Source organism: Ischnura elegans, chromosome 6 (genome assembly GCF_921293095.1).
Source record: "Ischnura elegans chromosome 6, ioIscEleg1.1, whole genome shotgun sequence".
Classification (NCBI taxonomy): domain Eukaryota; kingdom Metazoa; phylum Arthropoda; class Insecta; order Odonata; family Coenagrionidae; genus Ischnura; species Ischnura elegans.
The window spans coordinates 89,488,548-89,560,636 of record NC_060251.1 but is presented as its reverse complement, the minus strand read 5'-3'; the positions used below and the strand labels follow the sequence as shown (position 1 = coordinate 89,560,636).

The 72,089-nt window shown below is 38.2% G+C and overlaps 1 protein-coding gene across 1 annotated transcript; it reads left to right on the top strand.

The window, feature by feature from the left end:
• The first annotated feature begins 33,798 nt into the window (after positions 1–33,798).
• On the top strand, positions 33,799–46,669 carry LOC124161145. Its single transcript, XM_046537381.1, has 3 exons — positions 33,799–34,052; positions 40,668–40,912; positions 42,834–46,669. The coding sequence occupies exons 1-3, from the start codon at positions 34,035–34,037 to the stop codon at positions 45,856–45,858; spliced, it is 3,288 nt and encodes a 1,095-aa protein (XP_046393337.1). The 5' UTR covers positions 33,799–34,034; the 3' UTR covers positions 45,859–46,669.
• The last annotated feature ends 25,420 nt before the right edge of the window (positions 46,670–72,089 follow it).

Here is a 72,089-nt window from a genome sequence, read left to right as displayed (position 1 = left end):
TGCGAAATAAAAATGATTATTAAGTACCGGTTAAAGTGCCTGATTTACCTCACGGTTGAAGACGAATGGAATCATTCTTACATAGGCAATATGAAGAGAGAAATTAGGAAAGATATTGCAACGATTGAGCAGATGTAAATATTTAGATTGGAAACACCGGAAATGAGGAACATGCGAAGACAAGATATCCAACGATGCGTCTGTCATGTTGACAGAATGGCGTTGAGTTGAATCACTAATGACATACGTGAGAAGAAAGTGAATGGTAAAGAGTGAAGGCAAGCAGCCCCGTAAATATGTGATCAATGAGACTTGGCCGGACTGCGTGATCGAAGAGGTATTTATTGCTCTTTGAGTGGAAGGACAGGTGCGGAGAGAAATAGATTTGTCCGAGAAATAACATCACTATGAAAGATGTATTTTGGGAGCAATATGCGTCATAAGTCTCCTGATGATGTAATAGTACATCAGTTCTTGTGCATTGATTCGTTGAGCAACCATTCGACCGAAACACATCTGGTCTTTCTTCGGGAGGTTCGAAAACAAGCAACAGGTAACTTTTTTAAGAAAAGAATCGATCCACGAGAGATATTCAGTATAAAATACCATAAAAAACAATACTTTAACAATAACGCCCATGTTGGGTAAACAATTTCTCTTATATTAAAGCTGGAAATGAAGAATATATCACTAATTTGAGTGAAAAGGTTTCGACAGGTAAGGAAAGAAGCGGAAAAGTACTTGGAAAAGTAATAAAAATATTCCTGCTGGAAACCAAAAGAATGATTAGATTTATAAAAATACGTTAAACTTTAAGTCATGACGAACTAGTAATCAGCGAAAGGGAAAATACAAGTGAAAATTAAATGAGAAGATCCACCAGGAAAATAAGGACTACGTAAGATAAAAGACATAAATAATAAGCCAGGTAAAGCGAGGTAGGAGATGATGAAACGGATGAAGAATATGAGACGATGCTAAATTAGAGTAAACGAATAAGCAGGAAGGAAAAAGAGTGGGAAACTGTGGTAAGAAACTGATATATTTGACAATACAATGTATAGCTCGACGGACGCAAAAGTGCATCTGGACTACATTTTAAAGGCACCGAATTATTTTTTCAAATTTCAGGGACGCGCATTAGCGTCTCTTTTCGTGCGGCAGAAAAATACATCCGTTTTTTCAACAATGCGCACTAAAAATATTCCGGGTTTGTATGACTTAACAAGTAAAATATTTTGGCAATCAAAAAGGGTTTTCTTCGTTAATGAAGAATAAAAAGCAAGAATTTTTGGAACAGTAATCTGAGTTTTTGACAGGATAAAATAAGATATTCAGATTGACTTCCCATCTACTTAGCCAGGATCTCTGTGCGCAAGAAGAGAACGATCTCTAAAAAATATGAAATTAGTGATGTAGCAGACATAACATCAACTACATTGTCGATCGATGCCTCGATATATTATTATCGTTTAATTAAATATAGTTAAATATAGTAAAAATTGAAAGTCTATGACGTGACTTAATGTAGCGGATTAATCTCATAAATGATAGCCCTAAATTTATTGCTCTACAAGATAAGCATTCATAGACGAAGGGCCTGTTTATTAGAGGTGAAGTTGAAGTTTCGAAGTGCCCTACTATGAAATGAGACTTTGCAATCCCGGTAGCTTGGATAATATGAAAATATTTATTCTAATTTAGCAAAGTATACAAATCATATGTACACATTAAATGGAGTGAACTAATAAAAAATACAATTTAAATGATCAAATACGGGAATAAAGAATTTTTTAAGAATTATATATTACAACACTGAAAATACAAAATCACTCATGAGTTCGAAGATGAATACAAAATATACCGAGAAAAATTTGTAAGAATAATAAATTTTAACGATGGAAATGCAAAAGAAATAAATAATTAAGGACAAGGGTGGATCCAGGTTTTTTTTCTAGGTGGCACAAGGGTCTGAGAGGAAAGCGATCTTCTAATACTTGAGGTTAAATACTAGAGATGTACAGCAATTACTGTACGAGATATCTTTTTATTTTAACATGAAAGTCACTAATATGGAATTAAATGAGGCTTCGTAATACACAAAACGAAATGAAATTAATATCAGTGTATAAAAATATAATCTTTTTTTATAGCGTCTGGTGGGCCCGTGCTTATTATTAATTATTACTATTGATTAAGGATCATCAAGGTTTCACAGCGAATGATAATAATTTTTAACATTTTCACTCTCTTGGAATAGGAGCCATAGTACTGATTTAGCAAGAAAAAAAGCCGTAGAGTTTTGACTTAGCTCAATTGAGAGGGAGCAGATCATTATTGGTGCAAGGAAAGTGTATGCACTGAAGTTGTTTTCTGAAACACCGAAGATTTGGCATTTGCATGTACTAATTTACGTAAAGGAGTTCATTGAAATTCGATAACGCTTGAGAAAAATCGCCAATCAAACAGACTCGTAGTGATAGTAAAAAAATATATGCACTCTGGGAGTGCTGAGAGAAGTGAAAACTTGAAATAGCGTGAGCATTTTTTAATGTAAAGAATAATTTCTCATGAAGTGTTTCAGTAACCAATAGAATCGTGTATGTAATAAAGTAAAATATTTATTTATTGCGATATTGTACGCAATTATTCTACATAAATAAAAGAGATTGAGATATATTGTAGTAACCTTCACTATTCTTGTATCGAGTACACTCTCCTGCACGAATATGGACCGGTGACGGTGATGCGAGTCTAATAGTTTGCACCCCTCCACAAGTACTGTGTATATATAGCGAGTATAATATGTATATACAGAAAGTACACAATTATACAAACATGTAGTAGCGGTGACGGTAACGAGAGTCCAATGTCTTTTACCCATCTGCAAAAGTGCTCAACGCGACATAAGAAGTTTTCACTTCAGAAATCCAACTCGTAATCTCCAGTTTCCTTCAAGGATGCTCCGTAACGCGGGGAGCCGAAGTATACACATGATTGACGACCTTCACGCATACGAAAATCATTCACAGCTCAAATTTTTTTGGGAAGCCATCAAGGCTATCCCTCCGAGCAACGAATGAGATATCTGGACATCTCTCGGACCGAGAATGGAGAAAGACGCTTTCGGATTCCCAATTCGAAGCCGGACAATGAGAGTGCTACCGAAAGAAAAAAACTCATCGAAACCGTTTGATTCGTTACCCAGATTTTGGCACTCGTTCTCTGCACGGCACTCCCCGAGAAGTAAAGGGAATAAAATGCTTTCCGACCACGATAAATTGAGCTAATTTGAGGTCGAATAGAGACCGGTAGCGAGATACCGCGGGAGCCTGATCGTTTTGAGCTTATTTTTTCCCCCTCACCTCTTCGCCTACTCCGATTTTTTTTGCCCGCCCGGTCCATAAGTGGCGTCGTGGGGGCATAAATACGTCTGAAGACGCCACCGCCCGCGAGGATGGGAGGCGGCGAAGGTCAGGGCACGGCCAAGAAGAAGAAGAAGAGCAGGGGCTGGGGAATCTTCTTTTCCTCCCCCTTGTGGGGTATGAGGTGTGAGGTGGAGCGGGGGAATGAATGTGTCTCAAGGCGGACGAGGAAGAGGCAAAGCTTGGGGCTTGTGGGATGGAATAATGTCGAGAGTGAATGAGAGAGAGGTATATCCCGCTCCAAAGCGGATGCAGATTTAACTTAAAATAGGAGGCAGAATAGGGATCAGCGATACATATTCCTTTCACACAGGCGTTGATATTCTCCGCTCAACAATCAGCTTATCATCATCTTTAAATTGCTCGCCGCAGTTCAAAAATGGTACACAAGTCTCTTACAGAGCTTCAGTTCAAGGAAAATGTAACCAGCTTTCACACCTCTTTAAGTACTCTAATAATTTCTTCTTATAAAGGAAGTAGTTGAAAGGAAAGGAAGGGGGGGAAGGAATTAAAAGTAGTATATACATTTCATGCGAGCTGATTTTGTGTACTTCGCTCAAGTTGAATTGAATAACTTTGTCTATTCTACACACTTATTTGGTACATCTCAACAGATTTCAAACCTCACGTATCATTTTCTAGAGGAAATACCAAATAAAACGTATGTAATTTCTGTCTTTTTGGATAAGCTTTCCAAAATCACATGGGCAGGATTTAGTATTGCTTAAATTCCTTTTTATTCTTAATTTCGATGTGTACCTGAGCATTTATTATCAAAATGTGATCATTTTAGGCATGACTTGGTGAATTGGGGAACATACATGGGTCGTCGATTGAAATAAAAACTATTTTGAACAGGTAAAACGGATTCCGAAAAACGGACCACCGATTTCAAACCTCTCGTGTCATTTTCTAGAGGAAATACCAAATAAAGTGTATGTAATCGACTAATATATCAACTTCAAGCCAAGAAGAAGAGCAGGAGCATTGGAATCTTCTTTTCATTCCCTCTCTGGGGGATAGGGTGTAAGGTGGAGTGGGGGAATGAATGTGTCTCAAAGCGGACGAGGAAGAGGCAGAGCGGAGGTTTGTGGGATAGAATAATGTTGGGAGTGAATGGGAGGGAGAGGTATATTTCGCTCCAATGCGGATGCAGCTTTAACTTGAAGGGCGGCGGAATAGAGATTGGCGATACATATTCCTTTCACACACGCGTTGATACCTCCCGCTCAACAATTGGCTCATCATCATCGTAAAATTGCTCGTTGCAGTGTACAAATGGTACGCACGTCTTTTCTAGAGCCTCTGCAAGCGGGAGATATGAAAAAAATTACTACTCCTTAAGTACTCCAATAATTTCATCAATCAAGGAATGTAGTTACTAGGAAATGATGGTAGGGAAGGAAGAGTATAGTAGTTAGTATATTTTCAATTTTATGTCAGCTGGCTTTGTGGACCTGGCCCTTGGTAAATGGAATAGGTCTCTAAGTCTAAGATAATTCCGGTTCTTTGTCTACTCCACGCACTTTATTCGGTACATCTCGAACGGCTCCAAAACACACATGTCATTTTTAAAGGAAATGCCAAATAAAGTGCGTGTAGTACACAAAACTATCAAATCATTTAAAAGTTAGTAGTTTTCCACACGAAATTACAATATTTTAAATGAAATATATTGTAGTTTACTCTTAGTTGCAACGTCAATATAATGGCGATGAGTTGCTGAAACTAGTCGGGGACAATTATACCCTGTTACGTAGCGTGAAAAGAAAGTAAGGTAATTGTTTCCCGATCAGTGAAAAGTTCCACATAATTGACGATTGACTTGGGTGACCTTTTACGCGAGAATTTCGAAAGAAAAACAATTTATTTATTTATTTATTTATTTCCCATTTCCCCGTAAACAGCACTTTGCGGCCTTTATAACGGGTTTTTTCAACATCAACAACTTCCAACACAAACATCCATGCCCTGGTTAGGGATCACCTACCCAGGCGGGATTCGAACCCGCGACCTACGGACTGGCAGGCGAGGACTTTACCCCACCGCCACCGAGGTCGGCCATGATTTGATAGTTTTTCGATAAATAACATAATATAGCTTTAAAAAAAACAGTTTCTCCTCAATTTTTGCTGGATTTCATGATAATGTGACCTGGCTATGAACGAGAACTGTGATATTGACGGTAGTAGTTTGATTCTATGACAAGAAGTAGCTTTATGATAACAATAGCCAGGGATGCCGACTTACAAAAAATATTGGGGGGCCCAAACCGGGGATTTTGCCCCGGAAAATTTTGTAAGTAGTGAGTTTTAAGTTTTTTAATCATTTTAGAAGAGTCATGTGATCAACATTACAACCATGATAACTCGAACCTCGATATCTGGACACTCCGGAGAAAATCGACAAGCCTGGCACATTTTTTTCCTCAGACCCATAACGAATTTTCGAGGGGGCTTAGGCCCCCTCAGGCCCCATGGATCCGGCGCCATTGCCAATAGCTATGATGTCGTGGATGATAATGTATCGTTGAAAAGGCCATGGAAGCTGGAATAACCCTTTCTTCCGGCGATCCAGATAGGTTCGTCTCTCGCTTGAAGCGCAAGGGACCTTGGATGAATTCTTCACCAGTATGAAGACGGTGTCATTCGGAGGGAATGTTAAAGAGGAAATTTTGATGAAAGAAAGAGTGGGTGTAGAGATAAGTGGGAGGGAGAAGACGAAAAATGCTTGTGAGAAACCGTAGGAGTTGATGAGACGTCCATTGAATTTTCATCACCAGGGTATACAGAATAACAAAAAATTGAAATAAAGGAGATAATTCGCACACCTCACTATGTTCTCTTTGGTACTACGTACCAACTAAGATATTTTAACCGATAGTTATTCCCTCGGTAAGCCATCATTAAAAATATTTTTGCTGAATATGTGAAAATATGTTGCATATGTATTTCTCGGTGTAAAGTTCAAGAAAAATTAAATATTTGTGTAAGATCTTAGATTCTCCCCGTGTATCAAGTGCAGAAAGGTTTCTCGAGCTTCCCACCGGGTAATTTGCTCCATGTCTCTTTTGCTTCATGTCTTTCTTTCAAAGCGGTCTTCGAAATGTCGGGAGACATGGAAAAAAAACCCGGTCGGAAGCCCAATAAACCTTTGAGCATTTTTTAAGTAGTAATTTGAGAAGTGGGGAAATGACGTTTCATTGCATTGAAAAATTTTTGGATTAAAAATCTCAATAAAATTAATCTAATAAGTTCAATATTAGGTTCTGTTTTTCGTCGCATTTTCAGCAAATGTAGCTTTACGGGACGGGTGACTTCCTCTGATAATATCCTTTATCGTGGCGCTATCTGTTTCAGACTCATGCATTTTCTTAAAATGTTCAGAGCACACAGAATGGATAACATTTACTGGAACGTCAAATTAATGTTTATTTCAATGAAAATAATTTTTAGAAAACTATAAAACTTTACCACAACAATATGTGAAATGCTCATATATTGGAGATAAAGGAAAATGTTAACAACGGTTTATTCCATGCACCGTGATATTTTCAAAATAACTGCTCAAGTCTTGAAGAATTTGTTGAAGAAGTTACAGAAGTTAAGTAGAAAAAGACAGAATACGGCCCTGCTAAGGAGTTGGGAGGATCCTTGAAGTTGAGTACCTTAAAGGAATTTTACCCCACTTTTTGGACGGCATCACCCGCGAGTTAGTTTTTAGAAAAAGGTGTGAAGAAAAATGTGGGAAGGGCAAAGGAAAAGGAAGACGAGAAAATTTTGCAGTTGAATCGTCGTGGGCAATGAAATGACCAAGATATTTCCACCGACGAATTGGAGCGCCGAGGTGTTACTGAGAGCGTGTTTGAACTGATCTGAGGGCTAACTCGAGCGCTCAACCGCACGAAATGCCCTTGCGGACAATTCCAACCCGGACCGCCTCTCCCACAAAGGAGATCATTCCGGCACTATCCCATCCCTCACATCACTCTGCGATAACGACCGGTTCCACCTTCCACATCTCACGAATATTCTCTCATCAAGCAAATAAAGATGCACAAATAATACACATTTGAGAGAAGATATCAATTCTAGATATTGAATTAATGATGTAACTTAATAAATAACTTGAAATTGTGGAGATGCTCGAGGTCATACGGTTCCCCATTTTTCAAAGAGGCATTTTTGGAGGCGGTTTGGTGTTTGATTCTATAGATACCATGGTCGAATCATTTTGGAATAAGAATCATCGTCTGTGATTAAACTACTTGATTTTTATATTATTCAACTAATTTTCAATGAATATATTTATTATTATATATCAATTCAGTGGTAAGGAAAGAAAGGGATAGGAACATAAAATGGAAAAAGGACGAGGACAACGGTGCTGTGGTAGATGGAAAAAAGCCAGAAATCATAGGGTAAAACTGCGGCCTGACTGGGACTCGAACCCAGAACCTCCTGGTTGCCGGCCAGGTGCTCTACCAGTTGCGCTACCAGGACGCTTACAATACGCGTTGTTAGATTTACCATGATTGCGGCCACCATTGATTACCATAAATCGTGGTAAATCTGAGCGTCTTGGAGCACCTGGCCGGCAACCAGGAGGTTCTGGGTTCGAGTCCCAGTCAAGCCGCATTTTTACCCTACGATTTCTGGCTTTTTTCCATCTACCACAGCACCGTTGTCCTCGTCCTTTTTCCATTTTATGTTCCTATCCCTTTCTTTCCTTACCACTGAATTTATATGTATGTTTGCGCTTAAGGCGCCGTGTGAATGAATGAAGTAGTATTGTTATATATCTATATATTGGTTGAAGAAATCAAAATAGCACTTTTTCCGCAAGTTTGAGTATTACTTTGGCACTACACGTTTCAACCGCTTGGTCTTGATCTGATACCTAAATACAAGCGTACTACCTCAGTAAAACTTGCGGCAATGTGCTATCTTTTTTTCATCAACCAATAATTTCGTATGTCTCTCAAAGCAATCATAGTAAAAATTAATAGCAATTCAAGCAAACAATTTTCAGCCAAACTTCGCTTGTGTTCGCTCAATTGATTAGAACACTCAAAATTCCCTTGAATTGAATATGATACGATTAATCTATACACTCCATAACTATTTCTTCCGCATTAATACGTAGTAAATTAGTATAAATATTTCTGATGATTCCTGATATTTTTGTGTTTTAAATTTGAACTCCAGACGTTGTCGGAGACATTTTCAATTGGGTAGAATACATTTAAAATTGTGTCTTCATGACAAAGAGGTATTGAGTGTATTTCGATTAGGCATATATTTTAGCTCAATACGCAATATTATCATTCTTATTGATTCAACTCAAATTGAAAATGATCGTGGACAAAAATGGCTGTGGATTAAATTAAAAGGAGTCCCAGCATCAGGGGTAAAAAATATTTAAAACATTTTACTGAGACTAAATTGACTTTCACGCAGTCATAATAAATTTCATGATACTACCTCATGATGTATAGCCCTGATTAATTAAGCTTGGTTTTAAAAAGTGGTTCTCATTTTATTGACATCATTGAGAGTCACACATAATATAAACTACACGGAGGCAAAAAAAATATCAACACGGGAGAAAGGGAGGGAGAAAAGGGAGGGAGGGAAAGGGAGAAAAAAACTGGACGTAATTATCGAATGAAAAAAGAAAGAGAATATATTTTGGGAAGCCTGAACTTGCAATTTATCACTATGCATTTTTTATGGAAATTGATGGCCTTGAGTATTTGCTCCACGGATATCATAACATAAAATATCAACCTAGAGTCTCCCTTAACGATGAGTATTAGCTTAATGAAATGTACCTTGGCCTTCTTCTTTTTACGTGACATTTTGTATTATGAGCTTTCTGCAAGTTGATAAGGTAATTTGAGGATTTACTTCTTAAATTCCTATTTTATTTTTAATGCCCAAAAAAATTACTATCGCTTGGTGTAAGATGTGCAAATACATTACTTTATTCAATGCATCTGTGATACTTAAGTGGCGAAGTTATTTATAGTTATCAAAATTTTCAGGTTTTCGTCACATTAAATATAATAAGGGATGTTAAAATTCCACTTTGTAACTTGAAATTATGGAATTGTTCATTTGGAACTTTTAGAGCAGAATTGCGTTATGTAGGAAGTGAAAATGTTTTGAATACCTATTTGAATCCGAAATTCAAAAATCACATTTTTCCATAGGTAAGAAATGAGGTTGCTTGTTAAGTCGTCACTAAGAAAAAGAGGGATAAAATCTGTAATTATTTCACAACAAGAACGTAAAGTATGTCTTTTGAGAACTCTTATGATCACGTATTAGCACGAAAACTCCATATAAATGGTGAAAAAAGTTCGGAGCACTATGTGCCAAAGAAAAACACCGAGTATTAGCCACAGCAAGAAACTCAACGATTACTTTGGAGATACACCAGAGGGACACATTTTTGTGTGCATATATACTAAAGGTCTGAGTTGGCTTGGCTACAGGAAAAATGAGATTTTCTCTATTAAACCATATTTCCTATAATTAACCAAATAGGAAGCAGAAACTCATGGAATGTTTTCTAAAACATAAGCGTTCCAGGATAATATTTTAACTAATGGTTAATCGCCCAATAATAATTATACACTTTTCCGATAGTATAAATCTTTGAAGCATCATAATCGTGCAATACAGTCATCGTAACAGTTGGGAATGATGATACTAGCGCGATGTGCTTAGATTTTTAGAAATAAATAAACATTTTTTGGTTGATTTCGCAATTATTTTTTTATTTTCTTTTGCTTATCATGTGCTGACTAGATTAGATTTATAATAAAAACCAGTGAACTAGTGAATATTTCCAAAATATAATAACAATGGTTAAACGGAAATACGAAAAAGAAACAAATTTTTAAAAACCATGCACAATAAATACCTTACGCGCAATTTTGAAGGATAGATTCAGTTTTAAGTCCCCCAGACGCATGCTAATGGCTGTTACATACCCCCAATACAAAATGGCAGTTGACCAATGCAATGCATAAAGCCGCCCAAGGATGACTAACAATAAGAGGCAAATAACTTTAGTTACAAAATTCAAATAGAAGACGAGAAAAAAAGTTCATAGAGATGTGGAGGTACTGAGTGATTTATATCCAGCATTAAGAACTTTACAAAATGAATGCTAGTATTGCGACACTGGTACATATCGGTGAATCAAAACGGACTGGTGGAAAAATCAACATTAAATAGCTCGATTTCGATTCAAATTCACTCTTCCACCTTGGCGGGTACTTTTCTTTTCAGCTTATTTGGGATTGGATATCTTGGGATCATTACCGAAATGGATTCCTCTCCTCCGCCAATTAGAATTGCAAATAATCCTTGCCCCATTCCTCCATTCCACATTCACCTCCATCCACTCCTCATCCCATTGCAGTCTCTTCCTCGTTCTCGCGAATTAGCAATGGTTTTCACGTTAGCATCGCATGTCCACCTTCTTTTTTTTCCATTTTCCGCTCCTAATCTCCAGCCAGCTCACACGCGGAATACCGCCTTCAGTTGTTTTTCTTACTCTCTCTCACACAGCTCCTTCCGCCTACAGTTCCTCTCAGCACTAAAACCTCTCTCTCATTCAGTAACTATCTTCAAACACCCTCCAACCCATTCTCGATCTTTCTCTATATCTAACAGGCAATCTCCTCGCATTTTCAACGAAGGGTAGACGATTAGACAGCGGAACGAATTGCTTTCTTGTTTTCTCCTTGACGCTGCTGGTGTCCCGTACATCAGAGGCAGTGACAAAACCTTAATCCCTTTCTTTACCACTGTTTCCTTCAGGGCATTCGAAAGATCAAGAGAAGGCACAGTACGTTACTGAGTTCAGAGCGGTAATGTACGAACTGAACGGTACAGTATACTCCCATTCTTTTTTTTTAGATCCTCAGCATCTAATTCATGTTCCCAGCATAATAGGGTAGTTTCCTTGTCTGTGTGTCATTTATTGTTACTCTCCAGAAAAAGTTGATTTCATTAATTTAGAATAATATCCATTGAGGTTCAAACTTCTTTTCTTTGAAAACTGCGTTTTCATTAAATTTAACACAAACAAAGTAGAAGAATATGAAAATTTCAATATTGAAACTTTCACACTCTTCTACTTTGTAATAAACATCAATTTTTATTTAATTTATTTTAACAACAATTTAATAATATTTGAAAACTTCATTTTCATTAAATTCATCCAAAACAAAAAAGAAGGAAATGACAATTTCAATAATATTTATTTAATTTAAAATTTTTTCCTTTGCCCATTTTAAATATTGAGAAACTGCACTTTCATTAAATTTAACAAAAAAGGTAAAGGCGTAAGAATTTTAAATAAAGCTATTTTATTTATATATTTTTATCCGTTGACCATCTTATTATATTGACTTTTGAGGCTTCGATGCTATCCTCACCTTTTTCAAACTGCGCAGCCACCTTGAGCGCTTCGCTTAATTTTCGAATGAAGATTTTCACAGCTTCTTTTATGAATGTTGGTGGTTGCTTTCGGGAAATGCTGCGTGAGTAACATTATCCGCTCGACGTTTCACTCCTATTGGGAGCGATTTCAATAGGATGGGAGGGAAACCGTTCTCGTCCCGGGCTTATATATAGGTTTCGCCAACCCATTGTTGACCCGATTTGAAATTTGAACGTCGAGCAGATAATGTTATGCCTCATTCACATTACGATGGTTCCAGCGTCGTCGGAACTATCGTGCATTCACACAACGAGTGAATGAGCTGCCCTCTAGTGCTGACATAAAAAGTGCATGGGAAATTGACGGTTAGCAAAGCTGTTGAATGGACAAGATATTACTGTGTTCAACGTGTATTTACCGAATAATTTTTCTTCCGTCCATATTCTTCCTTCCTAGGACAAATCCATGAAAAAAATAGAGCTTCACGAGCTTTTCGTCTTTCTCTTGTCGCTTCCGTTTCCGGTCTCCCAGCGCCTAACTATCGTAAAGTGGCAACGTTCGGAACTACGTCAACTATAGTCAGAACTTGCATTCGCACGGATAGTTCGGTCAACTATCGTTAGGACGACGGCTCGGACGATCGTAATGTGAATGAGGCATTACCTACGCAGCATTTCCCGAAAGCAACCATCAACGCTTCGCTTAATATTTTCTCTCATGAAAGGATCCGAAGCGTCGAAATACAGAAGACCCCACCCAGATGACACCACCCGCGAAAAAAAAAGCCAGGAGGTGAACCTCGGAAGAGCAGGTGGGCGCTCGGTGTCCGCCAAGACCCGCCCACGACCGTAAAACAGATTCGCGAAGGGAATGGAATCAAGTGCATCCCACACGGAGAAATAAAATTTCAAGAATGGTTTGTCATCCAATGGCCTTGACCTATTCGATTGAAGGGATGGTCAGCCAAACTGTCACTCCAACGCAGGCCGAACACATCAATCAGCACTCTCACCATGAACTTAAGGTCAAGCATCCGAGAAATGGTCAGATACACAGGTGTCACATTTTAGATCAATAATGCGTTTGCGGCAATTACCCCTAGGGTGAAATGAGAATGTCATGTACCAAATACAGAGAGGCCTTCTCAGAAAAAGAAAGGTGCGGTGCTTGAATCTAATCGTACAGGATCTATTGCTATTCATTTATTTATCTCAGTTACCCCCGAAAACAGTACAATGAGGCCTATACATCGGGAGTTTTAACACTCAACAACAGACGAACCGTGTCCTGGAAGGGGCAACCTATCCAGCGGGACTCGAACCCACGACCTTCGGTATGGTAGGTGAGGACTTATCCTCGCCGCCACGAGGCCGATAATTCTTTGCTTTATTTCGCTATCAACTCATTATATTATTTCGTTTATCCTTTCAAGTCCAATCAAAAAAATGAAATTTCAGCGTTTAGTACTATTTCATTGATTATATCATTGAAGTTCAAGGTACGTAACTCCCATTATCAGTTTTAATGCTATATATAGTTCATACCATAACTTCGGTATAAAGGAAGCACAAAAACACAATCACTCGAATAAGTGTTCCGTATGAAAACAGCACATTTAAGGAAATTGATAAAAATTACGGGATAAGAATAGAGTCGCGATAATACGAGGTTATCAAAGTTTCAATTTTATCCTGAGCAACGGACTTTGCAACCATGCGTACGCACCATACAGATGAACTTGAAAAAATACTAATTATATCCCAGATATACATGATAATGGATACCTGATTCTCTAGATCACGTATTACCTTCTTCCAACTACGAGGTTAACGAATGCTAAAAAATACTGAACTTATATATGACTACAGCATCTAGAACCAAGTATAATAGTGGGCAAAGTAATTTCATATCCCTTACCTACATAAAAGGCGTTCTGAGGGAATATGTAAAGGATTTGTGCTTGAGTGAATGCAATTTTGGACGAAGAATAAGTTTACATTTTCTCACAAATTCAAGAGTTATATCTTGACAATCATGCTATCTTCCTCACTTCCGAGATAAAATTTATCTTCACTAATGAATATAGTTATTGAAAACTTCTAAGACTCATGAACCTCTCAATTTGTCATAAGCTTATGGCTGAAATCAAATGCCAATTAGATCAGAAAAAGGGTAAAAACGTAATCTATCAACGATCTTTACCTGAACGTATGTATTGCTTTGAGGATCCGTTGCTCTAATGAAGACGGTGATGAAGCCAGAAAACCCTTCCCATAGAGATTATGAAGAGATAAAGCGTGTAATATTTTTATCGGTTTGAATTAGAAAAGTTATTTAATTCTACGCCAAGCTCTGACAATTAGTTATGGTTAGTGAGCGCCGTATGCACTAACGCAGCCAAGCTTTCGACCGCAATACATGTGATTATAAGAGGAGACGAAAAAGAAAAACTCCCTGGTTGGCCTTAAACCGAGGGTTTGAATTACAACATTGAAACATTACAACAAAAGTAAATGGGTGGGAGGTAAAGAATAATTTTCGTTCTTCACAAGAGCTAGCCCTAGGATAAAAATTATCAGCAACAAAAGTAGCTAATTATTGTATTCTACTTTGTAGAGAAAATAAATTCCACCTCAGCAATCAAATAAAAACGACTGATCAGCAACTGAAAGTGGTTGACATACCACTACCATACCTCTCGTAAAGAATGGAATATAAAATTGTACTCTTACCCAACCAAACTGTAATCTTTAGAGGCTAGGTATTTTTTAGCGGTTTCTACTTAATTAATTCAAAATCAATTGCGAGTTTTTTGTGATGGCTTCGTATCATTTCCCTCTCAACTTTTTATATTATTTCGTACGCCCTTTTAATTCGAATAAAAAATGAAAGTTCAGTGTTTAGCATTTTATCACTGAGGTTCAAGGTACGTAACTCCCAATATCAAGTTTTAATGATAAAAGCTGATCGATTCCATAATTATTTAACATTTTTATGAGACTGAATAAATTTATATCATTCAAACAATAAAATTCAACTGACATTTTCAATCGAGGAAAAATATAAGAATTTTCCACTGAATATGCAGAAAAAACATGATCTCCGGAAGAAAAGTATACATGAATAAAATCATTCACTCCTGTGGTCGGCAAATCTTTGGCTAAAAATAGAAGGGAGGCCTCACAGACACGCAAAGCTTGTGGTTCACATCTCCAATCAAGAAATGAGCAAAAATCGGGAAAACGGGAGCCCAGAGAGTGGGATTGGATAGTTATTTTCACCCCAACTTCCGGTTTTGATTCTTGGGAGTCCAAGCGTGTGACTTCACGGAATGATGACACCCGGTCGAGAGTAGGCATTCGGTACTTTTTGGAGTTATCAAATGTATGACTTTCGATGAAAAATCAGTTTGATTCATCAGATCACTCGATGGTTTCAGGCTTTACTTTGTGAAAATCCATAGTAAAGAATTAAAAAGCTATGGTAGTTTTTTCAAATAATTTATTTAAGTTGACCGGTTTCGTCGCAAAGGCGACATCTTCAGGTACTGTTTGTTATTTTTTGTACTCTGTACCTCAAGATGTCGCCTTTTCAACGAAACCGGTCGGCTTAAATAAATTCTGCGAAAATAGTACCATACATTTTTTAATTCTTTAACCGTATGTTATTTGGCGGAAGCGACCGATAGCTGAGGTCACTTTTGCGATGAGAGAAGGGTGGAGAAAAACCCGCGTCAATATTAGTCTGCTCTTAACGAAGGCTCCATGGGGCCACGGCTTAACGTCTCATCCGACGGACGGAGCAGTGAACTTGCAGTTACCTCCACAGAGCACTCAAGCAGGGATCGGACAGCCTCTGAAATATCTCTGCCACCGTCGAAATTTGAACGCGAACCCACAGTGTGAAAATCCAACACAGTGGCTACCACACCAACCATATCCCTAAATCAACAGCTCCCCAAAAGAGGTTACTTGGAAAACTTCCGCTTAATTAGATCCAGAATCCTAAAAGTGATCTGACACTGTACTACAAGCGAGGATGTTCATTCGAAAATTCCGCTGAAACGAGATTCGAACGCGGTCCTCCCGACTTTCACCTTTGCCTCTTTGCTGTTAACATCACTACACTCGTTCGTGTGGCTGTGCACAAAATTACTTATTTACTCAGCGCCTCAGCATTGAAATTACTCATAACAGCAGGTCTAAAAGTTGCTTGCGGGTTATTTCAAGGTGTCTGATTGCATAGAATGCCATCTTCAATTGTGGAGACTGCACTGATTTTTTGTACATTTCTGTAATTCTTGCTGCTATTTAGACATGTTTTTCCCACCCAAAAGAAGGCAATTTACAGCCTTGCTCTGACAGTTTTACAAATCTGGAAAGTAATATTAGGTACCCAGAAATTTACTTTAAAAAATTGACATTACCCACATACTACATTTTCAAAACTATAAAAATTACCAATAAAACGATCTCCACAAAACATATCCGCATATAAAAATAGCGAATCAAAATTTGTCAGAAAAAAATCATTGGAATTTCATATTATTGGATTCCTCAAGTAAGTAAAAAAACTTTGTAAGTAATATTATTCTAAAATATTTTTGACAAAAATAATTTATGATCTAAATACCAAATTTTAAATGATGAGTCATATTCATCAAAATAAAAACCTGTTTTCAGGAGACATCAGCAAAAGAATCGCTTGCCGGAAAATATTTCAAATCGATTTTCAAAACTGATTTTTCATCGAAAAGGTATGAGGCACTTAAAACAGGTAACCTTTTTACGGGAAGACAAAGGAAAAAATCAAATGACAGGCATTTTGGGAACTTGGGAGAGGTGATGTATATTTTTGAAAGAACTGAATATGGGTTGTCTAGTTACATTTTGCATAATAGGAATGAATGTAGATAATTTAGCTCGAAAATTGCTGAAGTATCTAAGGTAAGGAAAGATATTTTCCTTGACGTAACAAACGAATTTGAGTTTAATTATGAAAGGATCGTCAAGATCTTAAAGATTATTGAGCAATGCTTTAAAATAAAATTCAATATCGTAACTATTTCTATAGTCTTACTTGTTGACAGAAAAACATGTCTCTATTTGCTACAACATCACCCTTGACATTTTGTATAAAATTTATCTCAGTAGAGTTAAGACCCAATGCAATATTTATTATCATAATTCAAATTTCCATTAATAAAAGTAGGATTTGTTCTTTTACGATTCCCAGAGGAAATCCAAGTGTTCATTTTTATGTATGTGAGGTTGAATTTTGATATATGAGATAAGGTTACCTCGTGACAAGAAAGGATTCATTGATTATTGGTGGATGAAACGAGCAACAGTATTTGCATACAAAATAATTCATAACTTGGCATTATATTTAGTAATCTTATAGTAATAAATAGATGAAACTGCTTAAGTTTCATCATTCATGTACGTTCCCTTTAAAAATCTATCAACCACTCATGCTGGTTCTAGAAATCAATTGCTGAACTAAACTAGAAATACAAATACTCTCTCTTTGAAAGTTTCACGGTCATAATGAACATTTTAACTGCCAACACGCTAGAAAAAAAGACGAAATACGGTCCGTCAAATCGAAGTGATAGCTTCCACTTATGTCTTCACAGATATCTGCGATTTTATGGATTTAGGAGCTTGGTAGGTGCGAGAAATGACAGAACGAATGCAAAACGTCTCTCAAATCCCTGTCAGCTTCACGTTTCATTTTTTCTGGCACCGTCCATCTTCTGGCCCTTTGAATGATCGGAGGCGGACGCGGTTGCGTTTGACCTTTTTCGGAGGTGACTCCCTCGTGAAGAATGGCAAAGTTGGAGCTAATTTTGCGCTTCGTTTGTCTCTTGACTGCCGAGTCTGCGACCAACGTCCAGCGAAGGTCTCTACCGACAAAGCTGGATGGCGATCACATAAGTTCGCCCTCTAATGGGATTGTAATTGGACCAGAATTATTCTTCGCGGGAAACACAAATCACTCCACCTATCCGTTCGGCAAAGCACCTCTCTTTTTATCGCGTTTTCTGACCAAAATTCATGGTGATAAGCATGTAACAAGTGACTTTGTACGCAGTCACGTGCACGGATGAACATTTATAAAATCAAGGATGAATTTCGCCATGAAAAAATATTTGGTACAGCCGGGATTCGAACCTGGATCCCCCGATTTCCAGTCAAGCATGATTGCCAATGAAATTCACTCTGACAATGTGGCTTGGAGGTGTCATTGGCTAGCAAGCCTGACCGGCAATCGGGAGATCCGGGTTCGAGTCCCGTCTATACCAAATATTTTTTCATGGCAATATTGATCCTTGATTTTTAATAAATTTTCATCCATGAGCGTGACTGCGTACAAAGTCACTTGTTGCATGCTTGTCACCATGCTTTTTGGTCCGAAAAATGCAATAAAAAGTTAGATGCTTTGCCGAACGGATAGGTGGAGTGGTTCATATTTTCCGCGAAGAATAATTTAATATAATATCTATCATTAAGAATTCCTAATCATCTAAGAATTTATATCTATCATTACTTTTTCTTTCCCTGCAGTACACATGGAATTCTTCTTCGTCATCTACAGCTAATTTCCAACAAAAAAATATCACTACGAGTAATAATCACTAACATAATATATTATTACCCTCTTTTATATACTATACTAGCATATTTTAATGACCAACTCGTCAGAGAGAACACTACTAAAAAATAATTACTATTTTAGCATTGGATATTCTCTCCTCACTTGCGTAAGACTATCGAGTACGGCCCAAGAAGGTAAATTTACTAATTGTAAGTCCATAAGGTTCCGCTTTCTGAGAGATTCTCAGGTACACGCATCTATTTTGGTTCAGGCATAGGAAGCGTTCATGAACAGGAAGGAGCTTCTGAGAGGATCGTTATCCAAGAATTTAAAGAAAAGGTTATTGAAGAGTTTGATCTGAAGTGTAGCTCTCTACGGTGCGGAAACATGGACACTGAGGAAGGAGGACGAGAGAAGATTGGAGGCATTCGAGAAGTGGGTATGGAGAAGAACGGAGAAGGTGAAATGGACAGAGAGGAGGAGAAACGAGGAAGTGCTGGAGGACAAAGTGGGTGAGGAGAGGCAACATTTATATGAGATACGGAGGAGACAGAAGGTCTGGATGGAGGGAGTACTTAGCGGGGAGGGGATTTCGAAAACGGTGTTAGAGGGTAGAATGTTAGGGAAACGAGGGAGGGGAAGGAAAAGAATAGGATTTTTAGATTTGTAAGGGAGTAGGCCTTACAGTGAATTGAAGAAGACAGTGCTGGAAGGAAAGAGGGGCTCCCAGATTACTTCTTTGGTGCTCCATGGAAACCTACCTTCATCGGTAGAATATTATAGTAATAACAATGGTCTAAGCCTTAATGGCAGAATCGCAAGGAAAGACAGGTAGCCGATATACTTCCTCCTTGTAGCTCAAATCTTTTTAATTTTTTATAGCTCTATCTCCCTCCTACCCCACGAGCAACAGACTAGCAATCGACGGAAGATGAATGGCCGATCGGAGACGACAGCTCCCAAGAGAGGCAGGGGAATGCTCGCTTGGGATGGAAATCCATTCGATAGTCATTTGTCCTCGCCCTTTCAAGACCATCCGAACGAGATTCCAGAGGACGAAGGGATGGGAGCTTGTGATGGACCTGCAAAATGGGTGATGCAGAAGAACCAGATTTTTAAGGTTTGGCAAGTTGGAGGTCGAAGTTGAAGGTCAATATTGAACACATTAAGCACGCATTGGCATTTAGTTTCGAGCGCTTAGGATCACATTCATATTAGGCCCTCTTCTTGAGATTAAATCATGTGGCTGAGACGCCTACCATGACAGCGATGGATAAAAATTACATCAAATTACTAGAATGAGAATAGAAAATAGTCACATCTTCCAGGAAACCGATCGAGAGATTTTTAAATTTAGACTATTTTATTAAATACTATGGTTCAATTATGGTTTCTAAGGAAATATGCGCATGTTGTCTGCCATTACTTATTTTTTGCCCATCTTCCAAAACCAACCAGAAGATGATAATTGGACTCACTACATGGTAGGAAAAAATTGTTAATATTTTTTAAATATCTAATATATATCAGACATGCTTGTGGATTTTTGCAAAAAATGTTTGTAAAAATTCCCCTGCGGAATTGAAAATTTGAACCGAGATATTGCAAAAATTGTCTCCAATTATCACTGCCAGGTAATATAACTATGCAAACCTAATTTATTAGACACCAAACTTATTAAATACGTTTTGAAAGGGCACAATTTTTTTGTGTTAATAAAACAAGAATGACAGAAGCTAAACCATAAAAGGTATCCTTCATTACATCATGCAGGAAAACGTGACCACTTAAGGTCCCACCAATGAGACTTAAATTTAATGCAAAATAATGCGTGGAGGATCAGGATGAATCCCTACTTTAGTTGGACAGGATTTCGACCTTGATCTCTTAATCATCATGCGAGACACAATAATTGGATTGCATCGGAGATTGCGATTTATCACTTCACTAATGGCGTGATGAATTAACGAGATGGTTATAAGGCGCTGGCAGCATAAATTGAAGGCATACGTATATTGAATTGTACAAACAAATTTTGGTACATTGGCGAAGCTATATGTGCAAAGCCCTGTTAATCTCTGGTCTTTTTCATTAAATGGAGATTTTTTTTCTTTATCTGGGAGGTGTTGAATTATTCATTAATCTTGGTGAGTCAACTATCACAGTTATATAAAATAATTAAGCAACTTTGATAGTGGAATATTTCCTCTTATTTTCAATTTGAACGATGGCGATTTTTCTTAAAAATATTTAACAGTAGAAAGATTTTTGCATGGATGACTCGTCAAATTTTACTGCATTACGTCAGAAGAATAGGAATAATCTGTGTGGGGTAAACTTTTACGAAAAAAAATTCCACACACAATAACTCATAAGAAGATATTTATATTGCTTCTCTTTGCACACAATCGCCCTTCATGCAATACAATACTCCGAGGCAATCAATTTATGATGAAATGCGCTTTTCCATTTCGTTTCACTTTTGATAAGAATAGGTGAAGCCGTCTGCAAATGAAACAAAGCTGTTGATTATGAGGTTCAATACTTATTTCCTTAAATTTGGAGTATTGATGACACCATTGGCCAAAATATCTTACGAATGTTTTCCTCGAGCATATTTCTCCGATCTCCAAGCATTGAGAGCCTTCTGGCTCCCAATGCTTCGAGGTCGGAGGTCATCTCAGGGGCCAGGACGCGTGGCTAATCTCTTGATTGTCATTTTTAATTGAGTAAAGGACAGTCATGAAAGGAATTAACGTTTGTATCACCAAGCCTCTTTCAATTGACTAAAACAGCCAATGCAATGGCTAACTTTTTAAAATGCGGTTGCTCTACCAAAATTATAATTTACATATAGAGCTGTTAGAATGGTAATAAGAGCAAATAACATATCTAAGATTGCAATTTTATTTTGTGAATATGGCAGTTATTTTGGGCACTAGCGTAAAAATAGTATAATTTGACAGTCTCACGATATTTAGTAGATGAACAACAGTATGGTACAATTAATTCTTCTACTCTTATGGCAATTCCGCAGGGCGATATTTATAAGAGCGAGCGGAACGAGCTGACTAATTTTCTAAACTAGAGGCGAGAATCTTAACAGCAGCCAACGATCAAAAGAAAGCCAAGAACTCTTTTGGCTACCACTTCCGGCTCTTTGACAACTTAGTTGAAAATGAATAAATGAGATTTTTTTCAGTTTGAAGGTAAATTAAAGGAAACAAATATTTTTAAAAGGAGGCAATTGATGAAAAAAGAGAAGATATTATGTAAACAAAGCTATTTCCAGGTAATTTATGCACGCAACCTGCGGAATTCGGGTAGGGATCACAGGGAGAACAAGGCTTGAGGACCGAACAATAAAGTTTGCTCTTTCAAAGAAGTCTCGGAAGCTATTATTTTTTCCTCGGACAGATAGGAAATTAGGACTTCTGAAAAAAGAACGATAGCACCTAATGACAAGACAATTGGACCACACAGTTGGATGCACGACCGAGGCAAAAGGGATAACTCCCGAACGTCTGCAGAGAAACCTGTCCTGCTCACCCTGGGAAAGCTTTGCTGTTTTGTTCCCTTCTTATAGAAATAATTTAAGTCCCTTCTAAAAACCTTTATAACGACCGTACTATGCGGACCCGTATTTACGATGCAAAGCAGAGCAGTAAGGAATGCAAGGTTGTGAGTGATGAGCTAGAATCATTTATTCAAAATGGCCTAAAATAATGCGCTTTCGAAGATGCTGCAAATATAGGAATGCGTAATAGAAAGGACGCTTATTTCAAATCACACGTCAGGGAATGAGTTTGCTGAAGCATAAAAAATGATATTATAACAACCTGTTACCTAAGAATTTCACGTAGTTATTTATCGATGGATGAAAGTATTTTCAGTAAAAACAGAAGGATAACTCTTTATATTTAGGTACATAAAACTTGAGAGGGGAAGAAATTTTCAATGCAGAGGTGCTAGAGAATCACTTTTATCACAGATTTACGCAAAAGAAAATAATATTTCCATAACACGTTCAAATAAATATAACGGTATGGCAAATGTATAATAATAAGAGCATATAATTTTCCAACAAGGACCAATTTTTATATCATCGGTATAATTAATGTTTATAAATGCACTAAATTACTAATTCTCAAAGCAAGAGTCCGCTCTACGTTTTTAAAAGTTTATTTGATGATTTAAAGTTCATGTCTATATGGCATGCAACGTGTTTTTTATTTCATAAGTTTAAAATAAAGAGAAAAAGGATTACATTTTTATGCTGTGACCTCTAGTAGAAAAAAAACTTGTTTCACACTTTCGGTAAAAATATTTTAAAATTTACAAGTTTATAACATCACAAATGTGCTACATTTTTCAAATGACTAATCGTGGTAAAAATTCATCGGGATGACATATAAATAAATAGCTTTTCTTGATAACAAAAATGAAGCGTGTGGATAGACCTGAGTGAGCCTAATTTGTGTTTGGTACTCACTCACGGTCTTTCCCTGGCACTAATTTGAGACGGAAGTAACATAGCATTCGTCGCTAACATTAAATTTACACAAAATATTTGAGACTATTACCAGGTAAGAGTTTTAAATGATGCCTTTAAAGATTCCTTTGATGACTTGGAGAACCCAATACGTTTTATTATACTTGATAATTCAATGAAAAATTTGACAATTTTTATTTCATAACAATGAAAAAATAATTTCGTAAATCCCATTGATGCATGTATAAACTGCTCTCAAGAAAAATTAAAATTTTGTGAAAAAACAAAATATTTTACGAAGAAACTTCTAAAAAGAAAGAAAATTCTAGAAAGAAAATTCTACGGAATATAAATCTCCCATAGAATATTTTGTAACTTACTAATTTCCACATTGATAATCCTATTTTTCCTCTTGATATCATTGCTTTTTATTAAACCACTACTGCTGTGGTACTTTATTTTACGCCTCATGAGAATGGTAGGAAAATATATAGCATGTAAAATATATCGCTTTAGCCGGCCTCGGTAGCGGCGGGGTAAAGTCTTCGTCTACCTTTACGGAAGGTAATTGGTTCGGGTTCTGCCTTGGTTGATATTTCCCATCCAGAACCAGGGTATTAGCGGAAGTCCTTCTACGAGGTAGTGAGAAGCCAAGGGGTTCAGGAGATTTTTTTTCTAGACAGAGTTAGGTACAGAAATTCGGTGAAGAAAACAAACCAGAGTTCAACCAGATATTTAGAATTGCATTAGAATTTCCACTCAATGTCAGTATAGAACGGAGACTCACTCGTATACCTTGGCCCAGTGGCGTACCTAGGAATACGTTTTGGGGGGCCTAGTATGGCCTGGGGTGGCGGCTCCTCTCCCAGGTAACGGGGGAGAACTAATGCATTCGCATTTTAAATTCTTAATTCGGGAAATTTTTAGAATAAAAAGACATGCCCGGATATATATTTTTCATCATTTTGACACTAAAAATTTAACTTCAAGCAGATGCAGTTATTAAATGTCAAAACTAGACAATAGTTTTTAATTTTTATTTAATTTCTCCGAGACTTTGAGGAGGTGATCTATCCCTTCAAACCCCCCCCCCCCCCAATAGTTACGCCACTGCCTTGGCCACCAAGTTTTTGTACATTTCTATTATCAATTTCTGTGCCTATCTCTGTTTAAAAAGGAAATCACTTGTACCCCTTGGCTTCTCATTCCTTCGTATATAAAAGGGCATGAGAGACTTTTCCGAGAGCGGGAGTGGGTATGACAATTAAATATAAACATTATTATACATGCATTCTCAACACAATGTTCAACCAGCATACGTAAGGTATGAAACATCCATTGAACTTTTTTTATTTTTCTGAATATTATAAAAAATGTCTCTTGCTATGACCGATTAATTTGCCTAATCATCTACCCAAATTTTTCAAAAGGCTTCTACAACTTCTACTTCCTACTCTTTGTTGAATTTCCGCATTGCTCACACGGTCTATCCATTCGATCAACAAAAAATCTGATGAAGTCCGGAAAATGTTTTCCCAAAAGAATTGCGTCATGTATCGGCGACACTGATTCTCCACCGACGTGGAAGCACCGAGGATAAAAAACAATGCGGAAGGAAAAAAGGTGGTCTCGGAAACTTAAGAAAAGATTTTGGGCAGAATCCCAACGCGTTTGACGGCGACAGGAGCGGGCGTGTGCGAAGGGAGGAAATTTGAAATGGAAGGGGCGGGGAGGAGACGAAATCGGGTCGCATTCGCATTCGAAGGTTAAGTGAGATAAAAAAAAGAGCAGCGAAATCACTTTCGGCGCACGGTGACGAATGCAAAATGCGTCCTCCGAAGCGGAATCCACGTGAAGCCGGGGCGTTTAATCTTGTGCCTGCAGTGCGTAAGGACTACAATAAAGGCCTGAATCACCCAAGCGATCAATCTTTTTTGTGAATTATTACTTTTTTAAATTAAATAAGATTCTATATTGCTCTCATATTGGAATTACATGTTATTCCATGTGCATAGAGCAGACTCGTGTTGACTTATTAATTTTTAAGTATTCTACCGATTAAGGTAGGTTTTCATGGACAACTTGAGGAGCATTCTGGCAGCCTAACGTTCCTCCATGGACTTCCCTCTTTAATTCACATTAAGGCCTACTCCATTTCATTCTATCTAAAAGTCCTAATCTTACTTCCGCCAGCAAAAAATTTGACGAATGGTGAACTAGTGGTGTTTTCCACTTAACTGACAGTAATGCGCTCGCAAAAATATCTTCATTGTGGGAAAGAATTAAAAAAATTTCCTTCCTCTCCCTCATTTACCAAGAATTATACCCGTCAATACTGTTCACTCATTATTAAATTTTAACTCACATGGATCTCAAACTTATATTTTTAACTCAAAAACCCCCGATAACTGCAGAATGAGGCCTTTGCGTAGGGATTGTTTTTAGCAACAATCAACAACAGACGATCATACACACCCATACCCTAGGTAATAACAATAATAATAATTTATTCAACGCATACAGTTCACCCCAATCACATATTTTATATTGTATTACAATGGGATTTACAATACATAATTCAATACAATAAAATATAAAATAAATGGGTATACATACATGAGTCGATTGCGGAAAAATATAAACAACCTCTTAATTAAATTCCATTAATAAATAAATGCAGTTCCCTTTTGAGGGGCACATAAGAATCCTAAATTAAATCTACATATTCATTACTATCTAAATTTTGTGAGTGTTTTATTTTTACAAATACCTACCCGACCGACATGGCATCTGAAAAGTGGTATTTGCTTAGTCCTCCTTGGAGGTGCATTGAAGTTGATTAAGGCAAGTAGATGGTAGGAATCCACATCACCTGTCATTATTTTACGCAAGAAAGTCGCATCAGAGTAGGGTAAGTTGTGAAGGAAATTGCACCTCGTTACATCATAACAATAAGTACGGGTTAGACTGTCGTAGAAAATCATGGAGAAGGTTAACTATGTTCAATACAAGTGATTGAGTGGAACTTCTGTGTCCATCTGATTTGGATTCGAACTGCCATTCGCTTGTCAAGTTACTTCCGCAAGAGCATGCGGAATAATATAGACGGTAGACTAGTGGTGTTTGCTTCCTCTTAACTGACAGTAATGCGCTCCCAAAAATATCTTCAAAATGGTCGAGATTTCCTTAATTTAGGTCGGAAAATATTAAGACGAGATAAATTGCACCTACACAAAAATTGCAAATTTACATCTAGCTTTAAGTAATTTCCACTTCTAAACTAGGGTAACTAGTTATCAATTTCACGACAATTGAAATATGCTCTTCCTGAATGAGTTGACTCTCGTTAAAATATTAGCGCTTCACATTTCATATTTTCTTCATTAATGCTATAATAATGTATCTATAGAATGTCACGCATATGAATCGGAGAGAAATAAGATGGGAAGAATGCTACATTCCGACAAACTGACTAGAAGTTCTGATATTTGGTTTTGACACAAAATATACGCAAGAATTCAAATAATGCTTAGCATTATTTAGGATCATAACTGAAAAGTAAATAAAATTTTTACCAGAAACTGGTTTAAGATGCATAATGCAATGAAGGTCATTTATAATGGAAAGTTATGCATCTTAATACAACGCTATGCGTTAGTAGCAAATTGATAGAGCCGATTAAATCAAATGAAATGGTGATTCAGCTTCTCAAGGCTGTGCTTAACCTCTAATAGCTGAAAAAAGTGTGAATTCAACAATATTATATTTAATTATCATGCAATCCATATCGCCGGGCTTTCCACGTTTACATGTAAGGATATTAAACGCGAAAGGAATGGTTTTAAAACAGAATCACCTCGATCACTCATTTTGTGACGTCATCAACTTATCTGCAAAAGGATTATGGGCGTCGAGTTAACCTCGCTATCCAGAACTAAGCGACGGAATGACAAAGGGAAGGATATACGCCAATTTTAAATTCAATCTCTATAATAATTGACAATAAAACTAAATTGGCAAACGAGAGCATTTACGAAATGTTGGGTTCATGTTTTTTTTACTCGCGCCATCGTGACGGAGCCTTCTTAGTATTCGGTATTCTTTTCCGGCTTCATTGCTTCAGAATACTTTCACCACTTAGATGGACATAGAATTTCGTAAAATGCCGGAACCTTCAAATTAAAAGCAGGGAAATCCTATTTCCAACAGATATGTCTATCAAACCGGAAACCCAATCATTTTTACGAGCATCTACTTAGACCTTCATGAGAGGGAAATAAGATGAGAACAATGGACCATTCCGATAAACTGACAATAAGTACTGATGTTTGGTAGTACGGGCCTCTCTCACTATGAAGACGTTGGTTTTGACACTAAAAAGACTCAGAAATGCAAAAGGATAATAAGTCAAAAACACGATGATTAATGGTGGATTTTACGTAAATTTGAGGAAAATCCGATGAAATTTCGACAACAGATTCATTCGCACCAAAGATTTTCTACAAATGAAAATCAAAATGACGTCTCCACAGATTTGAGTTCTCATATTTCAAAAGGCTAGACTTAGATCTTAATTCAATAGAAATAAATCATTGGGAACCCATTGTTCTCATTCTAGCCACCACCTGAATAGATAATGTGACGTAAATAATAGCAAGTAGCCATTGTTTGGCGGTATCTCTGCATGGCTATGGTCATCACTAATTGTCCGAGGAAACTTGAGAGGAACGATCAGCATGCTTAAGATGGCAGGATGCATGGTCCACAATCAAAAGAACGTTAAGGGCCCATTCCATGGGTACTCAAGGATGCAAATGATGAATATTCGATGAAGTAATTTCACTGGTAGCTAATTACGTAGTTCCTGCCACTTCATCAATCTTATTTTTACAGTCACAGACAAAGGCACATATATCTTCAGAAATCATTTTTCACAGCCTAACTGAAAGGGGGTCAACTATAAAATCTGAGTGGTGCATCGCTGAGGTACTACAAGTTTACTCTGACATTCTCCCCAAAAATATTAACAAAGGGTAGTAAAATACTTATTTAATTTGTCCAATGGTCCAACCCAAAGTCTATTTTGGGTTGGTGAGGTTAAAGCTAATCTCGGTCAACATATTAAAGTAGTAGTTCATAAAGTTGACCGGTATGCGCTAAAGGCATATGAGTTTGCACAGAATCCAATACCGACCTATGCGCCACCTACGTGAACTGAATAAAATACTGCAGAAAGCTGCGCGATACACAAAAAAACTCTACAAGCGAACAAAGAGCGTAACCCAAAATTTAAAAGAGTTAGTTTGGGAGCCGCTGGAGATTCGGAGGCTATGAGCTAGGCTTTTCTTGCTTGTTTGAACGAATAAGAAAATATAAAATATCTGAGCGATGCGAAAAATATCGTCTTAAACTACAATATACTACCTTGTCCGACAGAAACAATAAATACGAGAAATATTTTGCGTTACAGATGAGTGTTGCATCGCTTATGGTTGGTACTAAGGGCCTCTCTAACTCAGAAGACGTTAGTTTTGACACAAAAAGACGCAGGAATGCAAAACGATAATATGTTTTTTTAACACGATTATTAATGGTGGATTTAACATAAATTCGAGGAAAATCTAATGAAATTTCGACAACAGATTAATTCGTACCAGAGATTTTCTACAAATGAAAATCAACAAGAGAGAAATACATTTTTCCCAGAATATCTTAGAAGTGTATTATATTGTTGGTTGATATCTTTCACAATGCGCTCCTATATACCGTGTGTTTCAAAATTAATAGCGGGGTTTTAACACTCTATAATATTTATTGCACTAAACTCACAGCTATAAATCATACATCAAATGAAAGTTCAATTTAAACCGTTTTACATAAAGCCTACACGTATTCAATGTGATTACCATTCGATACATATCACGTGTCAAGACGATATGTGAGTCCTAACGTTGATTAGTGTCTCTCGTGTACTTGCTAGTAGCGCCATCTAACGGATAGCATCGGTGGTGCACACGTGCATTGTTGCCAACAAATAAAACTGTTTGAGTTTCTCATTCATTCAATACATCCCTTTTCACTGCAGGGTTAAGTTTGATAAATATTATGAAGCTTTAAAACCCCGCTGTTCGTTTTAAACACCTGGAATATTTAGTAATCTCTTATAGGATAACGCCTGGTGTCCTAACCTCGCCCGCCGCCCGCCGCATTGCAGCAGCCAGTGGGGTCGTACGCAAATACCGTGTTCAAAGGGTTCACACGGATTTCAGCATTGTATTCTGCAATCAGCTGCCGAATATGCTATCCACAGAGCCATTCCCCCCAGAAAATGCCTATAACATGATGTTTTCCTATCTATATCAATCCTATTTGGCTTCTCAATCAAATCACACCAAGATTCGGTCTAATTACACATGGTTAAGAGAGCATGAGCAGTGAAGTTGAGGCCATTTTTCCATCGCCGAGGACTTCATACGTGACCACAAAATTGCCATTCCATCTTCTCATTTCATGAAGCTCTGCGGTTGAAAAATGCTTGCTCCAAGGACGCTGAGGTGATTGAAATTTATCAGCATCCCTCATGAGAGAGGAAAATATTCTCTCCGGAAAAGAAAATTAAATATTATGCGTAAATTCATATATTCGATGCCCATAATTCCAGGAAAACACATTTCTATTGAAAATAATGTGGAATATGCAATCCTAAAATCGTAGGTAATTTTCAACAAGAAACATAAAATATAATGTAAAATGATATGACGCATCAAAAAAATCATTATTAATTAACGTTATGAGCACAGTTCAATGCTTAGTAAACTTCGGATTAGATGAGATATCACGATGATTACATTTTAAACAATCCTTTGAATTGAATATAATTATTTTTTTAAATTGGCAATTTTTTATAATATTTCCGTTTACTTACGTCATTCCACTACATTGGTATTTATCAAACTCAAAGATTCAGGTCACATAGCGACAATAAACAAATACGATTGCTAAAAGATAAAAACAAATTTTTCTCAATACAAGAACTATTTTCTCTAGGCAACTGGCAACCATTATTCAAACATCAATCTACAATTAAGTATCCTTCCCAAATCCAATTCTTAAAGTCCGTCTTTACCTATTGCTCCTCTATTAAAAAAGTGAAATACCTGTCCACTGTTACAAGCTTATACGGCAGATCAAAGAAAAAATGAAAATATATGTAAATCAATGTCAGGCTTATTAATACATTGGGATGAAACTACTAATGAAATTAAATATATATTCTATACTTGTGTCATGATCATAAATAAGAATCTTAAAAATGAAAAGAAAGCCAAAGATATTCAGCTATAAATGGATGATAATTATTAAAAAGTTGCTCCCTTTGAAGTAAGTTCATCTCACGATTTACAACTTCAATATCCTTCCTACTACTCGCCACTTGGTAATGACTCCCGAGTCTTGAGATAACTTATGAATTTACGACTTCTTGGTCTCCGAAACGCATTTGTGCAGGAATATCTTTTATTTTTAGGGGGTGAGATTTGTATGGCGGAACTGTTTTAACAAAAAAGACTTCTTATATTTAAACGGTATAGTGAGGGTTAGTTTAGTTTAAATTAAATCCACCATCTTCTTTGATTTACAACCACCTATATCTCAAAGATGAAAATCATGCCTCAGACTCTGCTGTTAAAGGATATTTTATTCGAGATACAGGGGTATGTTGACAAAGACCCGCTGTACAGTGTTTAAATATGCAGAAACATGGGAGGAAAAATATTCTCCAGAACTATGCTACCTTACCAAAACTAAGACAGAAATAATACCCGAATACATCGCAACTCACTCTTTTTTTTCTCCCCTCACGTCTCTTTGCGATTGGGCGTCCTCCGGCTCATCCTCTTCCGTCAAGGTCGGAATTCAGATCTCGTGTGGCGTGTTCCCCACTCTCCCAACGGTCTACGGGCCATCATAAAGCTGTTAAGGTCCCTGAAAGTATGCATTCATTTATTACGCGATTTTTTTATTTAGGTAAAGCTCCATTCACTTTGCTCCTCAAAATCAAAATAGAGCATAAAAATTTCGTTATAACTAATGAAGAAAAAGTTCAGTGAATGAATAGTAATTATGAATCTTCACAGTTTTTGCTCGGAAAAGTCTTATTAATTCGGTAACAATTTTCCAAAATATTGTTTACTTAGTCCTCATTTTTTACGTATCTCCTATATGGGCTCGAGTACAAATTTTACACGTTATCCCCAAATGTTTATTCACACAATTTTCCGAAAAAAATTAAGCCTACAAAATTTTAGAGAGTATTCTGTTTCATGTTGTATTCAAATGTAGCCACTCATTGTGTTCAATAAATTTGTTAAAGTTTAAACTTCTTTATCCAAAAATCATTACAACATGCATTTAGTAAATCTATAGGGTATGCTATTTGAAATACAGGGTATGGGATTGATATGCAACATGAACAATTTTCCATTCCACATCATACATCTTTCCTCTAAATCTAAACAACATGTAAACCTATGCATCCTCTTCTGAAATAAAATATTTTTACATGGAAAACATTGCAACGGGCGAAGTAAACATCTTTTGCAGAATATCATATGCCTTCGTTTTGCCTTAAAGTTTATCTGCGAGATCTTGTTAGCCCCATGGAAGCAAATTCAAGCCCCGAAACAATGATATTCCTCCGCGAGATTCTCAAGGATGTGTGATAGAGTGTTTGGTTCATTGCAATACAAAAACTTTTTCGAAGTTGATTTTTAATTTACGAAATTAGATAAGCAAATGGAATGTCTTCCTAAAATACTAAGCATTTTAATATCATTCCTTAATTTATTCTTCGTGCTTTTAAATAAAATTCATTTCTGAACTGACAAATTAGAGAGCCGTCTTATTCAATGTACTATTTTCCTTCAAATTTCCACAATTTCTTTAAAAACTTTGTTAATGAAGCTTCTACTAAAAAAAAGACCAAAGTTGACGAAAACAATCGGCCAACCAGTAAGATAAAATGGTAGGTTTCTCTCCATCCATCATTTTGTACCCTTACTTCATTGACCAAAAGGCCACGGCAGTCGGTCGCCTCATATACAAATATCGATACCAAAGGATGGTAGAAAATTTCCATGAAAACATAGCGATGGCTAAGTTCTAACAACCCGTATCTCAAATTCGGCCGGTTTAAGACAGGTATGTTAAACAGAATTTAATAACATTAAAACAAAATTCCAGCAAAAAACAACTCTTTGCTAATAAATGAATGCTTCTTTTTCAATTTTATTAACTTTTGGTTTTTAATTTCGGTGTACAAGTAATAAAAATTTATCGTTTTTTTGCTCTCCTGAAAAGTTGCTATTTTTGAGATACATGTTGTTAGAACTTAGCCATCGGTAAGCTGATATCGATTTGCAATACTAGCCCAGCTATTTATGTGAAACAAGACATAAAACAACGAATTTTTAATTTTCACCTTATTATTGTCTCGAGGTAGTTATATGGAATTATTTTCTCTGGTTGCAACATTTTCCTTTTATGATTTGCACGTAACATGACGCTCGTTATTTAAGACCGTAAAGAAGAGGCTAGAGAAGAGTATTATCTGGACTGTAGCGTTTTACGATGCGAAATGTGGCCACAGAGGTAGGAGGACGAGAAATGACTAGATACTTACGAGATGTTGGAGTGGAGGAGAACGAAGCAATAAACATAGAAAGAGAGAAAAAGGAGCGAATAAATGCCAATGTCATCGAACAATGTGAGATGGATGCCAGTTGTCAAAGTGTAGCAGAGGAGCAGTGAGCCGCTCGGCAGGACTCAGTGACGTCATCAACTTTTCCACGAACGGGTTAATACCGTCGATTTTTCGCCACGAACAGCTCGAAAATTGAGTGAAAGATCTAAAAAGGGAAAAATACGATTGATATAATGAAATAAAAGATAGCCGCACTGTTCCACAGTTATTTTAATGCGTACGAAGCGTTTTGGCTTACAGACCAGACCATCTGTACCAGATTTACGAACTTAGATTAAGAAATGGAGCGTCTTATAATACCTAATATATTTTGGCTCACATATATTTGGTACAGATAATGGACCTGTGAGCCGAAACGCGATTGTGAGCCGATTTAATGATCACAAGTATATTATTTTTATATTTTCAATTTGAGCGTACCAAGAAGTGGGCCTACCCGGCAGGATGTTAAACTGTAGACGTTTTTTGACGTGACGTAACAAACAGTAATGAGAAAACGACGAAAAGGACGCGTCGGAAGTAGCTCTAAGAAATTCGGGAGCTTGCGATTCATCTATGCACTAACTTAAATCGCAATCCGTTCAGCTGTATGGAAACGCATAGCGGATAGACAAACAAACATCCTCTTTTATGTATATAGATGCTGAACTTCCACTTTATCACCCCTGAATCGATCAAATTTATTCGGAAAAATACGGACATGTGTAACTCTCAAACTCTCTCTTTTTCAAACTCAATCAAAAGCGAGCGTAATAAAAAACTGTCGAACGAGGCCGTCAATTCCTGTGCAAAATCCGTGAGGCGAAGTGCGAGAGTCAAGTACTGAACTGGATGAGTTTCTGCGGCACGCCCCAAGGTGGAGATGAGGATCCTCAAGAGGGGACGGTCGGGGGCGGGGAGGGGTGAAAGGAGCGCCTGGGGGCGGGATGAGTCTGCGGAGGTGGAGTTGGAGGGGCATCACAGGGCCACCTTCTTCCTCTTCTGCCCCCCATCCCATCCCCCGACACCCCACCAGATAGAACGCGTGTGCAGATCACGCACGTATATATAAGGGACCAGCGGCTTGGACGATGCAGTGTCGCGGAGGACAACCTCCCCGAATTCCCTCCACGGACAGAGCCCAGGGCTTTTGGAGACTTCAACGCGTGACTCCCAGGGCTTTTTCCGGAGACTTCAACGCGTGAGGAGTTGTTCGAACGATCGAAGGGAGAGGAAGGTAGAACAATACGCTTCCTGCCCTTCGCACACCGAAGAAGTGTTCATTTAGGACGACGCCAGTGAATAGGAAGAAGACGATATGGCGAAACTATCGAACGTGAGTACTCAAATTTAACTTTTTCCCATTTCCATATTTTCACTTGCGTGCTATTGAAAGGGATTGGTAAAGAAAAGAAGCATAGCTAGCAGATTACATTTTGGGAGCTAAAAATACATTGCAGAATCAATGGGTTGTCTTAATTATCTCTGCCATCTCAGGCTCAGCCTTGTAAAAGTTCCTTTTATCGTAAATGAAAAGAAAAACTTTGTTGTATTCCACCGATTTGGTTGGAGCCAAAATTGGTGGAACATATCAAAGTTCTTCTCTTCATTTACGTTAATCGTCATTACTTAACCGGCTTCAGTTGACTTAGAATTTACTTATTGATCTATGAGTTCGTTGAGATATCTTTGCACTCAAGCGCGAGATCGTGTAGTAAATCATTTATTTGTTCACGCAAGCATTTTATGTTTCAATCAAAGTTTAAACATCGTCATAAATTAAAAGGAGACGTAAAATAGTGCGAAAATGAAAATGAACACACTAAGAGGAATTATTCTTTTGTGCGCAATCGCAGACTTTTTAAACGTGAATGCTTGGGTTCCAGTGTTTTTAAACTCCCTTGGTGAATAATCTTGGAAAATTGCTGAGCTTAATAAAAGATTTGCTCAGTGATTTAACCCGATTTTTTGTTTGGATAGATGAGGATATAGTTCAGCCGGCTATACGCCACGAGCATGGGAATTTCACACACTCAGGATATAGGGGGCAGTTCCTTTCTCTGAGCCACCGTGCACGTCGAGGACTTGGTTTGTGGGTGTACGTAGGCTTCACGCGGGGTCTGAATCCGGGATCCAATATTCATTAGCCAATTACTACTAGGCTACCACGCTCACATAATTAGAATCTAAGAACAATTTTGCTAGATTATTTATTTGTTGTATTTATCTGATATATCCTTTTTTAAAGTATATAGCGTCATCAAAATCGAACAGAGCAATAATAAAAAGCTGCGAGCCATTTATGCCAAACTATATAGTTCATATCTACATTTGTCTACCCATATCTACAGTTCAAAGTTTTTATTTTTCTACTTATGGATCTCATAAATGACGCCATGGAAATCAAAACCAATAGATAGCAATAACTATACTATAATTTCAGCGAGTATCTTTAAAAATGACCAAAATTACCTCGTTCCTCTAATTTTCTCACCTTAGTTGACGAAGTCCTTTTGGATTTCACACAGATTTAAGGCCTGCGTGATGACTAATGTTTCGTTAGACTAATTTATTATATTCTGGTGTTCAACATTAACATGGAAATTGTTGAAAAAGTCGTTCAAGAAAACTTCCAATATCATTAAGGCTTTAATATACAGTAAACCATTCGTAGTTCAGTTAATCGCTGGGTGCCCTGTGATTTCCTTTCAAATGAGGGAAATTTTAAGGTAGGCGTATTGATACGTTAATGTAAATACGAAATTAAAGTCATTAATTTTATTATTATTTTATAGGCGTGATTATGCAATGAATTCACATAGAGGTGTGTTAGTGAATAACTAATGCATACTTCGCGATAACGCGCGTTATTGCGTACAAAAACCATTCGTTCACGCAACATTTCAAGTTTATATCGTAGTTAAACGTCGTTAAAAATCCCGAGAATCTATTTACATAACTTTTCTAGATGTAATTGTGAAGTAGCCAACAAATGTTCTAATTAGCTTGTTTAATGATCTTGTTACAAACGTTGAGAAGGTAATTTAATGTCAAATGGGAATTTCTCAAGTACCAATAAACTAACTGATCTAATCATCGATATTAAGTAATAAATCCAAATCCTTCGCCTGAGAATTTAGATTTGTATCGATTCTAACGTAAATCTTCACGTGAAAGCACACCCATAGAAATAAATCGTGTGATGTTTTCGAGTTCTATTCTTCTCACCGAGCGCAGCCGGAAAGAAGCGATACGTTACTAATTCTTTCCTTCCAACGCTGGCATAATTACGCTTTGCGCCAATGGAATCACGGGAAGATCGTGTCTTTCCATTGCCATCGACTTACGAGATATGTACGAGCAATCCTCAAGGTTAAGGTCAGAGTTGCGTCGATCTAGTTCCACTAGATTACATCGGGAGTGGCCGGAGATTGGAATTGAAAACGTGCCTTTCTCTGCTCAGTCTTCCTCACTGAGAAATATTTCAATCCCATGCATACAAACCCCACAGAACTCAAGATCTCTGGCAGAAGAAGTTAGATAAGATGCACTATTTTCATACTCATCTCAAGACAGAATCTTACCATGCTCTACACGAAATGTAGCATGCCATAATTTGGATTTTCCTATTTTTCTGTAATTTGATTTAAGCCTGGGTGCTTAAACAGTACGAATATCAATCAACTTTCGTGGTTTCCACGCCATCAGTGCACCGAATATAACTTTTAAAATATAATAGAACGATGTCTGAGCATAGGTATCTAAAATTCACAAAAGCCGTATAACATCCGATAATAAATAATTTATTTCGATAGAGAATAAAACTTTAATGAAAGGAGAGGACATTATTTAAGACATCTTACACTGCGGAGTGGAAGATAAAATATTAGGAACAGATTCAATAAAGACTAACAGGTCTCTTCTGCTGGTGATATCTTTTTAAATTCAGAAGCAGTGATTGTCAAAACATCTAAAGAATTTATTTCCTGTCGCAATCACACAACTAAAAATTGCAGACACATACGAATACAAGGGATGCACGAAAAATGAAGGCTTTCACGATTTCTGATTAATAACCTCATTCTGCACTCCAATATTAATTCTTCCTCAGCCTTAACTTTACTCTCCTATGCAAACTAATCTTCCCAAACTATTTCTATTAGTGGAAAAGTTTTAGGAAGATCTTTGCAAGTTCTCTTAGCATTCAACTATTCCAATTTAATATGTTCGCTACAATCTACTTTTACGCTAGTTCATACTTATCACACTCAAAGCAATTATTTTAAGGAAGAAAAATAAAAACTTTCCTTCTAGCAAATTTTTTATCGTCGACTTTTTATTTTCCTTCTCAAAAACGGAATCCCACGATTTAAAGCTCTCTACCATTCATTCAACCATAATGATTTATGAAAATCAAATTTTGACTAATTTCACTTACAATTAGTTTATCACCATCTTCTTGAGTGTAAGTAAACTCTTCTCGGGATTTCCACCGGGTTAAATTATCCATATTAGCCAACATTTCGTGCTTCGACTCGGGCCTCTTCCTCAGAGGAGCCCTGAGGATGAGCCCCGCTCTGAAAAAGGGACAAGCCAGACTACCCTGAGTGTGCGTTAATCAAAATCCTTCGGTCTAATCCTAGTCGAGCTCTACCACCACTGATCCAAGATAGTTTTCTGCTTTAAATACTTAGCGAGTGTGAAAAATGAGAGTAATTACGGGAAAGTAACTGTTTTTAATGTGGGTTACTCAAACACCTTTGGTCTAGTCCTAGCTGAGCTTTAGCCTCACCGATCCAAACTAGCCGTCTGTTTCAAACGCTACTTGAGTATGAGGGAGAACGAGAGAGTAATGACGTGAAAGTAAGTGTTTTGGATGTTCTTAATCAATCGCCTTTAGTTTAGTCCATGGTGAGCTCTACCCTTATCGTTGTAAACGAGCCTAATGGTCGAAACACTGAGTGAAAATGAGCGATATCGAGAGAGTAACCACGTGAACGTAACTGTTTTGAATATGTGTTAGTCAAGCGCCTCTTGTCTAGTCTTAGTCGAGATCTAGCCTCACCGATCTAACCTATCCCTCTGGTTGAAACGCTTAGTAAGTATGAGGGAGAACGAGATAGTAACCACGTGAAAGTAACTGTTTTGAAAATGTGTTAATCAAGCGCATCTGGTCAAGTTTAAGTCGAGCTCTAGCCTCAACGATCTAGCTAGCATTCTGGTCGAACCACTGAGTGAGAGAGAGAGAAGAAGAGCGTAATCACATGAGAGTAAAAGCATAAGGGCCATGGTAAAAGCTTTTATTTTGGAAGCGCGGCGCGAAGCAGTGTGTATGGGGAGGTTACTCATTCTCGAAATATCCTCCGTGGAACCCTCGGCCGCATTCGAGATCAGTCCGATTTGCCGGCACCGAATCAGAAGTCATGGCCGTGAAATTCCAGTGACGCACAACGAGAGGCATCGGATAAAAGCTGGAAGGAACCCAAATTTACAGAATTTATGCGAATGCGACACGGATAAATCAAACATCAAGGCTTTCGTGGTGCAAATGGCCATCACTGTTCCAAAATTTGGCACTTCCGTCGCAATAGAGTATAATTCCATCATGCCTCCCATTTCTGCAAGAATTGGAATATTTCTTGAGAACTGGAATATAGCTACTATTAGCCACAATAATTTGCTCAAGACTGTTCCAAAATTAGGAACTTTTGTCGCAATTAAAATTCCTTTAACTGAGTTTTCTGCAAGAATAGCTACTGCTTAATGATTGGAATATCGCTACTATTTGGTATCATAATTTGGTCGCTTTTTATTTTAATTTTCATCAAATTCTTCCCAAGACCAGTATTATATCATTTAAAGTAGATTTATTTTTTTAATAATGGAAAATCACTCACTCAGTGTTTCAACCCGGAAGTTAATTTGGATCAGTGAGGGCATATATCATCTCAGACTATGCCGAAATCGTGTGTACTTCGCACCTTCAAGATAAGGGGGTAGTTCCTTCCCCTGGGCCGCATCGCATCATGAGAATGAAGTTCAAGGGTATTCAAAGGCTTCTCCTGAGATTTAATACCGGACGAAAAGCCAAGCGTTCCACCCACTATGCTACCACGCTTCCCTCAAAATTGAAAATGTATCCTTTTTTATATAAATTCAAATACTTTTTCCCACGCAAAGCATTATCATTAAACAATGAGAAAAGGTAAAACAATGAGAACAAAAAGAAAAGGAAAAACAATAAAAAAGAAAAGGCCTGGTAAAGCAAGTTAATCCGAGATAAGTACTCAGTATTGGCTTCATTTATTCTAAACTAAATAGCATAAAGTTCCAGTAAAGAACTTCGCGGAATGTTTCACTTTAAAACTGAAAATATCGTGAGTTTACTTAAGAAAGCTAATGTTAAATCGAGCGTGAATTTCTTTGGCAACGCAGTTTCATTAGGTACCTATCAATAACATCACAAGTATTCTATGCATAATTTTTGGATTCATGGCCATGGTTTAATTTCTCTGGTCGACCATGTCCAATATCACTACTTAGGTGCTGCGGGATAGGTCCTTGCAGGATAAAAAATTTCGAATGTTCTCCGAGCCAACGTTACTGCATTTTTACGTCATCATCAGGATTATAATTTAAAATGAAATTGAAACCAAATTATACCAAGACGAAAACATACGCATCATTAAATCCTAAAAAGGATTTTAAATTAGAACAGTTAGAATGAACTTAAGTCAATCAACTAATTAAGCTATTCTTTAATTTTCTTCATTAATTTATCTAGGTGTGCTTTGTAATCGCTGTTTTTAAGCGCTGCAGTGTGTTTGTTGCTCCACTTGTTTTCGGCTTGATTTATTTTTAAACTCATTTCATGATTGTTTATTTCTTTGCCATGATGATAATTTGAAAAATACAAACTTAGCTAGGAAAATATTAAATTACATTTTAATTTCAAACTTACCAACCATTGGGCACCAAAAGTTACTGTTTTCAACGATGATTGACTTATTGGCTCCGAAATTCCTTTATTAGACCTTATTTGCTGCATAAAGGATATGTCAATTGCTGGACAATTCTTTAGCAGCAGCTTTGAATTCAACTATGTGAATCGCTACGAAGTAGATGTTTTTCCTCTCTGGAAACATTAGCAGAGGTCCTAACTATTATTTTTATCGTCAAGAGCAATCTTTTGTGGACTGAGACATATGGGAGAGGAAATTTAAAAAGATGAAAATACTGCATGAATATATTTCATTGGTGATGCAGAAATAAAAGGGAAACTAATTAGTACCGAGGTTTCCGCGGGGAATATTATGGTTTTTAAAGGTGTGCGAACGCCGAATACCAGATCATCAGAAAGCTTCAGACGACAAAAGATATAAAGTATTTTCTATCTTAGAAAACTTTTAAATCACAAAAAAATGGAATTTTTCAAATGTAAGCTCTGTCACAGACCCAGATAATTTTAAGGGAATCTTGGGATTATTCAACTTGAAAAATAACACAATTTTACAAATGGATTGAAGACTAATACAACTTTTCTTTTATCATGAAGTGATGGAGGATGTATAAAAATCTATATCTAATATTATTCCCAGTTTTGCAAAGGCATTTTTATCAATTTTTCATTAACAGGTATGACTTGAACTCAACAATATGGTTGAATTTCTCTCTCTCAGTCGCTAGCATTATAATTATGTCTAAGATGTCGCCACGAATGCATACACTAACGCATTGACTGTTCCAATTGACCATTTCAATATAAATAGAAGGACTTGCATTTTTTTACGCTTTTTGGGATGATATCACTCATGCATGCATTACCATTCAGAACATAACCAACATCATTAAAAAATTGTGTTTACATTTCTGCAAACGACATCGTCAAAATTAGACAGGACGTCACATTAACTTATTTTCATATACATTGGCGTTTCTCCTTCCTTTCCAGAGTCTTGCATTCGTGCTCCTCGCTTCTGTGATTGCAGTCTCCGCCTGGGAACCTCCAAAGTTGCCCGCGGGAAGGCGACTCCAGTATTACATCCAGCACCCTCAGGGCGACTACGTGTATGGATACGACACCGGGGAGGGGTCTTCTCACGCTGCCCAGTCCGACACGCTGAACCGAGTCAAGGGACAATTCCAGTACGGTAGCCAGTCATCTCCAGGGGCCTTCGCCTACGCTTATTCTGCAGGGTACGTATGATTTACCGATCAACAATTGTTAGAATCGTCCAAGATTAATTCCGATACAAAACCAAGCACTATAACGACCTGTTTACACGATAATAGCTCGTACAATTTTATGTCTAAACGCAATATTGAACGCCAAAAAGGAGTGTGACCACTCAATTTGTGCGAATGCATGAACAGATAATAGAACCTGCTCTAATTTGATTCATTCATTCGTACTTGTTCCGTTTTGATCCGATAAAATTGTTGCGATGCAATCAAACAATCGCGTAAATACGCCTTAAGCCTGTGATGGATAAATTGAGTGAATTCGGAAACTTTATTATCGATAACATAATATTTACGCTATCTTATTTCGTGCCAAAATCAGTCTGTAACGTCAAAAGGAATTTTTTGCTCTGACGTCCCAATATCACCTAATATGATTAAACATTGACCACTTAAAATGTCTGTTGAGAAAAGGTTTATTCAAGAGAGACACGGAGAATATCGTATTAGAGCCCCACCTTATTTCCAGGTCCAATAGAAGAGATAAATTAAGAAGGATATTTTGCCGAACGAATAGGTATGGAAATTCGATTTACCCCCGAACGATAAGGGACTTTAATGAATGCGTTTTAATTTCATTGGAGCATTTGCTTTTTATATGTGAACGGCTGGTGTCCTAATACCCCTCGCTACACGCCTTTTTGGCGGCTTGCGGGGTAGTAAATAGAAGTAGATGAAGATTGCAAAACTGTTCCACTTTCGCTTTTTGCGACGTTTTTGGGAATTTCTAAATAAATACTTGGAAATGTTTCACCCGCTTTTATACCCCCTCGTGATTGCATTCATGTGTCAAGAATGACTGACAATCGTTTTTTTCCATATCAATTAAATGTTGAAGTCAATTGGGTATTTCTTGCTCATTTCCATGGTTTTTTACAAAAGACGTATGAAGTAGTTTCTCTGAATTTCGTAGAGTAATTCGAAACCCATTCATACCTCTCTTGCCAAACTTTCCATGTTTAAGGCATGGTTATTACTTCATTGCTTTTTTTATAAAAATCCAAGTTTATTGCTTCGTACTTACTGAGTTTGAAAGCCAACCTCTAAAGTAATTTCTTCGTATTTCGTACATAAATCTAATTCATCTCACGGCTGCAAAATGCTAAATTTTGGAAGCAACATGCATTCCAACGATGAAATGTATCGTGTAAAAATCTTCTCATTTCACAAGAATGTGAACCTAGGAATGCAAATAAATTCAACGATCTTATACAGCATACTACCAATCACTTCACCAATAAGTTGATAGGAATGACCGCGTTCACTGTTCCACAATGTGGACTCGACACCCTCTGCAATTCGCGTTGAGAAAGGATGACTTGATCGTGTAATTTATGGCAAATATTACCCCCAACTGAGGGATCCGAGTTCCAATTCCTCTGAAATCAAATATTTTTTTAATTAGCGAGTTTTATTCTTCAAGCACATAATTTTGAACCTGGGCGTGTCACTGTTAGCAAATACATATTGAACGCAATTCTCAGGAAATTAAATTTGCACAATGAGTCACCTCTTTTTCAGCTTTCCAGCAGCTAAATCATAGCTTTCGTGTAGAATCAGAACAAAACGTTATCGGTTTATTAAAGGTGAAACTTGAAATATAAGGGAAACTATGCGAGGAAATAATCGCGCACTAGCCAACGATGTAACGGAGTAACGCGCAAGATCAAACCAAACAGTGCGATAACTGCATAAGGATGAATCATTTCACCTGACCGGCATTCGAACCCGGATTAGCCAAATTTACGTCAGATTCTCTGCCCTTTTAGCTACAACGGTATTTTTTCCAGCTAATTTTTGTTGGTGTTGGAGGAAAAGGGGACAAGGGTAGGGATAAAATACACCCTTCCCAAATCTCATTCTTGGTCACTTTCAGGTACGTGCCGTCGGTGAACGCGGCCTTCGAGCCCACGGGTTTCGGCACCAAGTCTGGATCGACCCCCGCTGTGACCTCATACGACTCCGGCCCTTCGGACGCCTCCTACAGCTTCTCCTACGACGCCGGTGACCACTCTAGGCAAGAGATCTCCGATGCAGCCGGAAACATCGTCGGCAGCTTCGCTTTCACCGCCAAGGATGGCATCAACAGGAAGGTCAACTACGAGGCAGGAGCCGAAAAGGGTTTCGTAGCGCAGGGTGCTCATCTGCCTGAAGCTCCACCATCCCCTGTTGGCGTCAAAGCTGTATCAGCCTACATCCCCGCTCCTCTTGCCCCAGTCCCTGCTGCACCCATCTTCTATTCAGCTCCCCCGGCCAACTCTGATGGCTCCTACAGCTTCTCCTACGATGCCGGAGACCACTCTAGAGCGGAGAGTTCCGACGCATCCGGCAACGTTCGCGGACACTTTGCCTTCGTGGCCAATGACGGGGTCCAGAGGAAGGTAGACTACGAGGCTGGTGCCGAGAAGGGTTTCACCGCCAAAGGAGCTCACCTGCCTGTCGCTCCACCCGTTCCAGTCATCCCATTCCATCCTACGTTCAAGTACGAGGCTCCCAAGCCCGTGCTGCCACAAGTGGAGGCGAAAGTTGATAGCTCTGCCAACCAGGACGGCTCCTACTCATTCTCCTACGATGCGGGAGACCATTCGAGACAGGAGTCGGCCGATGCCGCAGGCAACGTCAGGGGTCAGTTTTCCTTCGTCGCCAAGGATGGCGTGAACAGGAAGGTTGACTACGAGGCCAATCGCGACACAGGGTTCCTCGCAAAGGGTGCCCACCTCCCGGTCGCCCTGGATCACCCAGCCCAAGTTCGGATCACTAACCTGGACTCGACCAAATCGGTGGCTTACACCTCCGTATCGAACGAGGCCCCGGTTGATGGAAGCTATTCCTTCTCCTACGATGCCGGCGACCACTCCAGGGAAGAATCAGCAGACTCCTCCGGGAACGTGAAGGGAAGGTTCTCCTTCGTCGCGAAAGATGGAGCTCTCAGGAAGGTCAACTACGAGGCCGGAGCGGAGAAGGGTTTCGTGGCAACGGGCGAGCACTTGCCATCAGCTCCGGAAGCAGCAGCTGTGAAGACTACCACCTTCGCTCAATCCACGTTTCCCACTGTACCCGTCCCGGCACCTGTGATCAGTCCAATTCCCGCCACCAAGCAACAGGACTACTCCTCAGGCCCATCACCGGACCGTGCTTACTCATTCTCCTACGTGGCCGATGACCATTCCAGGGAAGAATCAGCTGATGCCTTTGGCAACGTCAGGGGCCGATTCGCATTCAAAGCGACTGATGGGGTGAACAGGAAGGTTGAATATGAAGCTGGAGCAGAGAAGGGCTTCGTGGCAAAAGGTGATCACATTCCATCTGTAGGTGAAACGCCAGCTCAGCCAGCCGCACCCGCGTACACGCCCACCTCATACACGCAAGCCACGAAGACTGCGCAAAATGTGGCGACCATCAGCTCGGATTCCAGCCCTGTTGATGGATCTTACTCTTTCTCGTACAATGCCGGAGATCACGCCAGGGAGGAGTCTGCAGATGCTGCAGGAAATGTTAGAGGACGCTTCTCCTTCGTCGCAAAAGACGGTGTCAATCGAAAGATTGAATACGAGGCTGGTGCTGAGAAAGGATTCGTGGCTAAAGGTGATCATATCCCACAGACGGATTCACTTGAGTTGAAGAAAATAGCCATATCCCCTGCAACCACCATATCTCATTCTGCTCCTGCATTTGTTCAAACCTCAGCAAAGTCTGCCACAACCTATTCAACCGCTCCAGGAGATGGGTCTTATTCATTTGCCTATAAGGCTGATGACCACTCCAGAGAAGAATCTGCTGATGCAGCTGGAAACGTAAGGGGGCAATTTTCATTTGTCGCAAAGGATGGGATCAATAGGAAAGTAGAGTACACTGCAGGAGCTGAGAAAGGCTTTGAAGCCAAGGGGCTTCATCTGCCAGCAGAAACTCCAGTAGAAGCCAAAACTTCCATCTTCATTCCATCCCCTTACCAAGCACCAAAACCTATTGTTCCACTCACATCGCCCACCACTTTCAAGACCAGTCCCGTGGATGCATCATACTCCTTTGCATACGAGGCCGAAGACCACTCAAGGCAAGAGTCAGCTGATGCCGCTGGAAATGTAAAGGGTCACTTCGCATTCAAAGCCAAAGATGGGGTTAACAGGAAAGTGGATTATGAAGCAGGAGCAGAGAGGGGATTCATTGCCAGGGGAGATCACATCCCTTCCGATGCAAATTTCAACCTGAAATCCAGCATTGAATCATCAGCAACAGTTCCCATCATTCCATCAGCTTACCCTGTACAAGCTAATTCTTTCCCCTCTTCATATGCCTCATCAGGGCCTGCTGATGCCTCATATTCCTTCTCTTACAATGCTGATGACCACTCAAGGGAGGAATCTTCTGATGCAGCGGGAAATGTGAATGGCAAGTTCAGTTTTGTGGCCAAAGATGGAGTTCACAGAAGCGTAAACTATGAAGCTGGAGCTGAAAAAGGATTTCTGGCGAAAGGTAGTCACCTTCCAGCCCCAGCCCTAGTGGGTGGTTCTGATGGACAGGGATATCATTACTCTTATGAAACTGACTCCAGCAAAAAGACTGAATCGGCTGATGCAAATGGATACGTCACAGGCTCCTACTCATATCTAGGAAGTGATGGCTTGACCAGGAAAGTAGACTACCGTGCAGGTGGTGCTGAGGGCTTCGTAGCTTCGGGAGACCACTTGCAGCCCTCCCCTGTAGCACTTAAAATCAGCCCTGTTTCATCTTATAAGCCAATAATTCCCTCCTCAAGCAGTTCAGGATCAATTTCTTCCTATTCCTCCTCAAGCGCTTCTTCAAAATCGAAAACCCTGAGCTCAGAGCCTTACTCAGTGCGAATCTATCTTCCTCATGAAAGCCCATCCAAATTTGGATATATATATGACTCATTGGTATAACTGATTTCGGCCAATTATTCTCAATTTCCCAGTTGATGCCCTCTATTTGATAACTAATTGACATGTTGTAAATGTCATGAGAGTGCCATATGAAATACACTAATCTTTTTTGCAGATTATAAAAATATCTCTTTTCCTCATGAGGTTATCCCCATTGAGTTGGTAATCATGATGCGAATCATACAAAAAAAGCAAGCAAAGCAGCTATTACTGCCAAAAGGGAGAAAAAATATATTTCTCTAAGAAAAAAAAGATGTTTCCTTGATAAATTGTGACCGTGAAAGAAAAGGACATGAGTATGGTGACCATTAAAAAACGTCTTTATATGCTAAGCTAGCATATTCAATGTATAAATGAATTGCAAATTAAAATCTCTCCTAAGTAATGTTTTTTGGGGGGGCCAAAAATAATTATGTAGAATGCATCATTCTTCTCACTGCCTAAGAACTAAGGTTGGAGTTAAAAACATGCTCTCCTTGACAGTAGAGAGTTTAAGCTACAATGTATTTAAGAACTAAGTAGGAAAATAGTTAGCACCAAAAACCATGCAAAGCAATATTTTAATCCTAAAATTCTGTACATATACATAGTGCCATGCCAATAGTGCAAAAATGGTTCTAAATTTTCTTCCAATGTCAATACTCTTCTGTGATAATTAATAATAATAAAATGTGTACATGACTTCTTCTAAATGAAAAGAAGTCAAAGTTTATACAATGATGATGACTCTCACTTGTAAAATACCATGTAGTGCAAAATCTCTGTAGCAAATGGAGGGCTTGAAAAAACAATAAAGAATATATAAATAAAAGTTGGAGACTTTCAATCTGGTACCTTATAAGCACCTATTTACCCTGAGCTCTTCTAATTCAGTGAATTAGCCCTATTACTGCCAGCCCATTTCAGGTGGGATGTACAGAGACTGCCAAGGCTAATTTCCGGAATAAGCTACATTTCAGATTCAAAAATTTTTCAGCTACTAAATTTTATTTAATACGTCTAGATTTATTTTCCCAATTCTTAAGATATATTTACATCTTATAACCACAGATAAATTATGGTGGTTTACATAAATTACAGCCGTTGAAAAGGCCACAATAACTTTTAAAAAAGTGAAATAAATCGGCCCCTGGCAGTTTTCACAAAACCAGTGAGGGACGATATATTGACCCGGTGGCAGTAAAAGAGTTAAAAATTGATGATGTGCAAGGGAAATATCCACCATATTTACCAATCCTGCGTAGACTAATCTAGCATTGGGGTAGTTTCCTTCATCAAAGAAAACGGAAGGCATTGATTGCAATTCGTTACCCACCATTAATGTAATCATAATATGTCTACAAATTATTAGGTTTTAGGAATCCCAGTTTAGACAAATGGCAATGGTAAATTTTAACCGCATTTGAAAAAGGCCAGATTGGTGCCCATGCGATGCCACTCCACGTGACGTCACAGGGACTTAGTATCTATATGAGAAGATAGGAGTTTTACATCGTCTGAGATTACCAATGCATGCATGTGGCACAAAGCTCAGGGAAATATCTCTTAATAATCACCTATTAAAACTGCCTATGGTCGGAAAGTTTCTTTCTTTCGATAAGGTATTAATAATCCTTATTTAAGCCAAGCACTACCTGCTAGCAGCCTGCATCGCAGCGGCGCACATATCCTTGCCCCAAGGTCATCTCACATGACAGCGGGAACCAGAATGACGTCACATGGGCTTTTCCCAATATTCATACTTAGGCGTCGCGTTTTCGCCCTCTTGAAAATTTTCACTTTTCATTTAATCGAGAAAAATAGATATCGTCATTTAAAAATCTATAAGCGTGAAATGCATACTCCAGGAGTAATAATCTTTCAATTCAGGCAAAAAAATAGTAGGAAACCACCCTATTTAGTTCCAGATCTATCATTGAACAATTTATTTGATGAATCACAACGGAGGAGGCAACTGACAGCAAAGCTGATATGCACCATCAAGGAAAGACAGGATTTCCATGGCATCAGTGCTGTCCCCTTGACAAAAGGCACCAATAGGAAATAGATGAAGCAATGGAAGGCTATATTAGGCAGTTGGATTGAAATCCAACTTGGATTCTGTGGGGCAATATCCTTGAGGTCTTCAAGTCATAGACCCTGCTTCTCGAGGGTGGAAGAAATAGTACCTATGGAAAAAGGAAAAGGCCTATTGTGTCTATCAATACTCCTGCTTCCTTTGCTTATAATTTTATACACCACTAAAGAGAGGAATGCTCTGATGTAGCAGGAAATGTAAAGGGCAAGTTAAGTTTTGTAGTCAAAGGCAGATTTCACAGGAGTTTTAACAATGAGACTTGAGCTTATAAAGAATTTTTCGCAAAAGGCATTTCACATAAGGAGCAACACTATGTAGTGCAAAATTATTTACTTATTCATATGCTTTAATATGCATGTCATCATCATGGAACATTGAACAGTAGGCATTTTGTTGAGTCTTTCAAAGGTTTAACCCTTTTGCGCTGGAGGTCTGGTGGAGCCGATGGGAATTTTCAAACCCATAGTAATCGCTACACACCTGATGTAGGGTATAGCTATCGCAGATTTTTCAAGGCAAACAAGTGGACATTGGCTCTGGCCAACACGAGCAGGGAAGGGAAGTGACCACTTAGGTAGCAATTGTCTGATGCATTCAGGCCCAGCCTGAGACCCAGCTTAATGAGTCCTTAGAGCCACTCCTTGGCAATTAAGCCCGACCCTCCCACTCATTTATGATCATATCTCACTGCAGGCATCTGTTGTGAAGTGGTTACATTGTCAATAGTTTTTTCAATGATATACTCTTTTGCATACTACAATTTTTTTATACTTTGAAATGAATTCTTCATTTTATTCTGTGCGCAAGTAATTTTTAAACAAAATTTTAGCGTTAAAATAATGGACTTCCGGACTTAAAGCCTTATTACAATTTATTTACTAGCTTTGATGTTAATAACACTAGAAATCTTTGTAAAATTAACAATGCCTACAAAAATGTCGGTATTTCTTTTAGAAGAGTAAATTATTGAAAATCTAATACAATGTCTGGTTGAAAAAAACACTTGTAATGCATTAAGTTGACCGTGGATTTGTGCTATGATAGGGTTAGAGGGTGTAGTCCAGTGGCCGGGGTTAGGGATGGGTACCCCATTGAGTTGGGTCCAAAGTCTGAGGGATGAAAATACCAGGGTAAATCCACCCCAAGAAAGAGATCCATACAGAGAGGTTTAAAATATTCTCATGCTGCACGAAAAATGTTTTCCAATAGGGTAGTTTCCATCACAAAAAATAGATATTGTCATTTAAAAATTTAAAAGCTTGAAATATGTACTCCAAGAGTATTAACCTATCGATTTAGACAATAAAAAAATAGGAAACCACCCTATTGTAGGCACCAGCAGGAAAGTTTTCAGGAATTTTCGAGCTTTTTCACTAAAGGAGATGTCTTCTGCTTACATCATCATTTTTTTTTTATTAGATTTTATGATTAAAATCACAATTCTAACAAGGGTGCCGCACGATCTTAGATTGGTTGAGAGCCCTTGTGGCCTCACCCAAGTATCTGTCAAGCAGGGCCGGCCCTAGCAGGTGCGGGGCTAGGGGCGAACCTTCAGTGCGGGGCCCTTCACTTAAAATATTTAACTCTATACCCCATCTATAAACTCGAGCATTTTGAATCCCTACCACTCTCTGGCTAAGTATGTGTTCCCCTCCCAAATTCAGACTTCGTAATTACGCCGTTATGATACCATCACGCAGTTGAGTTCAAAATAGTATAATACAAATAAAATTTATAATTATATTTATTCATAAAATTATAACGTAAAATAAACATAAAAAGCGCGCTTTTTCAATAGGTACGTATTTTTATAAGTCAGTGGCGGATACAGATGGGGGGCGCGCGCCCCCCCCTTGCGGGTCCGCTTGTATTGCCGAACATTGCAAAACCACAATTGTAACTTTTTTATATCATAAGATGGCATTGTCTTTTACATGTTTATAATCACTTTAAATAAAATTTTCATATACTTTGCCTGTTACTTGATCATCTTTTATTACGATAAAAGTAAAGACAACTCAAGATATGTTGCGCCCCCCCCCTTGAGTTTTTTCTGTATCCGCCTCTGTTATATTGTGAAAGTTACCTAATTAGTTGTAAGCCTAAAGCAATTACTGTAAAATGAAAAAAGATAGTTTTAATTTCACATGCAGGTCAAAATGGTAATAAATTAATAAAAATAAACTTACCAATGCATTGAAGTTTAATCACTCTTATGTAGTGGGTTATAATATAAACAAAACTATCGTATATTTTAATTTTTTTTCCACGAACCTGGCGTACCTTTTCACGAACGGGGCCTGGGGCGGTCGCCCCGCCCTAAGGCCGGCCCTGCTGTCAAGGGATTGATACCTGGCACTTAGAGCATCAAAGGTAGGTTAATAATCCTAATATTAATGTTTATATCTTAAGAGTTTCATATCTGAGCAACATAATGAGTTTATTATGCTTTTCTTCATGGAAATCTAGTGTGTATATTGCACCTGAACTCAGCACTTGAAACATTGCACCGGGAGAATGTATTGATAACCAGCATAAAAATGTCTAGACATACCTAATTATTATGTTACCAAAGCCCAAATACTTCTCACACCCTATTTTCATATTGAATTTCTCAGTTCCTTGGAATATTTAGGAAGAGAATTTAATGCGTTCCAAAAGAAGTCACCCTTTTTGATCATTGCCAGCTTATCTCAAGCAAATATTTGCAGCGTATTACATTCAGACTTCTTCTTATAACTCTTACTCCATTCCAGCAAATTGATTAATTCAGCTTCCAAATATGAAGTAAATAATTTGGGGACAATTAACCTCCAGCCCATCTTCTTTTAACTCTCAAGATTTTTTCCCACATTCAGTAATCAACACCAAGAAGATATGTTGCGCCCCCCCTTGAGTTTTTTCTGTATCCGCCACTGCTCCCCGCTAAGTACTACTCCCTCCATCCAAACCTTCTGTCTCCTCCGTATCTCATCTATAAGTTGCCTCTCCTCACCCACCATGTGCAGCACTTCCTCGTTTCTCCTCCCCCCCGTCCATTTCACCATCTCCCTTCTTCTCCATACTCACATCTCGCATGCCTCCAATCTTCTCTCGTCCTCCTTCCTTAGTGTCCATGTTTCCGTACCGTAGAGAACTACACTCCTGATAAAACTCTTCACTAACCTTTTCTTTAAACTCATACATAAAGATGCTCTCAGAAGCTCCTTCCTGTTCATGAATGCCTCCTTTGCTAATGCAATTCAGATCCTGATGTCCTCACCACTGTAGGTATCCATTTTCCTCTAATGTGCTGCCTAAATAGTTTAATTGCTCTACTTGCTCAAGCTTCTCCCCACATACTTTTATCTTGAGTATCACATTCCTTGGTCGGTATTATAAGGAAGCATGACGTGGCCACAAGATTCAATTGCATGACCAAGATACAAAACATTGTATGCAAAAGATGGTTTCCCGCAGGAACTATGCGAAGGTGTGTACAAAGTGCTATGTTCCTGCCGAATATCATATGTTGGTGAAGCATGCTGAAGAATGGCGACTAGGATGAAGGAGCATGTAAGAGCCACTAATCAGAAACAACTACACTTTTCAGCCATTGCAGATAATGCTTGGAGTGAGGCAGGCCATAAAACTGATTTCAATAGAGCAAAGATAGTGGCAAAAGAGAGTTGCTAGTACCCCAGGCAGATCAGGGAAGCATTAGAAATTCATAAAACACCAAATATTAACAGGGACAAAAACTACCCAATCAGTAACAAGTTGAAGAGAGTACTGACCAATCAGCGCACAGGAGGACAGCCAGTGCTATTTAAGGTGGCAAAAAACACTTCTCAACTTCAACCTGAAGGCGAAAGCAGGATGGCTTTCGAAACTGTAGTCAACTATAAATGACAAATGCAGCTGGAGAACCCAGAACTTGGCAGTCATGAGAATGCACAGCTTCTCTGTGGGGGATGCATATTAAGACTACCAAGTGCTAATGATATAAGAGGATGGATACGTAAAGCAGAAGGATTAAGAAATAGGTGATCACGGAAAGAATGGTAAAGAAAATTGAAGAATTTTGACACAGAGCAAGGAAAAGGGAAATAAATAATGATGGTGAGTGGAAAAAAAGAAAGCAATACAGCTGTGGTGGAGAAGACCGAGTGAGAAGATCAAAAGTTTCTGATGGACACCAAGACATATGTGCTATACGCCAAGGTGAAGTCATTGTGTGGCAAAACAGGCGAGCCATATAAAATATTAATGGAGGAATGCTTAAAGAGCAAGATGTGATTAAGAGTCTATGGAAGGAGTATATGAAGGATCTGTATCACCAACCAGTAATTCTCTGCCTAGAAAGTCAGGGCAAAAGGCTTGATTATTTAGAGCAATTTGAAATTGTGCAGAGCGATACAAAGATGTTCATCAATGAACAAGTGTTTGTCATCCACTCTCCTCCCTTTAAGATTCCCCTCCCATTAACAAATGGTCAAACTCTTTCTTCGTCCACTTCATAACCAATACCAACCTCCACAGGGTTTTTCCATCCGCCAACCCTCCCTCCATGTTACGTTGACCATTTTCTTCTGCCTACAACCCCTATCCGGTACTCCCTCTGATTCTAACTCCTTTCATAGCTACCCTTTTGGGAACTTCTCTCCCCCACCTCTTCCTTGCTTCGCTACTTACTCCCACACATTTCTGATGACACGTGGCCTCTTTTTTCCCCTTCCATTTCCCTTTCTGCTCTTCTCCACTCCCTTGGCCACCCCATTTCTTTGGTTCTTTCCCCAGTGCCGTTACTCTACAGTTACGACTAGAGTCCTCCTTCCACCCCTGGGTATCCAGTATGTATCTCTTTAGCTATATGTTTTCTCAGTGTCGCTCCGCCGTACACCTGTGTCCCACCCCTTCCTCAAACTTGTCAAATCCTCCCCATCCCTTCCTCAAAGGTATAAATATCATGTCCTTATGCAATGCAGTGTCTTGCACCAGATAATGGCACTGTGAGCCGAAATGCGTTGTACAAATTCAATTATTGTGGGAGGGTGAAACTACCTTCCATTTCAATATGTCAAACTTCCACTATATAGTACCTGAATCAGTTGATCTTAAAAATAAGGAAGCTGTATAATACGGGGCCTTTATGATTATTAGCCTATAATCAGATGCAGCGAATATTGTGCTAAGAATTTTAAATAGACAAATAGAGGCAAAGGCAAAGGATTGTTTTGGTGAGGGCCAGTTTGGTTTCAGGAGAAGAAAGTTAACCCATAGCAGTAATGAGGACCATATGTAACCTGGAATAGATCTAGGACTAGGTAATATGCTTTTTCTTTGTGAATTTTGCAAAAGGAAGTGACAGAGTGGATTGGGTGAAGCTAATGGCCATTCTTAAGAAAATAAGCATAAACTGGAAGGATACGCAACTCATAAGTAACATGCATACATTTAAGACTGCTTGATAGAGGGTAGGGAAGGAAGAGAAGGAAAGAGAGTTGAGTTTTAAAAACTTTATTCTTTTTTCATGCTAATGAAACTCTCAAAGGATGTTCAATGACAACTTCCACTTTGGCCATGAAATTTTCACGATGGAAAAGGTTACACACTTCGATGACCATGATAGCTGATTTGATGAGTAATTCACAATCGCTATAATTACAGCTACCCATTTCAGAAAGTTTGAAGGGTAGCAGTCAAACAAGAGGCAGGCAATGCGATGGAGTCAAGTAAAAATCCCAGCTGGAATAGGCATAAGAAATTCTACCAGCCACATACCTCTTTCTTGTAAACGTGGAGATCAATAAATGAATACCCTAAGTACCATTATTCAGGACATTTAGCATAAATCAGATATGTTTTCTTAGCAAATTGCTGACGCAAAAATGAATGAGAAAAATTGAGGGTTCAGCTTAAAAACAGAGACTTTCTATTCAAAGATAAGTTACATATATTTCTGACAACAGCATTACATAGTGTAAACAAATAAAAATTATTCCATAGAGAAATTCATATCTCATAAAATATCATCATGTCATGTTTTCATACATACATATTTCATGGTCAATATTCGTGAGGAGGGATCATCCTTAAGTCTGATCTTAATATTTTCCTTTCACATCATCAACCAATAATGATATCAAATTTAACACTCCAATATTTAGACAATTACTTTTATGAGTAGGGTCACATAAAATGACTAGAGTACAGAGGAAATTGGTATTTTTTGTCCACCCAGAAGGAAATGAAAATATAAGGATTTTTTGGTGGCTCTATAACAAAAATTTGGATAAATGCATGAAACTATTCAATATTGAACCCTTCAATGCCTCAAAATATCTCCAGAAAAATTCAATTCAAAACAATTCAAGTCCAACCGAGACTAAATCACTTGAAATTCAATGAAATCAAAAACCAACAATTTATATGAGTAATTAATTCATGAGGTTCAGTTTATCCCCATATCTTTCAAATTCCTTTTTCAACAACGTAAGTGCCAATTATACCAATCATCGCCCAAAAATACCTCTATTCAGCATTAAAAATGCTATTTCGCTTTGTGTACCCTATAAATTATATAAGGAAAAGAATAATAGCCCAAAAATGACTCAAGGAATGTGTATCAATATCAAATAGGGATGACTTGCTTAATATTTCACTTCACAACCATTCAAAAAATATTAATACTGAAGTAATCCATGAATAAATGCTTTAGGTCAAATGGAGTTTTGAATGGGTGATCTCAGCTACTGCCACACACACAGGATACAACCATTCATCCAAAACCTCCAGAAGTAGGTGGGAATAGTAGCTGGACAACACACTTATGCTTGATGATGATGAGTATACCTCAGTGAGTAGGCTGACTCATACCAGGCAGCTCCCATGGCATTCACCACACACAACATAGATTCGTTGCACTTTTAAGGGAAAAGAAGCCGCAACCAGCACAATCAGTCACTCAACAGAGCATCTCCAAACAGGTGGAGTCACTTAGTTCTGCACTACAGTTGTAGCAAGAAGAACTGTCAGTGAACACAAGCATCTTGCAATTGATATGCTTCCTTTCTTCAATCCATTTTTGTCGGCATTTATGAGGAATCAGGATAGTATCCAAAGTTTGCACCAACCATTACCACCTGACGAAGCTCAAATTGTTTGCCATGACCACCACAGATATTCATTTTTTTAAATGCTTAAGTTTGACTTAGTATAGAAATCAGTTAAAAGCAAGCCACCACCCAAAATCATCATGAGAGTAAAAATTGGAATAAATTAAGTAACAATGACTGAGTTAAGGGCAGAAATTATTTCATTGAGGCATTGAAGAATTTCAATAATAGGTTAGACTTAACCAAAATTGTAATGGCACTTCACAAACTTTGCAAAAAAATCATTTAAATATCACTTGCCCATCCAAAATTAACACAGTTCAAAATGCTATCTCCCTCTAGATGGCCAAAATAAATAACAGAATAATTAGTGCAAGACAAAATAGCACAGATACATAATGATTACTGCAGAGGTATAGTAACCAAGAAGTTGTGAATCACAAAAACTGACTAGTAACACAAACACATATGTATACATATTTTAAGCTCATTAAATATGTCCATACAAGACTACTGCATTATCTGCATTAAAAAATCTTTGAACTAAATAGGATGACTAATGGTTGCATACAACACATAAGCAAAAAGATCCTCATTTCCAGTCTAGCAGAATATGTTTCCTAGCTACCTTCCATAAATATTGCACATCAGTGCCAAGATAAATACTCATAAATTTATATCCAAAATTTCACAATAAAGAAATTTAACTATAACTGTTTCTGCAATTAAGACACCAGACGCCCTTGCTTGAATATGATCATATGTTTATGCATACTTCAGCTTCAAACCAAATACAAAGCTGACAAAATATCTATAAAATGACAAGCATCAAACTTTGGTTACAATTTAAATAGAACAGATCCAATTCATTTCCTTCCCATCAAATACTGCACTTGTTCAAAGTTCCAGCGCAGTAGTAAGAATGTTTACACCCAAAAATCACATAAGAAAAACAGATAAAATACATCAGATAGTCATCATATTTTAATTGGGGATAATTTCAGCTAGTTCAACTCTTTTGCCCTTGTAATCCAACATTAAGTCACAGCAGAGATGGACTGAAGACTAACTTCAAATGACCTTGTCCAATGGGACACAAAAAAAATTGCAGGAATTTTTCTTAAAATAGGTACTATTTAAACTTTATGCAATCATTTATGCAAAACATTTTATCACATACACACCAAAGATAACATGAGAAACTAAAGGACATACCAAAGAACAGATATCTTTGCATAATGTGGTGTAGGACCACTTTAAACTAGTGAATAACTTAGAGAATTGTCGAAAATACATTTATAGCCATTTAAATTCTCACAGGGGACTTTTTAAAGATAGTAACTTAAATGTTCTTAAATTTAGCTACTTTCTCAACTCAAATCTCCGACAACATTTTTGGCCTAAAAGCTCACTTGACGCCTCTCAGGGAGGGTTGGAAGTATGGATCCATAACATAAAAATCCAAGACAGAAAAATAAGATTGTGGAAATTTTTGAAACATACCAAATCCTTCAGATTAAGAATACTGAATTTAAACATGAATCAATAAGAGTTGCTACATCCCCCATAGCATCATCTGCCTTGACAAGACTAATGAATACATAGGATCAATCCTCTAGTCACACAATTAAAATTTTAGCTGTAGGAATTTGAACGGCAATAGACATTGATATAAGAGTATCACGGAAGGACAGTTAACAAATATATTAATAACACACAATTCATTTCCTACACCAGAACTACTTCCAGTGGATATTTGAAGATCAGTAAAAAAGATACAGGATGAACAATAACAGCGTTTTGGAGACGATCCTGACTAGCATTTAGCACAACCAATACCTCATCCAGCATTAACACATACAAGAGAGAGCTCCAACTCCTCGCATATGGTGCAGCAGAATTATTTTGTATGTTTTTTCTTCTCGAGTACATCCAATTCATAAGCCATCAAAATTCTCACTAACTCACATTTATGGATAGGATGACACAATTATTCCACTTCAGTTCTCTCAGACAAATGAAAAGCCTGCAAGATATGCATTAAGCCTTCCAAAATTCAACCCTAACTAGGAAACAAAACTGAACATTAACCATAGCTTTCCCGGAGCAGCACCTTTTTTTACATAAAAATAGGTACACACATACTTTTCAGTGCAACTTTTATCTAGCGATGGGTACTTTTTCTTAGTGGATAAAAAGTAAATACATCCATTGATATGCACAGACCTGCAGGACTAGTAAAGGATCTATGCTTCAGGAGCACGACAGAGTTGCATGTGGCAGGGCTTACTTGCAGGTGCTAAGGCCCTCTTGGACGATGCCTTTCCAACCGCTAGAAAATGATGGCAAATAAATTTCTCCAAAAATGAAATGCGTATCATACATGGGAATATGAACAATCTCATACTATGCTAACAAGATCTTGAGTGCACCTTATACTCAAGGAATACTTCACACAGAAAATTATGGCAAATATTTTTATCCCAACATATGGTGCCAGACCTTGTCTATGCCAGTGTTTCTTCCATTTTTCAAGTCAGCCACGGAAGATTAGCAGTGGGGGACTCAGTCTCTCCCCAACTGCCATGAATTTTCTTCACTCCATCCACAAGTTCAGATGCCCTCAGCCACATTTAAGCTGAATTCTTGATAGCACTTAGGGTACCTATTTTTAGTACTTGAGGGAACAACGCTATTTTGATGTCTGACATGTTCGGGCATCAAAAATGCAAAATTATCAAGAACAAAATTCCAGCAGGAACTTTTAGGATCCATGCTTCGAATGCCTCTAAGGTCCTCTTAGATTGCAACTAGTGTTTCAAATCCCAACAAATAGGGTACTTTGAAGCAAACATGCAATTTATATGATGTGCGTCTTCAAGGCTACTGCCTCAAGCCTTATGAGTTCGAAGGTAATCAATGATTATTGTGGATTTTCAGTGCACCTACGAGTGTATTTTTAATCTGACACAGGAGCTTCCTCTGTGAGAGAACTGAAGTGGAAGAGAAATTTCAACAATTGGAAATTCAATCTGTGGCATCTGCCAACCACAAGCTGAGAATAAGGTTCAAACCCCAAGGGAGCAAAATTTTTTCATCATATCTCACCATTTCCCTTGGCCCTTAAAGGAATTAGCCAAGTAACATAAGTTCTGCGACCAAAAAATAACACAAGAACATAGCAAATATTTCTGCCACACCATTAGCCACTCCAATCGTACCATGAGCCATATCACAACAAGCAATTTGGAGAAAAAATACACAAATACATTAATACCAGTTATGACTGACAGAAAAAGATACCTAATACCACTCACAAGTATTAAAACATTAATGATATTTAAGTACACCATTTACTAAGGATTTAAAATTACATAACAGGTGGTACGTAGATGATTACAAACTTTTTCCAAGGGAACACTTAATCATTAATGATAATAGTTTAAAGGTAAACATCAATTAAACCTCACTTGCACATTTACCATGATTAGAAGGAAAAACTAAGCACACCAAGATAGTCTGATTTCAACTGAGTAACAGTAATTCAGGTTACAGAGTAAGCTGACATCTGCACAATATATGCATGCAGAAATGCCATATCAATCAAGAAAATCCTATGATTATCAAAACTGGATAAACTTTCCCCCTTATTTTTGTGCATTACACAAGAGGTTTTAAGCATTTGCTTTGAAAGTTGGCAAAATTTGCCATAAATGCATGCACAATGCCTTCAAGTGCCTAAGTGGCACTCCAGGAACCCAGGATATTGATGGGTTATTCTTATGTTAAAAAAAAAATTATTTCACCCTCAGTAAAAGATATATTGTACCACAGTCTGCCTCCACTGGCATCATTGAGAATATCTAGTTACGAGGAGAAGTGACAATAAATATACGCTCAGCTCTTCACAATATTTGCTCATATGACATACACGTCACAATGAGGACCGAGGCATCACCAATGACATGCTGAACAGCTACTTAATACACATATATTTAAAGTTCTCAAACATAGCCAGCTGCATAAGAATGCACTGTATCACTGCATGGTTTCATAAAAATGCCACACCAAATAATCTCTTTCACACTCAAAACTGGGAATTAGAGATAATCTTCAATCTTTTTTGGATGGAATCTTCCTAAGCCATGATTCAAGGACTGAATGGATTTTCATCACTTTTTATGGGCTACAATTAATCCCATTCAGATAATCTACGTTATTCATTTTGGATATTTGTGATCGCTTTAAAATTTAAAAATCCGGCCATCCAAGAAATCTTTTAACAGAATCTATCATACATATTCCACAAGCTAAAAAGAATTAAATATCAAGGGCTGGAGTAAATTTAAAGAAAAATATACATAGCGGAAAGAGATAGGTAGCCATTAAATGCAATTAATACATATGCCAGCAAAGAATAAGTAGTAGAAACTTCCTGCTATGGAAACCTTAGAATGTCCACTTTCTAACCTCATTACTCACTTGGAAGGAGCAATTCTCGACTCAATGCATGCATGTCTTAACCTTTCCCCCTTAATGTGAAAAACATTAAGTATCCAAATTCACAATTATGTACATCAGCAGTCAAGGGCTGCTTCATACTCCGTTACCTGAGCATTGTCTTCTTTCTCCATAAAACCTAACAACTTCATTAACATTTCATCTATCAAAATATATTCTTTCCAAGTGAACTTCTATACCTCGACACTTTCAGTCTCAACAGCTGACTGCCCCACCCTTTGACAAATCCTCTATAACCTAGATTTTCTTTTTAAATTTTGGCTAGCCTGATAGGTCCAGGCATACCTAACATTCATATCACAGAAATACCATGTCACATAAGTGGTGACATTTTTGAATTTGAGAATATTCTATGGATCAGCCAAAAACCATTATTTCTAAATGATATTTCATTTATTTGAACTGAAAATTGTTTCAATAGGATCTATGATATGAAGGTAGGCGAATGGTCAACTATAGATGTAGAAATGCACTTCTAAAGCAAGAAGTTGCTTACTGATTAAAATCTAAAAAAAATATGCATTACAAGCTTACACAAAGCCCAACCTCTGCGAGTTCAAACTGAAGCACATCAATGGCTGACTTGTAAATGTATATTGCACAGAATAAAGAGCCAATTGTTTCCATTCAATAGGAATAGCCATAGGTCTCCATGATGCATATGTCCTCTAATAATACAATAGTATAGCACATGACATTCGTTTATTGAAATATTAGATATTTAGGAACCACATAAACATCTGGTTCATGAAATGTACATTGTATATATTATATGGATTCAGTTAGCACCTTTTCATAAAGAATTTTCAAAAATAATTTCATATTAGGCCATTCCCTGCAATACCTAAAGTAGAAATTCTTATTGGCATCCTATCAAGTTTTTTTTTGTGATATAATGTGACAGCTTAACAGTTTGTATAAAATGTATATCAAAGAAGCATGCTTGACGCATATACTACAATGAGTTGGAATGTCTAACTTATGGTGAGCAATTCTTGTGATCACCTATTCATAGGATGAATTCCTTAATCATGTCCTGATAATCAGTTAAATTGTGGAACGGATCTTTAGAAAATTCTTAGCGCTTGTTCCAAAAACATTATGAGGACCACAACCAGTTCAATGTACTTACGTTTTACACAAGAAGCCATGAATAGCCTCAAACGTGAAATGGAAGTCCTATATAAATTACAGTCCCACATCAGCAATCTACAAAACATTTCCCACAAAAGACTGAGTTGTAATCTAGGATTCCATAGGAATGCATCTATCACTGCCCTTTCTCATAAATATTGATCTTTGTTAACCATAAATATCCTGTAAATAGTAACAGGGTTTCATCTCTATATGTAATCTAAAACTGCATTTCATTAATATATAAATCACAACAAAGGAACAGTGACCATCTAGTATTTGACACAGCAGTGCTATTATGATAGCAACAGGGTCAAATATTTTCGCGACTAGATAAAATGGAAGGTTCCAATGTGGCAAGCCACGACACCAGAAAATTTTGGATTAAATTCAAAGGACCATTAAACATCAGTAATCCTGAATCAATCCAAATTCCATTTCTCTATAGATTTACTTAGTATCCTAACATATATACATATACACATTACAATTAGAATAGTGGTAGGGATGAATAATGGAAAACACCATTTTTACTTGCTTGAGTATAACTAATATAAACACGAACGTACACATATATATATGTGGCTATAAGTTATAATAAGTTATTAATTAAGAATACAACAACATATTAAGCATCAAGTTTGGAAATTCATTACTAGAATACTCAATTACCAAAGGCGAAACAATTGTAAATGGAATGAAATAACAGGAATTTCTGGGAAGAGAGTTGCAAACGATTGAAAGGGCTATAAAAGGCAACCTCTTATCTCACGCACCTATGAGTTTGGCTGAACTAATTAGTGTTGAGTGCCACAAACCATTATTCATGAATTAAAGCAGTTATGGTCATGACATGAGATCATACTTCACGGTAGAAAATTTCCAGTGAAATACAATATTTCATTATATACTTCTCTTTCCCCAGATTATTAAAAAGTACGAAACTACCTACAAATATCACCTTGCACCAGCTCAGCTGGCTTAATCCCATCGCTTTGAAATCATCTGCGGCTCCATAAACTTCGTCCATACGCATAATTCAGATAAAACAGCTGCCAGCAAAGTTGATAATCTATGAAAATTCCAAAGTAATAAAAGCTGCTAAAAAAGGAGCCGCATACAACATTTCAGTGCGCTTATAATACTGATTCATGGATGGCTTAATAAGTTTTAACTTTCCCCTTCAAGAGCATGCCCTCCAAGGTTTCTTCGATTGCCACCAAATTATCAAAGACATGAGTGAAAGCACCATCAGAATTCATGTCCGAAAAAGTGACTCTTAATCTGTCAACAGCAGCAAGAGATTCTCTCAAAGAATACCGAGGGGTAGGAGTACTATCGTCCTCTTCCTCTATTTTACTAGAAATCAGATTAGGCGGGTCACAAAATACGTTTTCTCCTGTATCTTCATCCCATTCTTGACCTTTCTCATTGTGGCACGGTATGTTTTCGTAAGCAACGGTTTCGTCAATGTTGGCAGCCTTGCATAACTCATCTAATTCCGCATACTCATTGGTCTCCCAAACTATTTTAACATGAGTCATTTTACCGGCGATACCACACATCATAAAGCATTTACTAATGGTCTCTGGCTTAACTTCATTCCACGCTGCACTCATCCACCAAATCACAGACGTCAAGTCAATATTTTTGGACGGAGCCCTATCTTCCGAAACCATTCTAGCGAGAACGTGCCTCATGAGTCTCTTTCTGTATAGGAATTTGAACGATTGAGCAATTCCCTCTCCAATAGGCTGTAAAAATATGGGCCTCTTCGGACCAATAAATTGCAGTTCAATGTTCGACAGGGATTTATTTTGGTGACAGGGAGCTGTGTCCATAAATAAAAGTATCTTTCTTCCTTGAAGCTTCATCTTCTCGTTAAAAGCTTCCAACCACTCTGAGAAAATCTCCGATGACATCCACGAATTACTATTAACTCGCCAATCCACTCCCCATTTTTTGCCAATGTTATTGAAATGTTTGGGTTGAAAGTGGTTGGATACAACGAGTAGGGGCTCTTTTTCGCCTAAGGCATTGCAACACAAACATACTGTGAAACGCTCTTTGGCTAACTTTCCACCTACGCACATATTGATCTTTTCTAAAAGGGTCTTTCCTGGGATCTCACGGAAAAAGAGACCGATTTCATCGACATTATAAATATTTTTGGGGTCGTAGTTTTCCACAGTGGGAAGAGCCTCTATATTCCACTCAACAAAACTGTTGGCATCAAAATTATTGCTTCCATCATAAGCTGTTAAAGACATGATATTGTGCCGCTTTCTGAAGTTATCTAACCACTCATCGTCAGCGGTAAATGACGGGAAAAAAAGACCTTTAGCGCATTCAGCAGCTTTCGCTTTAATTATATTTCCACTAATAGGTATACATCTGGCATTTGCATCCCGTAACCAGGCCCAAACTAAATTATCAATTTTTGCTCTTTTCTCTCTTTCCTGCTTCTTCTTAACAACAGGTGGGGGAGCTCTCAATAGCTTCGTAATCATCCTTTTAATTTGCGACGGAGGTTTCCGAATGAAGCAATCACGCTTGCCCACAGCTTCCCATTCCCGCAATAATTCGTCTTTGTGCTGTAAAATAGACGCAATCTGCGTTTTACCGCAACCAAACTTTGAGGCTAAATTTCTATGTGATATTCCTTTCTCACTTTCCTTGATCACCCTCACTCGCATCTCTAAGGATAGCGACCCCCTGTACGTTTTGAACGACATGGCTAACACTTGTTACTTTCTCACCATAGAGCAATGTTGAGGGAGTCCACAACGCTATGGAATGGAAATCAGAAAACACATCTTCTCAAAAACACAAAACAAGGCTAAATATTATGAAAATAAATAAAACTGAAAGATAAATACGGAAAACACAACACAAACAACTGTCACCACCACAATAATACTAAATTTTCGTCTGTCAACTGCTATCCGGAAGCTTCGGGCCCCGGGAAAATTATGAAAACTTTCAGGCCAAAACACCATCGGCAGCGCATCCAGCGCATCTTTCAAATATCGCTCAATATAATTCAGTGTTTGCTTAGTTATTTATTGGATCAACCCACATAACACATAATATCTTCTAGATATCTAGAATATATTTTCAATGTCTTGGATATCTTAAATATCTTCTGATGCCTAGAAAACATCTTGAATGTCTTGGGTATTTTAAAAAATCTACTAGATGTCTAGCATATATCTTTTTGAGCTGAGACTCTTATTGTGTATGTCCAGTGAAATTAGCCTAAAAGCACCCAAATTTAGAAAAAAAACTGTAACTGATATGCTTTTTGGTGGATGGATGGATAAAGTCATTGTACGCACACTAAAAAAGCAAAGGCAACTCTTCTGCCAAGTGTTTATAAAAGCAATTTAAAGTTATATGGTAGCTAATTTTTTTGAAATATCTACAAGATGCCAAGAATATGTCTATTCTATGAAAGTAAGGCTACTACTTAGCCTAAAAAATTCCAGAATTTTATATACGTAAAGTAATGTAACAAAACAATTATTTAAAGAAATGAAGCATATTTAAAAAAAAAAAAAATATTTGTGATGAAAGAACAGACATCAACAATTTAAACTAAATTTATAATTATTTAATTAATCAGAATTGATAGGTAACTGTGAACTGTCTCAGATTGGTTACCATTAATAAATAAATCCAATGCAGTGGAATAAATGGTGCGTCAAAATTGTAGTCTCTTCTTTTTAATTAATTTACAAACTAATTTTTGCTGCTATCATAACAAACATAATTGCCATAACCTAGTTTATGTATCAGTGTATGTATATTAGAGTCATTAACCTAAATTTCTTTTCCCCTAGGCTACAACCTTGTTGAGGAGGAAAGGTTTGCGAGTGCCATGACCCTTAGAGCTGCACTAGTGGAATTACCCCTGTGAAAAAATTGTATAAAACTCTATAAAATTTGTTTACATTCTTATACAATTGTCATGACAACGTATATGAATGTATACAAATTTTATACAGGTTTATACGATTTCTTCGTAGGGGTAATTCTAAACTATTCCCGGTAGGGCCACTCATGCGTAAGTAATAGGTGCAAGATAGGAGCCAGATGAAAGGTAGTCCATGTAATGTTGTCACAAAAAAAACACTGTAGGAGTGGGTGTGGGAAACCCTACCAACTATATCTTCCCTGAAAACATGGAGTACAACCAAATGAGCCTCGGAATCTCATTGAACAGGATCCATCTGCAAAGGGCGGATGTCATTCACGGCAGCGAGGTCGGTATATAAGGTCCTCAGGGTCCTCAACATGCGAAACCCTTGCAGAAACCTATCATCACCATCAGCAGCAGCAGCAATGAAGAAAGAAGAAAAGAAGACCAATAAGATGGAGAAGAAGAAGTCGGCTATAAATGTAGGGATGTGGAATGTGAGGACAATGAGGTAGATTCTGGTAGTAGAAGTTGAAGTGCGACCCAACAACCTTGTGGTGGTTCAAGTTTACATGCCAACTAGTAATCATAGGGAGGAAGAAGTAGATGAGGTGTATGAACAGCTTGAGGAAATAATTAGAGAGGCTCCGGGTAAGAAAAATCTAGTAGTGATAGGGGACTGGAATGTCGGGGAGGGAAGGGATGGACACGAAATTGGAGATTTTGGACAAGGAATGCAGAACAACAGGGGAGAGAAAGCAGCAGAATTTTGCGGGAGAAACAAATTATTCAACCCATACATATGGTTCAATCATCATAAGGGGCAAAGATACACATGGAAAAGTCCAAGGGATGTGGGTTGATATCAGATAGACTACATTATAGTAAGACAGAGGTTTAGGAATAGTGTGAAAAAGTCACGCAGACTCAGACCACAACCTAGTGCTCATGAAATGCAACGTAAGATTCAAAAGACTTATTGAAGTCAGAAAGGTGAGGAAATGGAATGTAAAAGTGCTGAAGGGGACTATGAGGAGAGAATATCAGGAACTATTGGACATCAGTACACGGGAGATCGGAAGTACACAGAAAGTAGTGGAATGGTTGAATAATATCAAAATGGGAATGGTCAAAGCGGTGGAGAAGTCAAATGGCTGTGTTGACAGAGGAAGAATAAAGAAGCCTTGGGTTACGATGGCAATGGTAAAAGAAATAGAGGAGAGAAGGAATTGGAAAAACATGGACACAGAGCAGGGCAAAAGAAAGTATAGGGACTAAATAGTCAATTACGACGTGAAACTAAAGGGCAAGAGAGGCTTGGTGGAAAAGGCAGTGTGAGGAAATGGAAAAGCTCCAGAAGAATGGAGAGGTAGGCCCATTGTATGCCAAAGTTAAGTTGCTATCGGGTGGTAAAAGAGGACAAGCGATGTCTAAAATTAAGGCTAAAGATGGGAGAATGCTAACTGAGCGAGAAGAGGCACAGAGTAGATAGAAGGAATACGTGGAGGATCTGTATGACGGAATGAGAGACCAGACTCTAGAGGAGGAAAGTGCAGTGGAGAAGGATAATCTTGGACCGGGGATATTAGATTCGGAAATAGAGAGCGCACTTCGTGATATGAAGGCTAGGAAAGCAGTAGGCGTGGACAATATCCCGTGTGAGCTTATGAACAATCTAGGGAAAGAAGGGAAGAAAATGTTTTTCGAACTAGTACGCAGGATCTATGAGGAGGGATGTTGGCTGGAGGATTTTGTGAAGATGGTTTTAATTCCACTTCTGAAAAAGAAGAAAGCTGTGGAATGCGGAGATTATAGAACTATTAGTCTAATATTGCATGCAGTGAAAGTGGTACTGAGGATATTGAACAGACGAATGTAGGTGAGAGCAAACGAGTATTTGGGCAAAGATCAGTTTGGTTTTTGAAAAGGGAAGTCAACTTGTGATGCAATAGCAGTAATGAGGTCCCTCGTGGAGAGGAACCTAGAATATGACCAGGACGTGTATGCCTGTTTCATGGATTTTGAAAAAGCATTAGATAGGGTGAACTGGGTAAAGTTAACGGATATACTCAAGAGAATAGGTGTAGATTGGAGGGATAGGTGAATGATTCGTAACCTGTACATGGCCCAGACTGTGCAAGTGAGGGTAGTGGATGGAGAATCTGGGTGGGCAAGCATGGCCGGGGAGTGAGACAAGGTTGTCCTTTATTGTCGCTGCTTTTTAACGCATACACTAAGGAGGTGGTAAGAGAAGAGTGGAACAAGTTGGAAGCGGGAGTAAAAGTGGGAGGAATGATGTTTAAATCAGTAACGTTTGTGTATGATCAGGCGCTCATAACCCATCCAGCGAGGGGACTGCAGGCTCTAGTAGTTGTGCTAGATGAGCGGTGCGAGGAGTATGGGATGAGGATTAATCACAAGATGGCCAAGGTAATACGGTTTTGTGAAGCATCGCGAGTGAGGAATGTGAGACTCAAGATAAAAGTAGGTGGGGATAAGCTTGAGCAAGTAGAGCAATTAAACTATTTAGGCAGCACATTACAGGAAAATGGATACAGTAGTAAGGACATCAGGAAGCAAATCATTAGCAAAGGAGGCATTCATGAACAGGAAGGAGCTTATGAGAGGATCAGTATGTAAGAGTTTAAAGCAGGGGTCTCCAAACTACGGCCCATGGGCCGGATCCGGCCCGAAGAGAGTTTTCATACGGCCCGCACACTCGTTTCAAGTAGCGCACGATTCTCGCTCGTATAACTCTGTGAGACGCCGCTAGGAGCATTGCAGCGCTGTACTACACGTCAAAGTTGCCTTCAACTGTTCTTAAATAAGAAATACGCCACTGGATACTTCAGTAGACGTTGGAATCGATTACTACAGTCATCGGCAAATTTGCTATCCAGCCCGCGGGGCGATTCGAAACTTGGAATGTGGCCCTCGTGGCCTAGTAAATTGGAGACCCCTGGTTTAAAGGAAAGGTTAGTGAAGAGTTTGATCTGGAGTGTAGCTCTCTACTGTGTGGAAACATGGACACTAAAGAAGGAGGATGAGAGAAGATTGGAGGCATTAAAAATGTGGGTATGGAGAAGAACAGAGAAGGTGAATTGGGCAGGGAGGAGGAGGAACTACAAAGTGCTGAAATGGTGGGTGGGGAGAGGCAACTTTTAGAATGAGATACGGAGGAGACAGAAGGTTTGGATGGTGCAAGTACTTTGTGGAGAGGGGATGTTGAAAACGGTGCTAGAGGGTAGAATAAACGAGGGAGGGGAAGGAGATGAATAGGCTTTTGAATAGACTGAGTGAGAGTAGGCCTTACTGTGAATTGAAGAAAGAAGTGCTGGAATGAAAGAGATGTTCCCAGATTACTTCTTTATGACTCCAAGGAAACCTACCTACTAGTAAGTATACCATAACAATAATCCTAAATTTTCCCAGTGGGTCCAATTTGAAGATGAATGCCTAGAAAATATCTTCTCGATATATCTTATTGAAGATATAAAAAAGGTAGACATTCAGATATGTATCTACAAAATGTCTAGAAGATATTAACAGATATTTTTAAAATATTAGGTGAAGACGTTCTAGACATTTTGTGCTTTGTGGGAAGAGTCTAGAAAGGCCATTTTGATTGGAATAATTCAATGTGCAGAAATGGCATCAAAAAGCAGACTTGGAGTGTGCGTTGATGTCTTAATAGTGGAGGGGTAGAAGTCTTAACTGAGCAGAAATCTTATTAACAGGAGTGGTTCAATAGGTAAAATATTGAACCACTATCAAACACTAATAAAATAAATCTATCCTGCATATTTTTCCGTTGATGAATATGGCTAAACTGACACGGAGACCATATGACAGATCCATACTAAAGCACACGGTATACCATAAATTTATGGAGGCATGATAAGGTGTACAATGAGTTAAAGCCTTTAGACGAGAGTTAGCCCAGGCTGTAACCCTATCAATTGGTTCAAATGGACTGAGAACAGAATTCGTGACCACTCCCCTTGACCAATTTGACTCTCTTCTGGAAAATGTTGTCAAGGTGATAGTGAAACAGGAGGATATTGTGACCCCATTTGAAAGAGGTAACCTCACATTTGGATACATTAACCCTTTCGCGCTGGACCTTCGTTGAGAGAAATTCTTCCTCATTACGAGTCTCTTGAAAATTTTTTTTACTCCCCTGTATTAATCTTTTTCGCATCAACAGTAGGCAGTGGTTCCCTCCCTAACCATTTTGGACCCAACTCAGCAGGGAGGCGATCTCTTTCCTCGGCCTCTGTCCCAGACCCCCGAAGGATTAAAAGCCCCTTCCTAGCGCGAGTCCGCGGTCAACTGGCTGAAATATTAATGTTAAATATATGCAAATATTTGTTGTTCGCATAAATTTCTTTGCATTCAAAATGAACTTTGTGTTTTTTTCTGAGCGTGCAGAAATTTTAAACGAAGTTCTAACATTGATATATACATACATATTTAGTATATTTACTTGTTGTTCTATAACTCCGTTGATATTAATGTTAGAAATTCGTTTGAAATTTCCATGTGGTCAGCAAAAAAAGATTAATTCATTTCTAGCTTTGGATATCAAAAGTAAGGAACAAATATTTTTTGGAAAACACACTGCAAATAACAGTAATTGACCGCGTGGAGAGCAGGGTCGGCCCTAGCAGGTGCGGGGCTAGGGGCGAACCTTCAGTGCGGGGCCCTTCACTTAAAATATTTAACTCTATACCCCATCTACAAACTCGAGCATTTTGTATCCCTACCACTCTCTGGCTAAGTATGTGTTCCCCTCCCAAATTCAGACTTCGTAATTACGCCGTTATGCGCATCACGCAGTTCGTTTTCAAAACTATCGTATATTTTAATTTTTTTTCACGAACCCGGGGCCCAGGGCGGTCGCCCCACCCTAAGGCTTGCTCTGGTGGAGAGGATAGGAAAGGGTCGACCTGAGCGGCCGAAGAAGGGACTGGGTTAGCGCTAAGGCAGATCACGAGGGGCGACCGTGTCCATGGGTCTATTGTGCCCTCCACGGTCACTTTTTTCGACCTGTGCCTGTTGGTTAAGGTACGAAAATTCATGCCGCACAGGTGTGGCAATCGTTGTTCAGGGAAGAAAGTCCTCGCTGCACAGGCGCGGCAATCGGCGCGAAAGGGTTAAGCTCCTTGGGATTTTCCATGGACCATTCACCACAGAGTGTGAGTGAATGTGGAAGATTCATCTGATCATCAACTGTGTGAGTTCTATTAAATATCTTCATATCATCGCTGATAAGAGATACCTAGTGAGAAATGAGTTTGGTGCCTATGTCATTTATGAAGAGACAGAAGAGAAGTGGGCTGAGATGGGAGCCCTGAGGGACACCAGACAATACTCCAAAGGGAAGTGATAAGGACCCATAGCACTTGACTATAAGCAGGGGTGGGCAGTATTTCAAATACCTACAAGTTTTTAAAATATGTACTTTAAATATACATATTTATATTTTGTATTTGGTATTTAAAAAGCATAACCTGTATATATCTTGTATTTTGTACTTCAAATACAGATTCATGGTATTTTCCCATTCTAAAATACAAAATACATTTGTAAATACTGCTGTAGAAATTGAAACAAAAGTGTAAATTTCCATTGTTAGGAGCCTCAAACAATAGATGTGAGAAACACGAGAGGCTTCGGAAATGGACTATAGAAACACTGGCATAATTCTACAGACACCATTTGAGGTGTGCGAGTCACCACTTGAATTTGCTGGCAACTACTGATTTATATAATACTCTGAAGAGGTCATCTGTCAATAGAATACATCATCCATCCCTTTCAAAGTGCTCCAAATTATGGAATGCATAGCATTGACCAAAATCTTCCGAAGTCTTTCATGGTTTATTAGGATACCAGTTATTGCAATCTTTTCCCACTATCACTGTATGACTCAATTAATAAATTAATGAAGCACCGCTCTAGGTTGAACGCATTGTTTTGAAGCTCAGTTTAAGCAAAGTATTCAAAGAAGTTGCAGTTGAATATTTAGAGGAATTTATCATCATGATGAAGCCACTTGCCACTCTCTTAAAGTAGATACCTTCATGACCAGAGAGCTTTTTATTATGTTGAAATACTACCTACAATCAGATATGTCTCAGCAGAGCAGGTTGCAAAATTTGATGGAAAATAATTTGTGTTACACACATGTCACATAGCTGGAAAAGTAACAACATTAGTGAAAAGCTTGTGGGATAGATTTGAATTATTTTTCAACTTATCTCGAGAGGATCCTGTAGTGAATGAGGCTACTTTAGCCACTGGCTTTTATCCAAGTTCCAAATTGTGGTGGCTTATGGACCATATTTCAGACTCTGAGAGAAAACACATTCAAAATTTCTGTATTAATTGATAAGAGCCGGAGATAGGTACATTTCCAGTACATATGGTGATATCTGTGACACAACAAGTGGTGGATAGGATGATGACTTCTATGTTCCAAATGCTAGTGAAAAAAGCACCAGACCCACAATGAGTTGGAGGCCAAAACACCCTAAATAAAATTTTTCAGGTAGATCCTTTTTGGGACTCAGCTCCGAGAGGGGATGTGTCATTCTATCTGATACCCCAGATTCCCTGCTATTTTTTCCTTTCTTGGAAATGCCTCTAGATTTGCCCCTGATGCCCAAAATTAAGAAATATTAATAGCAGAACATCCCTTGTTGAGCCAAGCTCTGATAATTAGTAATTAATTGTTAGCCTCCTCAAAAGGTAAAGTACAAGGAAGATCTGAAAGTCTTAAAGCTCAGAATTCTGCAAGCTGTTCCAAAAAGAGCCATTACATATTTGTATTGAAGAGAGAACAGAGGAGGAGAGCAGTTTCCCCAGGTGATGAACAAATGAAATAAACTCCAGTCATATTTCAGCATTCAAACAGTGTGGTTTTCTAAATCTAGAATTAAAATACAAAAATTTGAGAAACCACGCGATGAGTACTGAGGTTGACCCCTGAAGACAGTTAGGTGGGCTTCAGTGTGACCAAAAATGGAATTTCAATTGGCATGAGTCATAATTAGAGTGGGTTTTGAAGAGATCGAGCGATAATAACTTGGTTTAGGAGAAAGGGTAGAGTTAGAACTGGTGATAGGCAAATAGTGATGTTAATGGTTCCTGCATTCTCTAATGCAGGATCATGGTGGAACAGGGAATTCATTCATTTGAGTTTGGAAATTGGTAACCTTCAGGGATGGATCGAGGTTGTTCTGTTGGGGGATTACTTTTTGCAGTGCTTATTGGTAATGTACAATATCTCTCTGCAATAATGCATCTGAGATCTGATATGAGTAAACATTTGGCTTTTAAAAATTCATCAATTTTTTTTCAAATATTGTTTCTTAAGATTTTGCAATAAAAACTTTCATCGGAAAACCACCAAAAATATTCCTATCTTTTGAAATTTTCCACAAATTTTGGGGGTTAGGGCCCTGCACCCCACTTTGAT

Excerpts from the sequence above, each read along its gene's own strand:
- LOC124161145 (XM_046537381.1), top strand. Across the intron at positions 40,913-42,833 it reads GCCTACGCTTATTCTGCAGG|GTACGTGCCGTCGGTGAACG; the intron begins GTACGTATGATT and ends GGTCACTTTCAG.